Genomic DNA, 70,896 nt, shown 5'->3' on the forward strand with positions numbered 1-70,896 from the left:
ATTGGAAGCATGAAAATAAGACGACGAGACGCGTACATATATGTATGTATAGGAAGGCCGTGGGCCATGGTCTGTCTTCGTCTTCGTCGCACCTGAAAGTTTTTGCGCATCGTTAGCCCGATTCTAGGAGAAGAGCGCTTTCCGGCGGACTAGAGGCTTTCAAATCGACTAACCGCGCCACACACAGTTTCCTTGTCGCGTGCGCGGTACTCTGCGCAGTCAGTGGGTCCGTGTCCGTGTTTCGCACGCTGGATTGATCAACGAATAGAAATTTTCGTTCGTTCGAACGTGCATTATTTTTATTTCACGGTCGATCGGAAGTCCGCTGATCGACTCCGACGGTGTCGTTTGCTCTGCGCGTCAGTTTCGCTCGGCTCGATTTTTCCAACGGCAATACATAGTCCGCGGTAATCCGCGAAGACTATCGTCGCTCGGAATTAGGTTATGTCGGTCGTTGGAGGTAGCAGAAGTGGCGCTGCGTGCATCGCTACACGAGTATAATTAAAATCAATGTGACAGTGCAGTGTTTCGGGAACGTACATTTCTCGGCCGTGAGTTTTCCGCCGTTCTAACATTAGAAAGAGAAATGTCGAACGGACTGGCAATGCTGAACAATAACAAGGGAACCACAGAGACAAGTATGAGATTCGCAGAACGTTTTCTTTGATTCATCTTAACGCGTTCACCTCTATGCGGTCCCCGCTTCGAACCTCGTGTCTCTTGTTGTTTAGATTGCAACGCGTCCTCGGTCGATGAAAACGCGACACCCTTTCCAGCGGACCGGTCGCAGGAGATACACATGATAGGGGTGAGGTTTCTTTTATTGTTAATTGCAGCTATTTTTTAAGCGAAAACCCTCAGCCCCCTCCACCAAGCATTATTAACCATAACTCATTGTCTTATTCAAAGATGGAGCAACCGAATATCTCAAGGCCCATGCTGAAAAGGCCTGCTGATTCTGAACCCGAAGGTTAGTGGTCGATTCCACTGTCTCTTGCCATGGTATCGATGTTAGTTGTTTTGCATGAATATATGCTGTACTTTCTGTTAGAAACAAGCAGAACACAGATCACCTTACGAGTCTTTCAGGTTCTAGATCTTTGGTGCTAGGGAGAATGCGTCTGACACAGAGCTAATTGATTTCTATGTCTTATTTCACCAGGTACCATCAGTCCAAAGAAACGCCACAAGAATCCTCAGCCAAAGAATGCGGTGTGCGCATTGAATGATTTGAAGACTGGGGCTATATACAAAGTAGTGGATCAGACTGGTCCTACTCATGCTCCGATATTCACGATTGCGGTGCAGATAGATGGCCAGACTTATGAAGGGAAAGGACGCACCAAGAAGATGGCCAAACATGCGGCAGCAGAACTGGCTCTGAGGAACATTGTTCAGTTTAGAAACACACCGGAGGTACACCAAGCAATCAACACCTGTCAGCCTTCCATGCCCCTGGAGCCTGACTTCACAAGCGACGTCACGGAACGTGACAATCACCTAGTAAATGCTTTTAAAACATTGACGCAGGAACCGAAGAGCCCTAACAAGTTTTTAGAGAAAGGACCCGTGGCGCTGATCAACGAACTGTACCCGGGCGTGGTGTACAAATGCGTGTCTGACAACGGCGAGAGTTATGCGAAATTCACGATATCAGTGACCATTGATGGTGAGACCTTCGAGGGCACGGGTCCGAGTAAAAAGCTAGCGAAAGCTGCGGCGAGCAAGGCGGCATTGGCTAAATTGAGGAACGTGCACAGCTCCTCGTTCTGTATACCGCTTCCCGTTCGCGTTCTGCCTAACTTCTCGAGTAGCGGCCACTGGCAAGACCAGATGCAGCTGCCCCAGATGCTGGCCGACAAAATCGGGAAAATGGTGAACCAGAAGTTCAGCGAACTCATACAGTCCAAACCGCAGCACGCTCGCCGCAAGGTCCTGGCTGGTATCGTGCAGACAAAGGGCTCGGATGCTGAGCTCATATGTGTGACGACCGGTGAGAGCCTCCTCTTTCATAATCAGGGACAATTGTTCTTCATTGACCCTCGATGGTCCTGCATGTATCCCCAACCTGAAGATCTCTGCAAAACATTGACTTGCTTCTTTCAAAAGGGACCAAATGCGTATCCGGTGAACATCTGAGTGTCAGCGGTGGTGCTCTAAACGACTGTCACGCGGAGGTGGTGGCACGAAGGTGTCTATGCGAGTACCTATACAAGCAGCTGGAGCTTCATACAGAGGAGCGAGCAGTAGAGTCCATTCTGGAACCCGCGAAGAAAGGCTTCAAGCTAAAGCAAGGCATTCAATTTCATTTGTACATCAACACTGCCCCTTGTGGAGATGCTAGGATCTTTTCACCACATGAAGAAAACGAATCTGTTGATAAACATCCGAATCGAAGAGCCAGGGGTCAACTGCGGACCAAGATAGAGTCCGGGGAGGGAACGATACCCGTGAAAAGTAGCGAGGGTATACAAACATGGGACGGCGTTCTCATGGTAAGCACTGTACATGCGAGCTGTACTTGAAGTACACATACTAGGGCTGTAAATAAAGTTCGACCCTTCGGGTCCCACCAAGTATTTTTCAACTCTTCGGATATTTGTATCATCAGGAACTAACGAGTGCTTGTTTTTTTGCTTGTCGTTTCAAGGTTCATGGACATCGTTTAAAATCATTGGTAAATTTTTATGAAAGCGAGGACATCCTCGATTGCGACAATTCGCTACAGAAGGTAACAATAACATTCGATTTATTATATACAAAAACAAATCTATTTAAATATATTAGGCGAACTTCCTACATTGATGAGAATCATAACCTTGAAACGAAAGGTTATCGAAATCGAGGATGGGTTTCTCGTCACTTTTCTACATTTTTATTAACTTCAACTTAGAACCACTGAACAAACTTTGTTTGCAAAAGATCAGAAGTATTTTGATAGTCGTAACAATTGTCCATCCCGTTTTAAGTATTTGAGATCTATAACACAGAGATTATTGAAGCGATGTGGGCAGTTATTGTAACTACCAACGTATTTCGTTTGAAAAATCAAGGTTTTAACTCTTGTGTACGCAATCAACACGGTACGAATAATTTCGTAGCTTTAATGTTACAAATTTTGGTATAAGTTTTTATTTTGAAATTATTCACGGATGTAAATGGGTTCTTGGCTATCTCATTGCCCCCACACGGGTTAATCCGGCAGAAGAAAAATGATCGTTCGATTGTTCTCGATGAAAGTGATGTCCGAAAAGTCAGAGACGGTTGGTGAGACCCGAAAGCGTGAACGTTGGCGGTTTCAGAGCACTAATAGAAACCGTTTGCTTGAACCACCAGGGCCAAAGACTGCTGACGATGTCGTGTTCGGACAAAATAGCTCGATGGAACGTACTTGGTGTGCAAGGTGCACTTCTAAGCCACTTCATCGAGCCAATTTACTTCCACAGCATCGTTTTAGGCAGTCTATTGAACCCAAGCCACATGTACAGGGCGGTCTGCGGACGTATCGAAAATACGATTCAGGGTCTGCCGCCGCCGTACAGACTTAACAAGCCTCTAATGAGCCTCATTACATCCTCGGAAGTTAGGCAGCCAGGGAAAGCGCCTAACTACAGTGTAAATTGGACTATCGGTACGTGAGGTCGGCAGGTGGGGCCAATTAAGAAATCTCACTGTAAATATTCTATGCGCTCCTTAGGTCAGGCGGACGCCGAAGTAATAAACTGTACCACGGGAAAAGACGAGTTAGGCAAACCGTCGAGGATATCGAAGCAGGGATTGTTTAGACGCTTTTACAACCTGCTAGGTAAACTCGATACGATCGACGATGCGGATCAAAATCAGTGTCGTCACTACCTAGACGCGAAATCTTCCGTACAGAACTACTCGGTGAGTACTTCTATAGCTACTAGACTGTGGATTTTATGCATTACCAACATGAAGATATAAGATCAGTGTTACCTTGAATCTATCTAAATTATTAAAAGAAAAAAAAACAATGCCTATCTTACAAAAGCATGAGTCGGTTAAAAACATTGGAAGGCGATCAAATATATTGGAAACTAGAGAACATTTTTATTCGTAATTATTTTCAGTAAGATTACTGCAGTACATTTGATTAAGTAGAAACAATTAATTGCATAAAGATCTGCAGTCCAGTGATATATATGTGACCGTGTACGGTCACGAATCAGTGGTTTGTCATTGTTCTCTTACCTGTTTTTTATGGGATAGCTTGCCAAGCATCAGTTAAAGGAGGCTTTCGTAAAGGCACATCTGGGGAGTTGGGTTAAAAAGCCGATCGAACAAGACATGTTCGAGGTCGATATCTGACTAAATCAGAGTAACGACAAACCGGCGACAAATGACATGGACTTTCGGGTGACAGATTATGTGGTTCCTACTGCAAACTAGATCGCTCGTTCAGCGTGTTATGATATGGCAGAATGCGGCATCAGTAAAGCATAAATCGTAGGATCTCACACGTGTTTCACCTTTCACTTTGCGTTGGGTGATATATATATTTTATACATACATATTGTATGTAGCATTCTTTACATACAATATGTCGTCAGAGTGTGTATGTATCGGAGGAAAAAGAGACGATCAAATCTAAAAAAGATGGAAGAAAGAGTACGAGAGCGAAAGAGAGGGAGAGAGAGAGATGATGCGAGAAAGGGAGAGAGAGAGACAGAAAGAAAGGGAAAACGAAAAAATCATCTAATCTGTTTTGGTCTTCAAGCCGTCGGAGGTTTTACTATTCGATAGTTGCTCAGTTTAAATAATAGGGTTTATCATATGCGGCACATTTCGATACTTCGAATTTTAATCTTACATCGTTTTAGCGTAACGTCAATTTCGACAGACTTTATAGACTGGTAGTAGATCATGCAGACCAGACAAAAAGAGAGCCAGGAAGGGAGACGGGCAAAAAGGAAGAGGGTGTGAGGATAGATAGGGTGGTGGTTTCACGTAGTGAACAAATGAATTTAACATTATCAGAATGTATTCGAGACATCTGTTTTCGCGAAGCAAACGATTGTGCACATATCCGTACCGTCAGTCTTCTCTTTTTTCCAAAGCATTTCGAGAACGACGAAGAACAATTTTCGATTCAGCGTTCTCACGACATTCCACTCATTTTATAATCGCTCTAACGTATAGCGAGGAAAGAGTTGATGGAGAACGGGGGAGGGAAGCTGAAAAAAAGGGAAAATCATTTGAAAGGGATAATCCCGAGATTTTACTCGTGCCTGCAGTATTTTTTTCTTAGGCGTTATAGATATATAAAAACAGTGATAATAACATGCATGACGTTACATCCCCGAAGGCTGTGACCGAGTATAGAGAATCGTTGACGTGCAATTAAATTACTTCGTTGCGGATGTCGACGAATCGGAACAGGAATCGATTCCTTGTCGGCGTCACGGATACATACATTCTAGTAGCGGTATTAAAGATTGAAGGGTCTGCGCTGATAGGGAGGCAGAGAGCCCCTTTACGCATTTCGTACTTTCACGCCGTGTGAAAGTATACCGGTCTCGTAACATCACTGCTATTTAAATGCCCGCACCTTCCATTTCATTGTATCGTTATTAATACTTTTTAGTATACCTGTACCTAAAACTAAAACTGCTTCCTTATCGCAGCCCCTTCGATCGCGATCGGTTCTCTGATTAGCAGATTTAGTCATTCGCGAAACGTTTGCCAAAGAGATGTTACTGTCTTCAAGCTGTGCGCAGGGTATTGTTTCGTACAATGTTCGATTTCGTTTCGCAAATCGTCGACAACGAATCGGCCCTCGACAGTTCGATGTTGTCACCGCTGAGTTTTCATAGGAACATATGGGAAACTATAATATAGTATGAGTGATTTAGGATCGACAGGAATGAGTGCTTGAATGTATTATATACGAGTCAATAAGTAAATTAATGAAGTACGTTACGGTTACTAGTTTAGAGAATCCTAAGATCATTGCCTCACTGTGCCAGTTCTTATATACAAATTCGTGCAATTCTGCCGTAGTGACACACTGCCCGGTGTCGGTCCAGTTTTGCGTGAGAAATCTCGACGGCCCCGCGCAAAAGAAAAGTAACAAGAGAAAAAACATAGAGAGAAAGGTATTGAGAGAGAGAGAGAGAGAGAGAACGTAAGAAAGTGAGAGAGAGAAAGAGATGACTCGTGCCGTCGAAAGAGCTGCTCGCTCTAGAACAAGTATTATAATCCACACATGTATTATTAGAAGCTAGTCACTTCTGCCGGGAGTGATGTCGGTCGGATAGAGCGATTCTTCGGCATTAAGTTTAGTACAAATCTCTTAAACGTCCTTTGTTTCGACTATGTCATATTACTGATCTCTTTTGTTAACTTAAGCATCACGTACACTAACTCAGAACATGTGAGAAGAAAAGACAAAAAGAAAGAAAAAACGGCAGCTACCAAATACGCAACGATGCCACTGAGTTCTGCAAAACCAAAAACGCTTGTGTTCGCTTTAGTTTCTCAGTGTCTGAAATCGATGTCTTAACTGTGTCCACGCTCGTTACCGCACCTGTGTCGCCTAAATACAAACGATTACAAACGTATGGGGTGGTGCGTTATCATTGCTGGTTGCATGGATTTACACTTTGACGTTCGCACTTGTGTTATAAACACATTTCGCCAGCATTTGCTTTCTAGCTATCAATATGACACGTCACCCTGCGCCGGCAAAGTGTTAAATTTAATCAACTCAACTGTATCACTGCTCGAATCGGTAGCATACTCAACGTCCAACGATATTTGAACAGATATCGAACATCACAATGCGAAATAGGTTGAACATATAGAGCGCAGTAACGAATGCGGACATAGCTTTGGTGTTAAAATTACGTGTGCCATATTAATCATTCCTTAGTTTCCTCACTAACCTCGTAAGCCTCAAATAACTGACGAGTTCTGTAACAGCCGCCATGTTTTCTCTTGCCGATCGCCGCTTGCTTCTTCTCTTCACAACAAATGTCGTACATGGAATCTAGTATCTGCGAAACGACGATAGTGTCTGTTGACGAGAAACGCCTGAAAAGTAGACCGACAAAGTTGCAATGGAAACCGGAAGTGATCGACTCGATAGAGAGACCGAGAGAGAGATAAAAATTAGAAAAAGGCGTTTTCTCGGTCGAGCGTTATAATTTTCATGGAGCCGTTATGGTAACGATGACGAATGCCGATATATAACAGAGCACAGCCAGACACAATTCACACGCCAGGTGAACACTCGGGCCAGAGAGGACGCGTTATCGTTTTTTCACGAGTACCGTCGTGTCAGTATTTTACATTCTTAGGGTATAGCGTTTTTATTCGAGTAGAAGATAAGGGGACGCGCGGAGGCCGCGGCTTTCTCTCTTCCGTAATCAGTCTCTCCGTGTCCACGCCGTGTCCCGCCGTACACAGATTCGATACAGACACACACCAACACGGAAACGTCGCAGTTTCTATATTACATATTGTTAAGGACTAAAAAAAAATCATGTACACAGAGATCTATATATACATATAAATATATGGATACATAAAATGATATTACAAGAAGATTACAGCGACACGATACATATACACACAGAGAGGAATACACCGTTTATAGCGGAACCACTTAGTGGTCTCAGTGATCAAAACCTGGAGTGAGCAAATATAACTTTAGCATTAACGAAGTTAAGGTAACAAAAACAGACAAGAAAATGAATACAGAAACACGCTAGCCCTAGTCTACTTTGACTTTACACCGTTTTTCTCGATTTTGTGCCCCGGAGGGTCTCGTCGCACCGGGGAGGAGCCCATAGTTGTAGAAAACATCGAGCATAATACGAACTTCGTAGTCAGCTAGAGTTTAAGCTTGACTAGTGCCTCTAGTTGTAAACTTCTGTCCGAGCAGAAATTAAGTAAATTACGATAGAGGAAAGGATGACGAATAATAAACGTTTATTTACCAAGCGTCTCGTTCAGCGTTTACTATCTTGCTTGATAACGTCGTCTCCCTGTTTCCTAGTCCGACTATCACTATCCATTTTACAATAATTACAGCTTGTGGGATTTATTTGCGAACCTTGATTTGCTACTAATTTGATATATTAATTTACTTTCGTCAAGCATGTTACTATGGTTTTCGAAATTCACTACGATTGCCTTTTCTATGCTCGAGTTGTCGGTTTTAATGCTTTAACTACCGTAAGCCTGATTGTAGGTTTATACGACGTCCATGGCTGTATTCACGCGAAGCTTTACTTATTTTTGAATCTGATTGTTTGAAATGAATATTAACACTTTTATTGAATTTTATTGTAAATGTCTAACCATTTTATTAATCGACTGTTAGATAACTAATCCTGGATTATAAACCCTTTTGAAATGCAAAGGTTAATAAAGGAAAGTTCAATATCTATGTTAAATGTTCATTTCAGGAGAAGGTCTTAGATTATACTACTGCTAATAATGGATTGGATCACAAATAAAGTCACTATTCCTGTTGAGAAATTGTTAAAAAATCCTACTAACGACGAATCGTTTGCAAACTACGAAGTAACTATCTGTTACTAATTATGAAACCTTAAGTTGATATTGTCTTAACAGATTTTTGTATTAAAGAAACCTAAATAAAATTGTTGGAACTACAGATAGATGCCCCTACTTGAAAGCAAACGTATGACTAACTACTGTAAATATTTGCTTGTGGACGTATTGTACCATTCTTATAAGGATTGTGTGCGCCATTTGTGCATGTCGACAGCTGGTCGTTAATTTAATCTCATTTTAGTCAATAAATATGCGTTATTTAATTTTAAAAAATCAATACATTACAAAGGTTATAATTAGACTCATTAAACATTTCCATTAAATGTAGAAGCCAATTTCCCTGCATGATGCACCACTTGCGAGGGCAGTTGTAAACTATATGCATGCTGCAGAGAGCAGATTCATTAGGATTAAGGACGATTGAACGAATGTATTATATAGCGGTCTAGCAGGGAACATACGGAATAATGGAAGCCTGTTTTTTTTTTCTCAAACTGTATATTAATTACATCGTTACTGTATATATTACTCTTCTTCTGATAATCGCCTATTAATAGCGCTATACCTATAGTACAGCCGTCGTTATCGCGCTTCGCACATGAGTCCCTCGGCAGACCTCGATTCATTGAACTCATTACCGCCGATGAACAGGCTCTTCAGAATTTACACGTATTCTCATTGAAAAAGATTTGAAAACCTACACGGATCTGCCTTCTTCCAAAAAAATTCATCGCTGTCTTTTCGAATAGATTGCACATTTATTGCTTCGTTTCTCTTCGATCTACTTCGAACTGGCGTTACCTACGAACCTACTACCGTATTTACCGAAGTATCGTAACAATTTTTAAGGAAGAAATTTGTATTTATTATAACAACACGGAACGGAACGATACTCCGTCAGTCTTAAAAAGCATCGATAGCGAGCTTCCTAGAAATCGTTCGAACGATCTTAACACGATTCGATCTCTCCCGCTGATAGTTTATTGATAGCGAGAGCGCCGTCCACGTTACCTGGCGAGACGAGGCGACCACGTGCGAAACGTTTTCCTCCCCATGAACGCGCGTTACATCTATCCCATTCCGCTCCTCTTTCCGTCGACTTAACTCCTATATGATATGTATCAAGTTTTCAGATGTTGTTTTCTGCCGTTTTCGCGTGTGTGTTTATAAAAAAAAAGAACATGTGTACGTATGTGTCTCGGTGTAAGTCTGGGTGAAAAGTATGCTCGGAAATGAATGCTGGCACGAAGCGATAGATCGCGATCGAACTAGACACCCGATAACTATAACTCGCTAGCAATTTTCGATTGTTAAAGAATGTCCGTCACGATTGTTCTCTCCCTCGATTCTGACGCGCTCTCTGTACAATTTATCCTCTGTCTTTTCTTCCTTCTTACCTCCGACCAGAAAATTCGAAAAGTAGTTTGCTAGTTCGTGTCTACGTGTTTAGGGAAGACTTCATGTGAACGTCGTCGAAGCATTGTCCGGGTGGTGTAATCGTCGTGTCCCGGTGTGTTCGGACCGAGGAGAGTGGTCGATCCTCGCGAGCTTGCGTCAAAGAACGTGAAAAACAAATCGGTTCTGATCTCATTCCGTTTATTTCGAGCACGCCTTTCACCGGCGTTTCACAAATCATCTGTAGGCAAACCGACGTGTACCTTTTGCGAAGCACAAACGGAAACGCGAGCGTCGATCGCTGACCGATCAGGCATGGGCAATCATTTGTGATTTTCTTTTACTTTTCAGAATTGTCAAATGTACGAGAAGAAAGCTCGATTCGACGAGATTCAGATTCGTTCGAAAAGCTACCGGCACAACTTCGAATTCAGGCGCCATAGCCCATTGAAACAACTTTAACGAGATATTCTTAAAACGTTTTATATTTTCTACTGTTTTAAATTACACGTACTAATTTTCACTTGGCCTAATCCATTGTCAAAGATTCTCATGTGCCGAACATTCTTCTAGTATATCTTATGCGATTTCCCCGACGAGATGTTTCTTTTCTTCTGTTAAAACCACCCCTCGTTCGAATGCACCAATCACACGCGCGTTTTCGCCACTCTATCGTACAGCCAGCCGTTCCACAGCGGAGACAACTGCATAATTGGTGGAGGCAGCGCGCGTGGAAGAAGCTCCGTTTTTATAATTCCCGCTCTGTGTAATATTGCTCGGATAGGTGTTGACTTCGTTGCTTACCGAGCTATAGTATTTGCGCTAGGGTGCGATCGGTACCCATGTCTGATCTAGAAGCTCTCGAAACAGCGGCAGCTAACAGCGGTAGCTAAGGCGAGTAACAAAAGTGTTAACAGCGGATCAATTCCTAAACGTTCATGCCCTAACATCTACAGCGACGGTTAATTCGAACACCTATTGCCAGCCTCGTAGCTCATGCGCATGCTTTCGTAAGGCAACGAGGATTGATCCGCGATTGGGCCGTTCGGTTTAAAAATGTCGCAAGAGATTTTTACGTGGTTGGATCGTTCGAGTATAGGATTCGACGTTCTCTGGTGAGCGTGTCGAGTACTACAATTCGCAATTATTGATCGTGCAGTTAATCGATGTACAATGTATAGTTTTGGACACATGTTTCGTTTCATTGGACTTACAAAATACGCGGCATAATCAATTTAGAAATACTTATCGTTTCGATAACGGTGACCTTATATTTTATCGAAAATTCACCAGAGAAAATCCGTTGCTCGCGCCATTTTGAAAGCGAACGGCTCCCGAGTACGAGTCGCGACGAGAACGCTAACTACGATTACGTTTAGTCTCTAAGTCTACTCAGTTTCGGTGGAAGGTGTTCTCGAAAATGTAGCTCTGATCTCTGGTGTAGTTCACTTCGGCACACATACACACACGCACACTCACACTCTCACGGTTCACCGTGCGATCAGTACTGATCTGTAACAATAACGAGCTGGATCGCTCTTTGATGTGTACGACGATATGCCTTACATTTAGCTTTAACTTCGATATGGTACGTAGGTACAACGTAATCTCTAGCTTGTGCCACGGGAAACCTGATTTCCCTTCGTTTACCGGTTCTCGGGACTCGGTTGCGCAAGGAGGACCCTATTCCCTTTGATAGTCGCACCCCACTGCCTGGGTCCGCTTTGACTCAGCCTAAAATTTTGCATGGCTTTCTAGATAGAAACGAAAATAATGCTACCGTCCCAGATTGACAGTTTCTATATTTTAAAAACTGATTAATCGAAGAATGTTGACATTCTTAGGAAACGTTTGACTAGGAAAGACTGTCTCTACTTTGGACATCAACTATTCCAAGAAAAGAGTATAATCCGTTTCCTTTTGTTTCTAAAACGATCTCTCATTCGCGTATTTCTGTCACTGGTTCTGTTTCATTCTGTTATTTAAAGAGATAATCGAAGAGAATGGAAGAAATCGAGAGCCCTCCCCGGACTACCGGTCCCGTGTCCACCGGCGTCACCGTCTCCGAGTAATCGTCTTCTATAATTCAACAGTATCATACACCTATCACGAGAGAACGTGTCTGCTTACATGGTAAAACAGTAGGATACGAGCTACTTCGATAGAGTCTCTACCCGATTACAAGTGATACGTTTTACAGATTGCAACACGGAACGAGCAACGTTCAGCCTAAGAGAACAGAAAACAAGGGTTCAACGAGAAACACGGGTTTTTTAAATATCCATACGAGAGAAAGAGACAGGGAGAGGTGGAGGAGATAGCGAGGGAGAAGAATTATTTACAAAGAAGTGTTGCCGATTCTCGTGCTCTTTCCGTCGACGGTTTCAGTCCCTTTGATCCCGGAGGATTCCGAGTACACACAGGCGCGCCAAGAGAATCACGATGAAACGAGAAGCAGAGTATTGTAGATACACAATAATACATCGAGGAGCTTGCACTCGCGAAGACACGGCCTTGTTCGAACTCCTGCAACCGTGTTCCACGAAGTTCCGGAGGATCCTGAAGTTCTTTTTTTTTAAACTGGCAATTCTAGACCAACATCAGCGACACAAGTGGCAACTCGAACGACACCGTGGAGTGCAAGTTCGTAGGATAAATAGTTTCGTTCAAGCGACCTCGCGGATCCTGTGTTGTGCCGTACTACACGTGTCAGGTATAATTAAGTATAGCTTTATGTCGCGAAAGGTGATCTGGTTACTCTGCTGTACAATCGTATTTTCACCTGGCCGGAATGGTCCGCGTCATGCGCCACCCTCTTTCAGGGTCCCCGATGGACATTCGTATCGCATCTGGTAAGGAAACTTCAAATAGTTCGTTTTCACGTATTTGGAACTGTGTACATTTTTCAGGAGGCTGCCGTGGGTGTGTCTTCATCGGCTGGTTTCGACATCGAATTTCAAAATATTAAAGCAATAAGGTCAATAAATAATCTGACTGATTCAACCTTTCTGTACCTTGCATATCCCGAACAATCGTCTAAAAATTAGACAGTTTTAATATGTTAAGTCCGATGGGAACAATCGTAAACGTTTTTCTATTGTCTGATAATGTAAAAGATTTAAAAATTTCAATTGAAATATGATTGCTGTATGCAAAACAGTATAGTGAAGTTTCAAAATTTATGGTCAAGATAAATGTGGTACATTTTTGTGGTTTTGTCTAAACAAACTCTCAAAATTCAAATACTACCCCAATTCTCCTCTTAATTACAAATAGAGAAGGCTATTTAAGACAATTAAGTAATTGGGGAATAAGAGGTTTAAAGTTTCCTTACCAACCACATTACCATTACAGGCAATTTACTTCTGTTAACAGGGCTCCACCCGAGGATCCACCGATAATTCGAAAGCACCCTTAATCGCATTTAGAGAAGCACACGCGACAGGACAACGCCGTCGCGCTACCACCGTGTGAGAAACGTCGGTCTCTATCCTCCTGGTTGTTTGCTTGATCGAGGAACTTCCGTTTCCGCGTACATCGATCCCACACCTCGGTGCCCAATGGATCGCGATCGAATTTAACACGATTACACGCCAACAGTGTTCCGCCGGTTGCGTGACCGTTATGAAACCGACGGTGATAGAATAAACTCGAAAAACGGGTAAACAAGATAGCAATCCGAGCGTATGGCGTCTCGAGTACCAGGCACTTTCGAATCGTCGGTCAGTCTTTTTCGCCGATCCCTTTGGCTCGGTTAAAAGTGCTAGAACATTGTAATACCAGGGCCGAAAGAGGACAATCGAGGGTGTCGACGATAGATCAACCGAACAGGGCCCCGTTCGATAACAAAAAAAAAAAAAAACGAAAAGGTTTTAGGCTTGCGATCGGCTTCATAAGGGTGCAGCAGACGACGATCTATGCCGTATTTACAACAAACGCGACCCGACAGGGCACCGACGCGCTACCGAGTATAGTCAGCTGGCTTCCGAAAGGTCCTGCCGGTGTCTTATCGAACCTGGTGCTGGTTCTTGGTTCTCCAGAGAACGAGCCGGTTGTCGACCAGCGTCCCATGATCATCCTGATCACCTCAGGCAGGATCGATCGTCCAGGACTGTTACCATTCATAGTCGTGCAGATGGAAGGGGTTCGTGCATGGTTGTTGAGCGTGTAGATGGGTCTCTATCGGCGGCGGCTTGATCAGGTCCAACTCATTTCGGTTGATCACCTCACTGTAGAGCTGTCGATCAGACAAAATCAAAATGAGAACGATCGCCGATGCTACGCCGAGAAAGAGATTGTATGTTGTGAGATTCGCAAAGAAGCCTTGTTAAGGGATCTTGGATCTCTTATGCATGTGTTTTCATTAGAAAAATAATGAAATAAAATTGAAAGCAGCTAAAAAATTAAAATAAAATGTCATTCGATCCGTGGGAATTTGCACTCGGCGCAAAAAGATCTGCAGTCTGCTTGTTAAACAATACAGAAAAAAGATCGTTTCGTTCAGAGAGTATAGCCTTGCGTAGAAGTTTTCGTTTGCTACGGACGCTTTCCTCGCGGTACGTTCTAATTAGAACGGTTTTACTAAACCTGGAAGCTCCTACGGATATACTCGTCCTCGCCTATGCCAGTCATACCGTAATTATATCCACCTCCGCCGCCGCCGCCACCGTTCAGAAATGGATTCGTCGGATTCACGGGACCTGAAATTGAAAGACAGCTAGAGTGGTTACAGGAAGAAATAATCGATTACTGTGATTAGATACAACAAACGATGGAATTGATAAAGCAAGATCTGTTGCGTGACACTGATTACGATTCATTGGCACTACAACAATCTGCAATTTAATTAAATAAATAAAGGGAATGCGAGTTAGCTGATATAGGTGTTGAATAGAAAACCCTGTAAAATTGAATCAACCACCAATCTACCGGGAAATTAATTTGCGTTCTCTGAACAAGATAGAAGACTACATCATGCTAATCATGTTAATTAGGGTTTACATGGTGCTTCGAGAATCTCACCTCCGTTCACGCCAGGTACACCGAGGTTACTGCCCGTCGTTTGATAAGTGGCCCCATAGCCCGTGTCTTGATTAGCTAGCTCGTGGAGACGGGTGGAACTAAGTGCCCTAGGTATAGCGTTGCTTGGAACGCCGTGCGGGGCCAGGTGCGTGGCCTCTGCAACCTGGTGAGGATCCTCCGTCTGCGGCAGATCGGACACGAAGCCGGTGTCCTTCCTGTAGAAGTTGATGAACACGAACCCGGCGAGAACAAAGATGCAGGACAATCCGTACGCTCTAAATGTAGCGGTCGTGCCTGGAGAAATCGACCAAAGCAATTATAATTAGACACGATTGACAGTAACGGTTTCAGCTACGTAGAGCTTTATAAATAAAAAGGTCGAAATTTTTCTCTCGGCAAACGGATGTTAGGGTTCCGCGCACGAGAACCTCGACCAATAATAGAGCAATCCCTCATGAATATTGTAAGCCGAATCAATATGGAAGCACTCGCATCTCGGAGGGGATCAATAAAGTATTGTCTCTGGAGTCAGACGGTCGATGAACTACCTAAGAACGAGGGTTGCTCTGTTTGGGACACTGGCCCAGCTCCCGGCAACGAAACCACGCCTACATCGAATTGCGAAACTATTGTTCACGTAATCAGCGTTGCTGAGATAAAATAGTGGAGGGTACTTATAGCAACGATTAGCTCGTATCACGAACATTCCTCTGAGATAATTTCGCCACTTACCGTAAGCATCGACGAACATGCCACCGATTACAGCGCCGCAACCCCTACCCAGACCGTGATGAATACCTTGCAGCACACCTTGCGCGCTGGTTCGCAATTGCGCTGGTGTATTGTGGGCTATGTAGCTGCAGCACGCAGCCCACACGGCTGCGTGGGTGATGCCTTGGATGAACTCGAAAGGCAGCACCCACCAGGGCGTCGTCAGCCAGGAAATGTAGAGGAAACGGAATATGTTTCCGCCCAGCCCCATGCACAGCACCTGTAATAATTAAAACAAACAGACTTTAAGTGGAACAAATAACATCCGATCGCGAAGAAAGATATTAAATCGTATTTTAAGCGAACCGACCAATTAATTGGTCAATTTCATGGATGGACTACCTTGACATGGCCGATCTGTCGTATCAGCTTGAAGCTGAAGAAGTACGCGAATATCTCGGAGATATGATTGATCACCGAGGCGACACCAAACAAAGTTGGCGATCCTCCATAATCCTGAAGATGCCAGAAGAGGAAGGTGAAGATGAGTCCGATGCCAAAGCCCATGAACCAGGCGACGAACAGGAAGGATGCGCACTTGACGTCCTTGAACGTCTTCAGCACTGTCACCCACTCCGGGATCTCTCGCATCGTTTGAGCAAACATTTTCGTCTGAAAGCGTCGACCGCTCGTTGGCACAGTTCCAAGAACCCGAATACGTGTGAAATCAGAACAGAAAGTAAATCAATTTCGTACCTTGCCTTCCGGAGGCAACGGCTTCGGGTTCACCGCAGCCGATGAATCTTGAAGACTCGGTAGATTCAACTGTTGTGACAGTTGACTCTGCAGCTGTTCCTCCCTGGTCGGCTCAGCCGGGGGTTTCACCACCTCCTGAACAGAAACAGGAGGATCTGAGCCGTTCCCATCTCAGCGGATCTCATTGTCCGAGTCTCAACGCCGTCACTCACCGGCTCTGTTACTACGATGTCGTACATGAAGTTGATCTGCGTAGCAGTGATCAGAGCTGCGCCCATCAGGACGCTAAAGATCGCGAAGCAGATCGTGTAGTTCTTCTCCATCATGTCCGGGCCGCAAGGGTGTTCCGGGAACGCGGTGCTGTGATCGAGAGCGATCCCCACGAAGAACATAGCCAGACCCCAGCCCAAACTGCCGAACATTCGCTGGTGGCCGTACCTGAAAACGAAGTTGAAGCTCGAGGCTCCGTGGACTAGCTCTCGGGTTGCAGGAAATGCTACCTGTCCGCGTCTTCTCCCAGCAAAGTGATCACCGCCGAATCTGCTAACGTGATGGCAGGTGCCGCGAAGAATTCGCCGACTATCACCAGCAGTAACAGGAGGAAGAAAGTCTTCTGAATGTCCTGCGAAATTATTTTTGAAAGGTTACAGGTAAGATCTAATTACCACTCTTATACTCCGAGCAGAAATTAACACAGATTTACTGATAGTCTGTAGACGATGGAGCTGAACCGCGGCTTCACCCATCCCTTGTTCTCCGCGGCATCGTAATTGGCAGCATAGGCGACAGTGTGTGGACTCTGACGGGAGTGCGTTATCTTGGCATAGCGTTTACTCCGGTTCAACGTGTAAGCACCGCGCTTGGTCCTGGCTACGGGCATCTCGACGTCCTCTTCGTCTTTGTCATCGTTCACTTCTTCATCTTCTTCGTCCTCTACAAACTCTAATTTGCGAATATTCTTCATCGGGTCTTGCCGAGAATGTTCAGTTTTCGTTTCCTGCGACGCCGCGTCCTCCTCTTCGACGTCTCGCTTCACCATGATCTTCGTCGGAGGCGGTTTTGCCCTGACCTTGGTGTGCGTGTACACTTTTTTCGGCGGTCTGTCGTCGTCCAGGGGTTGATTCTAAAAGAAAAGACACTCTAGACAAATGGACAGGCCAAAAGTGAGAATTGAACTGTCACGCTAATAATAATCTGATGTAGCTGTATATCCAGAAGAAGAGAAACGCAGCTGAACTTACATTGAGGAACCGTTTGTACTCGAGAATATCGGCCGGACGGTTTCTTCGTTGCAACGTCTCGAAATCTATGGTCTTGGCCTCGGAGTTGGCCTCGGTGTCTTCGAACACTAGCTGTTTGTACTTGAGGTCCTCCACAGGGCTGTCTTCCGTCGTGAGAACATCCCTCCGGACCCTATTGCTTTCGTGTTGGTTGTTATTCTGGTCTGGGATAGTTTGCACGTCTCGTGTATTCATTCTAGATCTTCTCCTGATCGTCTGCACGGGGTTGTCCTCTTCTTTCCTCAATCTCTCGAACACCACGTTCTCGGCGACCTCTAAACAATCATCGTTGGCCGGATGGTATAGATCCTCGCCGCTGATGGACCTCTTGACCATTCGACGTTCGGGGTTCGACGCTTCCAGGTACAGGCTCTTGTTCTTCGGTACCAAGCATGATGTAGCCGGAGGCTGGATGAAACCCAGGGGCAGGGTGAAGATGATCCAGCAGGAGAGAGAGGCCAGAAGTATCAGCTTGCCTTTCTGCCACCTGCGACGGAAAATGGATCACTGGAAATCGATTGGCCCACTTTTCTGCGAGTCGCGATCCGCGAGATCGTCTGTTCTTGAGAGCCGAGGACATTTTCTACCCTTGACTGGGTAAATCGATAGGAGTAAACCTACATTTACTTTGCCGTCGTAATCAGATATGTCGAGGATAGGACGCTCCAGAGATAGTCCTCCGAGTTCAGCAGAGATTCATTTTAATCAACGAATATGTTCGAACAATTTCGACGTTTAGAAAGGAGTTTAACTTTGAAAAATAAAAGTTACTTATGAGGGCATATGGTACACCAGTTGCTCCTTCAATGGCTACCATTAGCATCGAATTGTTTCTACATTTCAGTCCCTTCGATAAATCATTTGGAAATGTCAACTCGTGTGAATCGACTGAATGTGTGATGCTACGAACGGACATATTGTCACAGCCAGTCTTTAATTATATAACTCATTAATATACAAGTTACATGTAAAGCTAGGTTCCCAAGAAGCTGTGCAACGGGACAGATCGAAGATGAACGCGATTAAAGAAAGAACGAACTGTATAGTCTAATGATATGTTAGCTCAGGGTAACCAGACGTCCTTGTTCCAACAGTCTCACCTGTCAGCCAACGATCCCCAGAAGGGCGCGCTGAGGAACTCGATGAAGGGCCTGAGGCCGATGAGGAGGCCGCACTGGCCAGCGTTCATGCCCATCTGCTTGAAGTAGACCCCCATCAGAGGGAACAGAGACCCGAAGGCCGAGTAGAAGAAGAAATAGAACGTCTTGACGGTGAGCAGCTCCTGGTCAACGGCCCCGAACAGGTACTCGATCACGTCGCTCTTTCCGCGGATCTTATGGGTCGCATCCTTGGGTTCCGGGTACAAGTTAGGGTCGACCTCCCCGGCGGCATCGGGGTCCACCATGGGCCTGGCACCAGGTACCTGGGGCAGCGTCCTCCCGCTGCTCTGCTGCGTTTGCGGCACACCCTCGCCAGCAGCCCCGTAATCGTATTCCTCGTGTCCATAGTTCTGCATGACTGAGGACCGATCTTAACCGTCCCGAGCCTCTTCTTCGCTCTCGTCGGCCAACGAGACACTGCCGGCCACTGTCAGGACACCGGATCACTCTCTTTACCACCGTCGTCGCGTCGATGGCGACGATCTATCCCAGACCTTCGAGCTAGCGGACGGTCCGTTCGTCGTCAGCGGATCCCGTCTTTTCGAAATCGCCAGCCACAATCCTTTTAGACGAGCGTCGAATCGATGGCCAACCGTGTGGCACCTTTCGCAAGCGAAATCGATAGTCCTGCCAGTGCGCCCGCGCAACTTTCCACCCCCGCGGACACCCCACTATAAGCCCGATTCTCTCCTTCTCTCTCCAACTATCACGGTCGCTGGTCGATCCTCCCTCTCGCGAGCCAGAAACTCGCCCCGAAGATCTCCGTCGCGTTGGAATATCTACTTGGTTTCGACGGGTCTAAGAGACCACAGGAAATTGTTGCGTTTCGAGCATTCTCCTCTCTTCTTCGGCGCCACTTGCTGCTAGCTCGGGGTGTCTCCGAGTATTGGCGCAGCTACTGACGACGAGGCGATAAGAAGTTGATCGAATCGTCTCGGAAACGAGCACTGTTCGAATAACGAAGGAAGTTGCTCGGGTTTTAATTGCATCGATGTACCAGTTTCAATTTCCTCCGACTCTGTTCCGTGTTCTGCTCGCGCGGTTTATCACGGACCGGACGTCCGGCTTCCGAAGCCCGTAAGCAAGATGCCACTGGCATAAGCTCGCCCGTGAAAGTTCGTTTACTCTTCTTCTTCGTTTTGCTTCAACTCGTCCCTCGATCGAACACGAGTGCATTTAATTTTAGTTCGATGTCGGCCGTGAAGCAACCGCGAGGGATGTTTCGTCAACCGATATTCTTTAGAATATCGAAAGAAATGATTTATCGTCTGACATATAATACAGGGTTCATGAATCACGTTTAATTGTAATGATCGCGATTATATTCTCTGCAGAAAATATTCGGGAACAAGTAGTCTCGTGTGCAGATAAGCTGCTTAGTTACGAGATTTGGATTTCCTGAGGTTAAAGCTCAACGATCTGATATCCAGACGTTATTTCCCCGAATTTATTACAATCATCCTGATTCCTGTTTATTTTATCGAACGGTCATATAATTAAATTCTGGTAATTACAACTTAATCGATGGACTTTATGCACCCGGTGCTTAAAGTATTTTCGATCCAGTAAAACCTGTTACAGCAATATGTTTTTAAAGAATATTTCAAGAGCTTAAAATTTTGAAGAATATGGTGGTACCATTTTGTTACGAATTTCTAGTGGCCAATTTATGATGGACCCGTGTCCACGCAAAGTTCCACAACCGCTAATAAGAAACAAAGTTATCTCCGCTCGTTAACAATTCGTCCTTGAGGAGGTTAATGTAACCTTTCTTCCTCCGAGCAGATGTTCTCTTATCGGGTCGACTCATTAACAAATAAACTGCCCGAGCGAGATACGAGACGCGAACACGGTCTTATTCACCGCCGCCGTTATGAAGCTATCAACGTTGGCTGTCGCGCGAGCGCCGAGCAGAAAATGTTCCGGGAGTAGAATGGCCTCCAGACGCGTGTTTAGGGAAACCTTTACCGTGCACTGGCAAACGACAGTGCGTTGAATGTCGCCGGCCTTGACCCGCATCGTCGCTCTTTTTATCTCGCGAAAAATTCTTTATCGCGTGCAACGTGCCAGCCCCAATCTCGACACCGGCTGGTCGAACAATCGTCATTTTCCTTTTCAGGACGGTCGCAAGAATTTCCGGCGAATAAAAATTCTGTCGACCGCCCCGACGGTCAACCAAACTACCCTGGTTAATTTCGAGAAGCTGGGTCACACGGTTATTTCGAGAAAAATTCCCAAAGGTCATCTACTTCACCCCGTTGCATCCGGCTGACCGTAGTTAAACGCATCGACAGATTATTTATTCAAAGCACGAAACAGCGAAACGCTCTCAAAAAGTAATCCCATGGTGGAGAGGGTAGCCTACGATATCTGCCGACACCAACAGATGTGCATCCAAGTCGTACAGTCAAAAATGGACGATTCCAATTAACACGCTGTGCCAAGAATCAGTCACAAAAATTATAATTTTCAGTAATTAAATTCAATAATTTGATCAATGAGACTGAGACTAGAAAATTTAAAAATATTACAGTAAATAATACTTCAACTCTTTTACATCCTAAATATCCTAGTAATATCTCACCCCAAAAAATGAATTTTAACAATTGATGAAAATTTATACATAATCTACTAAATAGTAATGTAATATATTCTTCTAAATCGATGTAAATTTCTATTCCCCAGGTACCAAAATTTAAGAATGAAGTGGAACGAGGACAAGCAAGAATGATGATGAACAAAGAAGTGCTAATCAACGCAGCAGCGAAAGAAATTGCAGTGCAAGGGGTTAATAGACTCGTTGAATCGCATCTGACCGAGAACGGATGCATCAGGCTGAATTTTGCTCGCAGAACCGATGATAAAGCCGCTGACGCATTCGGGTATATCGGCGGATCATGCACGTAACACCGACCTGTGCACGATGCGTGTGCATGATTGCAATGTTCCCGCGCGATAAGACGCCCGTCGGAGACCGCGTACCGTTCGGCTCCGGCCACTTTAAACCGGTGCGCAGCGTCGCGTGATCGAGTTCAGTCCCAGGTGCATCGACACCGCTTATCGGTGCAGCTTCCGCGTTGCAGAAGTTTATGGGGACGGCTTAGGGCGAGCAAGAGCACGATAGCGACCCGGGATTGCCGGCCGATCCCCGCGTCACACGCAAATCCTGCCACGCGAGGCCGTTGTCATTGTTGACAGCGCGCACGCCGAACGGGCGATACCGGAGAAAATAATGAAAAAGGAGAACGGCGCACGCCGCCAGATTAATCGTTATCATCTCTAACGGTGATCCAGAACACAGGCTCCTATTCTTTCTAGCTCCACCGCTGACGCAAATCGACTTGACCTTATTTCAAAGTTCAAGTATGAGCTGCACTAGCCTAATCGCAATTTCAGTGAACTCGGAACCGAAGACTGAGAGAACCTGGGAAAACTCAGGCTCTGAAAGTCCTCTCATCCTGCGCCAATTAGCAATGTAGAGGATCAACGTCTGGGTTGAACTTGACCGATGCGAACCCTGACGAAGGAAAGCACTTGCAATATTAATGGTGCCAATTGATCATGAATTATACCCATGGTTTGGTTCAGTGCTTAAATTCCGTTGGTCTCGAGTTCTGGCCAGGCGGAGAGTCGTTGATACAAATTATTTAAAGAAAATAAATATTGTCTTTATTCGACAGTCCCGCCATCGGCAAGGCTACAAGTGACTAATACACGAGTATAACTTAAATTATCAGTGGCTATGTACAAGTCTAATCTTCTACGGCTATATACAAGTCTAGGAAGTCATCCTTGACGATGCAGTCTCTAGCTACCCCCCTCCCCCCCGTTTGTGCCCCAGGTTTTTGGTAAAGTGTCATGCTGTGTGCTCTCTAGTCCCGTTTACTGAAGACAGAGTTCGGCAGCGGGTCGATGCGAGATTGGCCTTGGAAGGTGGACGAAGGCGCCGGTTTCGGCGGACCCTGGAACATGCAGGTCTTCGCTGTCTTCAGCAGTCGGCCGTTGTTCGCCGTACGCCAATAGACCGTGCGCACTGCCTGCTTGCCTGCTACGTAGCTTACTGCTCCACCGATCAGCATCTGGACAATTAAAAAAATCAATGATTAGCGGTTATCGAACATTGATGGAAAAAATTTCAGGATGAGGACTTTGGGACTTTGGATAGAGTCCCTAATAGAAGTATTCTGAGGGCATAATGTGTTCTGAAGTTTCAAGAGTATAAGTCCAAGAATTTCAGACTAAAATTAAAGTAACTGGGAGTCATTTCAAAAGTTTAAAAAATCCGAGGGAGAATACAAATGAAAGACCTGTGGCTGGAGGAATTTGTGTCTACTAAAAGTAGCCAGTTTGATGAAATCTAACACCGAAACTGTTGTATTACAAAAAGGTACGATGATGGAAATATGAAATTAAAATGGAGAGCTGACAGCTATAAAATTTTGCAAGTGTCAGAAGGAATTTAGCCAGAGCTTGAAGTGCCAGGAGAAGGATCTCCATTCACAGAAGAATAGAACTCGAACGGCGATCGAAGATTAAATGCTCACCTTTGTTGTTTACTGTAGTAATTGACTAGATCGTACAGATAGAACTGCAGCAGTTCTATGATAGCTTTGCAAAGTGCTGTTGGTAGAGTGTCAAGCACAACGGCTATCAAGCAGACGGTGCTCTGCCGCACTTGCGATCTTGTGAGGAGAAACAGTGAACTGACGAATAGGCCTCCTCGGGTGGATAATTTATATGATGAGTGCGACGTCACGGGATCTCGCGATAAGGAATCGCTTGCGCGTCATTCATCGTGATCGCCGAATCCTCGTTCTCGTACGCGTCCGGCCGTGGTGGGGGGGCCGCGCGAGATTTTTTTAAAGAACCGAGATTTCGATAAACATCACCGCGGGGACCTGCTGTTCGCCCACCTATCGATGCATCGTTATCGCATAGACTCGATAAACCGGCGTGCGTGGCGCAATAATTCCGCGTGCCAAAATACGGATTAGAGTCCAAGTACACCATTAAGCAACGAGCGGGAACTTTGACTAGTCCAAACAGACCGAGCAACGACCTTGTTTGCGATTCGATCACTTCGCTGTCTCATGCACACTCGCCCGGCTGACGCGTTGTTGGCAGAGAAATTGTTTGGTTGGCATTATTTCCTCGGCACACGCAGTTATGTAAATACACAGATTAATTAGACGAATCGTTCTGTGAACGCGTGCTCTTGGTATGTTTTACGCGGAATCGAGGAAATTGTAACTCTCGTGGATGTTTTATAAACATCGGAATGACAGGACAATCTTTCGTAATTTTAGATAGAGCGCGCAACGATTTTGCGTTATAATTTATTTCACGCTCCTGTTCCCTTTTTCTCACACTTAATCAGCAAAAATTTATTTTGCTGCAAGTTTTTGTTACGAAGAAAATTTTGATAGTAAGTAAGAAATACAGAGGATCGTTCGCATAAGAGATAAGTATTAAAAAATGCATATTGAGAAAATTCCAGTGGAAAATGCATACGAAGTTCTAAGCGCCATGTATTTTATTATATTGTTTTAATAGAACGTTATTTTGTAAGATATGGTAGATAGAATGTCTCTCGACGACTGTCGTTTCGATAATTGAGGATACAGATAAAGCATACACTTTGATAAAGAGGCGGTCGTCTGAGAGTCGAAGCATATCGCGAATGAGGTGATTCGAAATTATGCTAACTACAGAGAGTTATGCATTAAAATGACCAAAAATTATTTTCCGTAAGTGGCGTAATTTTAAGCGAACGTCTCCTGAATTTCAATTCGGTTCTCGTTGGAATATCATAAAAATTTGGCCAAGATACGGCGTTCTTGTGAAATTCATGCCACCATGGTCAAGCGGAAATTTTAGCGGAGGCCTTGATCCGGTTGGATGCGATCGGTCCGAGATTCCTACGCGAAAACACCGCGATATTTTTTTCCATTCTCGGTATTGTAACGGCCATTATCGTTGTTTATACCGATACCGTTGTTTCCGCTAAATTGCGAAACGACGCGGCTCAATTTCCTCCGTTCCGTCTGGCATCAGGTGATCTAAATCGATCCCAGACACGCAGCATGATTAATCTTGTGCATGCGTTCCACTCCTGCGACGAATCTCTCCCGGCTTGCCGAATGTTTGCGACCGCCTCAGATACGCCGGAATCGTTCGGCAATTTTTCCATCGGTGCCCGCGCACCGTTGCGACGAACCCCCATTCGCGCTCGCGCGAATCCCGCGCAATTAACGTTCCCACGTTCCGAAAAATCGACTGCCTCGACAACGCGCTACGGAACGAGCGATAATTACACCGGATTTTCGCGAGTTTGCCGCGCGTCCCATCCTGTTTAATTAACACGGAAATTCAAACTTTGCCGTTCGAAAATTAGTAGCCACGTCGAGCCATCGATACAATGGGATGACGCGTGCAACGAACCGAGTTTTCATCGAAAGTATTGGAGAACTGGGTGAGATACGATTCTCTTTGAAACGTCCGTCAATTCCTTCTAATCACTGAAAAAATGCGAGCGAAAAAGTTTCATTCGCGCAAAGATTCGCGGCCCAACGATAACATTTCATTTGTTGTTCCCGCTGCACTTTGTTTCTGACGAAACGAGATGCGTCTTCGCACGGACGTCAGTCGGATACTTTTTGGCGCAATCGAAACCCTGAATCTCCGTCAGGAGAGTTCACGAACTTTCGTTTGGTCTATACAAACAGCAATTTCCAGGGCAATCTCCTAGCAGTAATATAGTCTGCAAATCTCCAATGAAACTGATCGACTCGTAATAATTTTAGAATATTTATTATCGCCTAAAATACGAATTCGTGTTTGCGATTTTTATGAAACAATTAACGAGAATATTGCTTCGATCAGAAAAAGGAAACAAAACGACAACGTAGCGAGAATGCACGGGAAAAAAATCACGACAGCTTTCCATAGTCTGGAAAGTTTCGCAGACAGTCTTCCACTTCCATTTTCCCCTGTCAAACCCCATCTCCGGCTAGACAAACTTTTCTCAATCATTGCGAGAGCATCGTCTGCACGTGAGAAACACAGGCGGCGTACCCGTGATACTCCAGCATCGTCGATTTCCGAATCCCTCGTCAAACATTAACGCGGCTAAAATTACTCGGGCTGATGTAACATTAACGAGGTGAATTTTCCTCGTGATAGGAAAGCTTAAGCCGTTCGTAGAAATGGTGTTGGATGAATATAGGACGTCGCGCGATCTCGGCAAAGCCGTTCTGTAAATTCAGAGCGTAGTTTTATCTGGTTCTCTCTAGTCCCTTATCTAGCAGCCACGCGCGATCCACACTTGGCTCTAGCGATCCCGCGAATCGCATTGGTCCCGATCGAGGCGATCACCTGATCCCAGGTGTTCGGGAAATTCGTGGCGCTCGGAATCGAGAGCCGATCGATCGGCCGCACGATTATTTTCGCGACGTTATTTATAGCTGTTCCTGCTTATCCGCGTGCCCCGCGTAAAATTCGTAACGAGCTTATCGAGCGATGTCCATCGCCCGTCGAGTGCAGCCTTATCGGTTAATCGTCGATACAGACTATCGACAATTTAATCCTCTCCGAAGATCGTTTATGTGTGTTTTCTTTTCCCGCGGACCAGACGACTCGGAAAATACCACTCGCCGATTAACAGAAATTTTCGCTGCAGAACGACGAATAATTTGAACAATGACGTCGTCGTGCTGCGCTGAACAAAAGGAGGACATTCTCCGTGGAAAGATTGTAATACTACCAGTCTTTATTGTCGGATGTCTAGCCTTCCCATCGTTTATAAAATTCTTTCGCTTTAGGCCAATTGCGTCAGCTAGAGCATGACGGCATTGATAACGAGCTCATAGAAGCGGAGGTATCCGGATGAAATTTTAATGATTCGTGGTTGGGTACATATTTGCAGTTCGTGCTATTCTTGGTTCTTGGAAGTAAAGTTGCAGCAGGTGCAGCATGATCGATGACAGTCTGAATCGGTGAGTTGGCTTTTGATTTACGAATTCTCGTGCTTAATTTTATGAAAGTTAAATTCACATGGTTAATTTCTTTTCTTCAGCATTTGATGTCGAGTCGGCTTCGTTGTCATTGGCGACTCTTTGGATGATTTTATTTATCTAAGTAATTTGAAGTCTTTTAAAAAGTTTGGAATGTTTAAAAATTATTTTTTATTCTTTTGTTCGAGTATTTTCTGCATTGAAAAAAATGGTTGTTTGCAGGTACTTCGTTACGCTGATTGCAGAAAGATGGATGATTAATTTTATGAAGGCTATGAAGGAAAAATTCCTTTGATTCCACCGCCATAAATGCGCGAAGATCCCCAGTCTAATCACCAGGTCTCCGGCGAATCATCTTGTCAGATCTCACTATGCTTCTCAGTAAAGTTTTCTGCAATTAATCTCGACAGTTTAAGCTAGCAGGCAACGAAGGCTGATGGAAAATTTCTCGACTTCTATATTTTTTCCAGCGCGAATGGCTACGTAATCAATCTCTTGATCCATGGACCAACCCTTCAGAATCGGAAGAAGAACTTCTAAAGTTCATCAGTCTTAAAAACACTAATTAACTCCGCTGCAAAACTTTGAATTATTCTCTCACCTCTGCACCGATACTCTCCGCTGCAAAATAATTGCAAGTGCGACACTTCTTTTAAATAATTAAACTGTAATTTCTGATATGCCTTAACAATCCCTAAATTATACTTTAGGAGGCATCTTATAAAATTTTTACAAAATTTTCCACCCATGCTAAATCTGCAAAAATGTAAAAGACAAATGAAAAATTGTAAAAGACAGTGTCACAGACTATTTGCAATGTTTTGAACCATTGTAAAGTGTTCATAAAATTAAGGTATAATATTTGCATGGTTGTACTTCGAAAATCCTTTTCAATTCTTAAAAGGAAGTTTCACAGCATCGAAAATAAATAATGACTTGTGAAATAATTCGTTCTTTCAGCGATGCAAGATGTCGGAGCGAGAGCAGGGAAAGAAGTGAGCGTTCTTTCCGCAATTATCTGAGTCCCGAGCGTTTCGCGTGTTCCGAAGAAAGTTCCAACAACGGAGTAGTCGATGGAAAATTTGTCAGCTACGACTGATTTGCAAGTTCATCGGGGCCGTGCGGTCTGCCTATGTAACCCTCGGCGACGTTCGACGCAAAAGTCGGCTGCACTGTGCTATCCGCGTATAATACGAGTAATCGGGAGTGAGACAGACAGAGAAAGAGGGGGAGAGAGAAAGAAAGAGAGAGAGGAAAAAGAGCGACATGGGTATTGAATGATTCACGTGAATCTCCCGTGGCATCGCGAGGTGAAACGAGCAGACGTCGTGATCGCGATAGTGCGATCGCGAATATTGATAACGGTCTGGTGTCCTTTCGATAACCGGCCACAGTCGATAAATTCTCGGTAAACTCAATCATTGGATTATTGAAAAATAATTAATCCACGGTTAGCACACAACAAAATTGCAAACAGAACGGTCTGAAAACCTTTCACAGTTAATAAATTGACTACAAGCTCCGAGTACAAGCTCGAGTTTTTGACCCTTTGCACTCGAGTGGTGACTCTGTGGCGCCATTAAAATTGTTGTAACGCGATCCAAAATTATTTTTATAAAAATCGCCAAAGCATAGATGTAAAAAATTATTAAAAGTGTAAATGTTATATATGTCACGAAACTCAATTTCATATCTATAGAATGAATTTTATTATATAAAATGAAAATTCTAGAAGCCGGAAAAATTATTTCAGATTTGCAGTTGAAATGGCTTCGGGTTAAAACATTAACTCTCAGACTTTGCACAAATCATAATCAAGGATAGAATAATCGGTAAATTTAGTAGTCTGGAGATTTTACAACCAGCTACAATAAAGCATCCAGTTGTTAAACAATTATTTCTGTGTTTGCCGATGAAAAACGACAAATGTCCACACGGCCTGGAATCTGTACCATTCAGAGATCATTCGGTATTTGAAAGAAATTACGTAAACGTAGACGATGGGTACACGTGGAAGATAAAATTTGAGTGGCGATATGTTCGCTGGGGGGCAGGGTAGACGGTTTGATCAGAGATTGATACGTTATCGCTCTCGCCACACGGGCCCTCAATCTTCGAGGCTTCAGAAGTTCCATGTTTCGGGATATTGTACGTCTTATTGTATGTTTTGGATATCACTGTTTGACTGATGATTGGTTGATAGGTTTTCTGTAAGCCTGGAAGCTGATGAGAGCAATCGTGTTGATCGAACATCGATTATACAGTCTTATAATCTAGAATGTAGAACAATGTATGCAAATGGCTCTGGGATAAGATACGCACGAGATGATAATTAAACATTTCTGTACATGTCCACAATGGTAATTAAAAATTTCTGTGCACATATACAATAATAATTAAATATTTCTGTGCTTCATCATTTCAGATTCGTTTCTACTTGTACCAAATATTATTTTTTAGTCTTATCGCCAAGTAGCAAAAAAGCAGCGAACCATATCAAACATCACTTGTGTCTCGACCGAATGAGTCACGAAATTATGGCCATTTCAAAACATGGACATGTAAGAGCATTTTATCTATTAAATTTATAAGTATGATATCAATCTCGATAGCAATATATATAAAACAAAAGATACAATTCTAAGCACAGTTATTTCCAGCTATCAGCTTTCTTTCTCGTTTCTGGTTCCCCATTGTCCCGCGTATACTTTCTATCGCTTTCTTCCGTGACAATTTTAATCGCCCTTTTGTAACGTAATTTCCCGTTGAGTTATCAGCCAGTCCTCCACGAGAAATCCATTGAGCACGCGGTATCTCGATGTCGGAGATACAGTTCCAATTATTTCGAGAACAAAGCAGGTGACGCACCGTTATCACCGTGAATTAACCAGTCGCTGAGGGTCCTTATCAGATGCACGGTGTTACGTGAGAGACCAGGACACACTGTTATTGTCCGCTGGCTCAAGGAGAACGCGTGGTTGCGCGCGAGCAAACTCCCGCGGAGAGAGAGCCTGTTATCATTGACGTTATCATTGGGCTCGTGCGCGCTGCCAAACGGTGGGAACGAAGCGCGGAACGAGCTCGTTCGAATCGCGCCACTGGTGCCGCAGAGTCTGCCACCGACAGACTCTTTATCGCCAGCAGATTCTTCTTAATCTTGCTCGATCTTTTACTTCTGCGATCAAACCTGCCACCAGAAAGTTTGAATTCTTTCATCTCCGGGGCTTCATCACCACGGATGCTGTAATTATATTAATCCAGGCTCCATCCAAAGTTGTCGGCGTTCAATGTTCAATCGTTGTCATCGATGATCCCGACTTAGCAAACTTTTTAATCGTTCGTAATTAACGAGAGATTAATGCCGGTATGTTTCAGTCTCAGTGTTCTCCCCAGAGTAGCTTCGGGACTTTTTGCTGCGAAAGTAGAAGAGGTTATGATACGAGACATTTTTTGTAAATTTCAATGTTTGAAGAACATTTATGAATTTTTTGAGGCAGGAGAAGTCAAAATTGAAAACGATACGAGACTTGGAAATTTTCATTGTTCAAGAACGAAGTTCACTTTCCTATCTACCAATTATTCTTCTCGATAATCCTAATCGATCAGTGCTTCTAAATATAACGATTGAACAGAATATTTTATCTTGTCGGATCACATTTAAAGCTTAAAAAGCAATTAGTCTGATTACCAGCAAAGACGGGAGACTAGCTATAGTCGGAAACGTCGCGGAAATCCCTCATTTCTCGACCTCCTTGTAATTGTCGATCAAAGTTGCTACATTTTCCCGAGCTTCCTGAAAAAAGCATTCCTCCAACTTCTCTCCCACGTAATGATGCAGATAGGCTTTCCTCTTGTACATCATGTCGAATTTCTGCAACAACGTCGCCCACGTTTCCTTGATGGCGGTGTTGTTGCTCAGCATCGTGACCGTTCTCTTCGTGTTGGCTATGTCTCCGCCGGGAACTGACATTGTCGGCTGATGATTGATTCCTACCTGCGGGTGGTTTCACCTGTTAACGTGCTCTGCATCGAAACAACTTGTTCTCTATGTAATTATTACTTCGGTTAACCGAATTAGAGTACAGTGCCGCTACAGAATTCGAGATTAGAAAAGATTAGGAACATCGAACGTGACACATCAATTTATGCGTTAGTCATAACTCTGGCGTAATGGCTAAAAAAAAAAACGATGAACCGACGACCCGGTCACTGCATCATTTTTCTAACAATTGCGTAAGCAAATGTTTATTGACAATGTCTGAGCACCTTGAACCCGGTCGGGACCCAGTCGACGAACTGAATGGACTTTTTGCCTTTCAGCGACGCGATCGCGCTGTTGACGTCGCTGGGATTGACTTCGCCACGATAGAGGAGACAGCAGCTAGTGTAAGCACCGGTCCGCGGATCACATTTTATCATCTGCAATTTCACCGATCGATCAGAGGTAATGAAGAACATTTTTAGATCGCTCTAAGAGAGTCTGCTACTAGAACGAAAATCGATCGCCACCTGGTTGGAAGGCTCGAAACAGTCCTGAGTAATCTCCTGCGTGGTAATCTGCGAATGAAAGGCTCTTCTGGGATTGATCAGTGGAGCACATGTGGAGAGACAATAGTGAATCCTAGGGAAAGGCACCAGGTTCGTCTGTATCTCGTTCAGATTCAAGTTCACGGAGCCTTCGAACCTGATCGAAGCCGTCATGCTGGAAATCACTTGAGCAAGAACTCTGTTCAGGTTCATATACTCCGCATCTTCCAGTTCCAAGTTTCTAAAGATGCAGGAAAATATTTGTGAACGCGGATATTCGTATGTTTAATCGTAAAAAGTGTTGACGATGAAAGAATGAGTCGTACTTTCCGCAGATGTTGTATAAAGCCTCGTTGTCAGCGAGAAAACAGCAGTCCACATGGTCCACGCTGACGTGGGTTGCTAAAACAGCGTTGTAAGGCTCGACGATGACGGAGGACAAATTCGGGGCAGGGCAAATCGTGAAATCCACTGTGACGTGTTTCGGGAAATCGCATGTTAGCCGTTCTAACAGCATACTACCGAATCCTCCTCCAGTTCCGCCACTCAATGACCTTAGAAGATGAAAAATATGGTAACATCCTTACTTTTAACCTCTATCCAGTACCCGAATACTCAGCGATCACAAATGATAGTACCTCCTCTTTCCAAATTGTCCATTTTTATTTAAAAGCTGGGGAATAATTTGAAAGACTTTATTTTACCTAAATACGATGAATCCAGTTGGTTTCGAGCACCGTTCCCAAACTCTGCAAACACGACTCGCTACCATATCCAACATCTCGCAACCAATGGGTCCGTAGCCCAGGGCAAAATTGTTCGCAGCATCCTCTTTCCCAGATATCAACGATTGCTGATTGAATAACTTGCAGTATGGGCCGGTTCTGATCTCATCGATCACCGTGGGCTCGAGATCGACGATTACCGTATGCGGACTCATTTGTCTCTGCTGTGAAATTGATTGTTCCTTTCATGAGACTGTTCGAAAAATGGGTTCGCATTTCTCACTCACATTCAGCTTCGCAAAGAACGTGCGAATGGAAGGTTCCTGAGGATAGTAGCCAGGGCAAATACAACCATTGGGCAAAAGACCGTGTTCTAGACAGAATAGCTCCCAACAGGCCATCGCTAATTGAGCTCCAGCCTGGCCTATAAAAATTGTTACCACTTCGCCCGATTGATCCATTGTTCCCCTGCCTCCCGGCCACAAATTTTCCGTTTGCGACAGCAACAATCATTTTACAGGATGTCGATCCGATGATTAGACACTAGGAAGATTTGGTAAATTGCCAAAGATTTGGTTTAATTGTTTTTTTATTTTGTAACAACAAATTTTACGAATTTTTGAATATCATTTTAAGGCCGAAGAGCCTCGTGGCTGAAGGCCGCCGAATTATTTAACAGAGTGTCACATTTTTCGGTATAGTGGAATAAAAGACAACTTCTCGTTTAATTTTCATTGCACTCTTTTTAGTTGAACAATTTTTTAATCCTTGTTCGTGATAAAGGTAAAGGCAATTTTGAAAATTCGTTGCGCTTCTATTATAATTATGGTACTTATTTTTTATCTTTTGAACAAGACACGCGTTGAATAGCATAAGAGGAGTGAAAACGGAATGTTTCGGTTAGATATTTTATTGAGCAACATTACATAGTATATAATAAAGTATTCCAAAGGTCTCACACGGATTTGGCGGTAACATTAAAACAGATCAAGCAACGAGTAGATTACACAACACGTAACTGACGATTAACAACGGTTATACACACATATACACGGACGCTTTATCGCGCGTCGGTGAAGATTTGTTACTTATATCATATTATCATGATCTGCCTAAAATCGAGTGGCAGTATATCGATTCGCAGAAAGCTGTACCCTTTTTTTTATAATATTCATAAACGTAGAACCTTGCGAAAAAGGGTGTGCACCACCTGTCTAAAACGGTACCTACAGATGATATGTGTTTTGATCCCTCCGAATAGCATTAAATAACGGATGAACATAAGTACTATGTTTCTGTATTCGATAAGAGACAATATCCTGCCATTGTAAGACGCGAAACTTTGATTGTTGTACACTTGAACTTTGAGTATCCTGTGCCTAGATTCCGAACACCATAGCGACGTTCGCATTTGTACTATTTGTGCAAATCCTGATTTGATTTCTTCTTTTTTTGAGTATTCTGTACTCGGGTGTCATGGAAGATACGATAAAAAGGAGAATAAGGGGAGAAAAAGAAACCGAGATATGCGGTTGCGCAACGTTTTACGTTGACGTGAAGTCGAAAAGGGGCATCTCAAGAGGAGTCAGAGGTGGCAAAGGCGCGAGACGCATCGAATGAGCATTATCTAATCTGGCGTCGTCGTTAGGATTGGCAGTCGCAGTCTGCAATTGTTCTTTCAGCAGCCGGATCTCCTCTTCCTTGGTTTCCAACTGGCTCAGCAAGCTACCAGCCAGGCAGCGCAATTGATAATTAACAGTTTTCAGCTCCTCGATGATCGTGCCAGTGTCTTTTGGGTACTTAAAACCATCTTCTACGTTATCTGGTAATGAGATCAGAGTAAGCAGGCTGTCCTGCTCTTCGATGGTCTTGTATATTGCTTGACGCAGAGAACCATCACATTTATCTGTAGGTACATTGACTGTCTCTTCCTCCAACTTCTTGGATGTTTGTTTATTGAGAATTTCCTTCTGTTGATTCTCCAGCGTAGCTTTGTACTCATCGTATTGAGCTTGTTTCATTCTAAGGTGTTAGATATCACAGTCAATAAGGCATGGTTTCCTGGCTTATCGGAGTATTAAGCAATACTTACCTAACTACAGCAGCCTGTCTTTTGTGGTAATCTTGTTGCAATTTCAGAGATTCTAGAGTGACTAGAGAGTGGAATGAGTTAATCACAGTCGGAGCAGCTTGACTAGATAATCTGGAGGTCTTGAAGTGTACGTAGTTAGACTCAAGTCTAGAGTGTGCCTCCCCAAGAAGACTAGCTACTGTTTCATGGCACTTGGCTGCCTCCTCGAACCGTCCTTCCTGCAATAATGCTTCTGCTCGCCTTTGTCTTTCGTGTGCCTGCAACAGAAGAATATATTTTGCAAATACCTCTGATTACTTTTAACAATGAAGAACTAAACTGATAGTGAGAGGACATGCAATAGCTTTGAAACTAAAATAAAGAGTGAAACAATAGCAGACTGCGCAGATGAGTCGATATCGTGACGACGAACCTCGCACAGTCATATATTCAGGAAAAAACTAGTAAATCTGCTTGATCAAACGAGGTCTACAACGGTGACTAATAATCACGATGCGTATAAATTATCGAGGCTTAGGGTGGAGATGAAATTATTCCTCGACCGAGCCGATAAAGAGCTCGACAATACGAGACGACTACTTACCGCGTTCAAGATTGAAGTCTCCATGGCTGATCAGCTGATCGAATGACAGAACGAAAACAGAGAGGCAACATGTGGGTTATTTTCTGCAATCGTACATCGGGGTAAACTTACTGCGAATATACCGATCGAGCTACGAAATCATTAATCGTCGTTCATAATTCTCTTCTGTGATTTATTTTAAAATTTCTGATTTAAATAAAAGAAAAGTCTTTAAATTTCTTTGATAAAAATATTCAATTATCAGTAATTCGATTATGGCTCATGTATGAATATTGTTGGATACAATCAGGATTGTCCTAGAAACATTTGGAATTAATGATCCTGTAGTGTTTGAGCTATTAAGGATAATAAGTAAGAATATAAAATATAAATAATAATATAAAAAAATATTTAATTGCTTTTCTCAATTGATAATACAGTCGGAATTGTTCAGAAATAATATTATTGTAAATGCTGTAGGAATCAAAAATGCATTTTAAGGATATATTAATAGTCGGGAGATTCTTCTCTGCCAATATTGTGCAACGAAAATTTATTTAATGTTGAAAATAAACAGAACGCACGCTATGGTGGCGCCTCTTTCGGTGATAAAACGAAGCTTCGTCCGGAGTTCGTACAGCGCCAATTGGTGGAGCGGCAAAACGCTGAAACTACTACCTAAAATTACCATCGATCGATTTTGGCTACCAGTTTGAGCGTTTCGCCGCTGCATGGAGTGGCGCTATTTTTATATTTTCAAGAGCAGATGATTCGTGCCGGCTTATACATTGTATCTTATGACAAAAGCAGCAAGAATCATATGTTGTTCTTATTTTCAACAATAAATAAACTTTTTCATTAGACGTTATTGATGCAGGAGATTTTTCTGCATATTTCTATATCTTCGGAATACTTTTTTGTCATCAAATTATCCTAAGAAAAGAGGTTTATATACATTAAAAAGCTATACACAGCTGAAATGAAAAATGACTCTCCATATCCCCTAATGAACCGGCAATTATTGTGTATTATTTGAGCCATGCAACAAAGCAACATAAATTCGTAAAAGCCAGCTGCACTTTCCTTTAGCCGGCTACGAATTATTTCATCATAATCGGTACTGGTGAGAACGATCGCACGGTGACTCCGATAATACAGATAACAGGCGGGCGATCGTTAACGAGTTCCACAGCCGCGTTACGAGAAAACATCATTAGATTCTGAAACGGCTTTGCAATCACGGAGCCATGGTCCGTCTCTCTCTCTCTCTCTCTCTCTCTCTTTATCTCGCGTTATCTCTCTTTCTCTCTCGCGAGAGAGTCGAAAAGGAATTGAGCGTGGGCACGAGAGGCGATGCCTTTATAGGAATACGAGAATCAACGTGGAAACTTAATTATTCGGGTTATCAGGCGCGCTAGTGTGCGTGCGGCTTTCGTCGAGTGTTTCATCTATTAGAAAATAACGTTGACCTCATCTCTTCCGACGGGAAGGAAACGGCGTGTCTCCGGGGGCTCGCGGTATCGGTCGCGCGTCTCTCCCGACGCGTGTCGATCCGATTCTCGATCGTGTCGACGATTTCAAAAGTCCGATTGAGGCGAGAATAAAAAAAAAAAAATAAAAAAATAGCAGAAAATCATGCAAAACGTTGGAGAGCCAGAGGCTGACCTGTATCGCTCTCGAATTCGCGTGGGCGCTGCCGTATGCGCGCCGACAGCAATTAATCTCCTCCGGATCGTGAAACGCTGATCCTTAACCCGTGAATTTTCAGCGTTCGCGGGGAACGTTACCCCTGTCAGGCCATACACGATGGAAACCATAAATATCGTCGTTCGAAGAAGTACTCGACGGCCAATTCAAAATTAACTGTGTTTCGTGAAACTGCTCCTAAAAGGATAAATGTTCTCTCGGCGATCGACGCTCGCGATCTTATGCCTCAGATAAAACATGGTCTGATTAATTTTACACGCGTTTCTATGTAGAGTCGTAAGTACGTATATAGATAATAATCAACGAGTCTACAACTTTCTTAAGTTTATTTTAAGTTAATTTAATTTTTTTTTTTAGTAAGGTTTTAACGTCGCATCGACATCAGGGTCATTAGCGACGGGATTCACTAATAAATTAGATTTTGGTGGCGAGATTGGAGTCAGATAGATATTCCAAGGTATTTTTGATGTTCTTTTCCGAAGTCGGTGCCGTGTGGGGGTTAATTTCATACTTCTTATTATTAATCTTATTATTAACTGATTTGAACGTTTTACGCGTAAGACGTGCCGTTCCCTATTAAACCGAAGTCGGGGGGAACTTTTCACGTTGTCTTTCACGAATTAGTGTGGTGCCGGCGTTTGTTTCCGCAGCGCATCAGCCGAATTAGCGCCCGATTAGTGAGGGTAGCCACTTTGGGTGCCCGGACGAAATTCCCACGGTCCATGGGCCGGCAAAGGGATCGGTGAGAAAGCAAAGAAACGCTTCGTGGTAGCAGGCCTGTTAAGCAACGAGTCATGAAATCCTTCCGTAAAACGCTCGCGACTTCGGATTCCGCGCGCGCGCGCCGAACGGCCAAACTGATTAATGGCTTGCGCGCTTTTCTGAATCCTAATACCGCCGGTTGAGGGATCCTGCGGCGCTCCTATCTTATGTAACACTGCGTACCGGGCGACGCTGCCGCTATTGTCCTAAATCATTTCCTCCATCTGCAGCAGATTAACAGAAAACCCTGGGACTTTATTAAAATGTCTTTTGCCTTAAAAAATTATTTCTTGGTATATGAGATTGTCAGGTTATGTCAGGTTGACCCTTCGTTATATTTCTTTCTATTGGGTTGGCAATTAAGTGATTGCGGATTTTGTTTACCTCTTAGGCAGGACGCGCCACTGTAGTGGCTTTCGTGAATGGTTCGTGCTTTACATCAATTGTTTTATTATTTATTGAAGTAAACGATTAAAGTGAATGTGTGCATATACAATATATTAAGAAAAGAATATATGTAATTAATACTATATATAGATATACGGAAGAATTATGTATTAAGAGAAAATGGTAATTTAGTTATGAAAAACTTTATTTGCGCAAAGTCCTGCCGTGCCTAAGAGGTTAATAGATGGTCTTAGTACATTCTTTTGTTTTATTAACCCAATATTTAGGAAGTTAGGAGATATTAATTGAGTAATCCAGACTTATTAATTATTTAAATTCGTTGTACATGTAGCAATATAATTTTAAACAGTTCGTAGTGACTAAATTAAGTATACATTACAGCAAATATGTCAGGTTATGTTATAATCTAAAACAGTTCGTAGTGACTAAATTAATTATACAATACAGTAAATATGTCAGGCAGCTAAGTAATCTGCAGATTTAATTCTGTAAGACTGGTCTAAGTAAAATATTGTTCATCCTTTCTGTAAATTTATTCAGCCGTTTGTGCATAAATTGCAGATAAACTGACACCTTTAGTACTGCGAATATCGTAAAACACTGTTATCGATGTGACAAGCTGTCATTCTTAAAACGTGACATTAAAAAGGAAACACAATTTACCGTACCAGAATATGACGGAAAAATGACTGAAGCATTATCTACTTATTCCAAAGTAAAGTATGCCGATTAACAGAAAACCTATTGACAATTGTATCGTAAACGTGAAAATATCGACACCATTTTGTCAAGTTTTTCCTTATATAACTCGCTCCGATAATATAAGTTCCCATGAGAGTCTCTAAAAGTTTTATATATTTAGTATATATACTTATAGCATTATATAATTGTGAAACATGAAATCGGCCATTTTGATTGTTTCAAAGGTAAACAAGTTCCCACAGAATTCGCGAACAGATCCGAAACAGCTGTGTGCCGAATGGAAACCCGAGGTCGGAAAATGTCGGCACGGATCGATTATGGTGGTGGACACCCGTTAGATGGGCAGCGCAGACAATACATCTGGCGTCGTTGTTACGCAACCACGTATAATCCTAGATTACGGCAAATTACATTTTTGCCGTTGGTGCACTCCCATCCGAATCATATATGGAGGCGCTACCCTATCGGATAGCCATCGGGCGCGAGCGATCTGGCATGCGCGGCCGTTCTCGTGAATGGGCACGGCTCGTGGACCAAGCGGCGGCCGGTATGAATGAAATAGTAAATATAATTGACAGAAGGGCAGGCGTGGGCAGGCCAGTCAGAACAGGCGAGCAGAAACAGGCGGAACGAGGTGCAAGACGGGAACGGCGTTTTATACGCGGCAGGCGTAGGATCGAGGTCATCACCTTTCTATCATCCGAAGAGCCTAGATAGCGTATTTTTTTCCTCTCTCGCTTCTTTTTTTTCATCTTACCTCCCCTTCCCCCTTCTCGCCTCGCCGCCGAACTCCGTCTCTTTTTCTCTGTCTTTTCAGCGGGTTTCAATGGCCGTCGTCGACCTTGGTCCACCCTTCCGAGAACCGGAAGTCAACCCTCCGCGACGTTCGCTACCCTCGTTACCTTTTTTGGTAATTCCCTGGTAGATCTAATGAACCTGCCTGTCGACATTCTCGGCATTAGCCAACGGTGAGTCAGTTTCGTTGTAACATAATTATCTTGATTTGTAATATCAATTTCATGTTTTTTAATATTTTTAATATAAATTTCATACTTTTTTTTTTTAATGAGAATATAAGCTAATTACTATGCCCAGTAATATTGTGATCAATTAATAGACGGTTCGATTTCGTTATTAATGAGATAAGCAGACTTAAAATACACGTGCAAAACCGTGGAAAATTATATTCAACTTATTAGAACGATCCTCGAGTTCCCGTCAATTACAGAACATTTTTATTTTCGCGGAAAGGTCTGGCGGCGACGGTTTTTCTCGAATTAATAAGTAATAGTACGCCGCGAGTCTAAATTACCTCAGACTTACAGCACACAGCGTAGCGGACCGTCATTATGACTTCAGCCATCCTCTTTCGAGAGACAGATCGGCACTTTTAAGAAGGCATTCAGGTTAACGTTGCCCGCGATACCTGTTTCCTTCGATTACGCGTAATTTATTAACGTTTTACTGAAAATTATCGTGGCCCATACATGGTACGTGACACTGTGATCGCGTTAATTCTACTTGTAGTACTTGTTGTCCTCAATTACGCGGAGACTTATTAACTTTTTTTATTTAAAATCGCCGTGACCCATATATGGCGCGCGGGGACTGGAACGTGTTACCCTCAACTGGATTCGCCATTTCGGTTTAATAGACGATTAACCCGACCTTAAAAATATAACGATTCAATCAGTCGATTGAATATCACGCGGATCAACTTTTTAGCATCGAACACACGCGCGACGGTGTAAAATTATTAATTTTATTCCCGACAATCTGTAGCGCCGAGCGATATCGTCGACGAAATTAGCCTCTAAGCCGAGACTCGTCGAAATCGAACATTTCTCGCATATTGCAACCGCGTCGTCCTTTTTCATTCGACTTTGACCAGCGCAGCTAAAACCGCGTAATACAGAACCGCAATTTAATCACGAAACAAAATGAACATTCCGGACAATCCAATATAAACCCTTCTCGGTCTCTTCGATCGGTTTGCTTTACTACGAAAGTAGTATCGCTGTTTGTCGTTATTGAGGGCCATATTACGAGTATCTCCTCGACGACTGCAACCGAGTGCGATGGATTATGGTTACACAATAATAGTCTACTTTGACGAAGCCAGCTTATTACCGGCCCCCGAAGAGATCTCGGCAACATTGGCCATCGAACGGGCGTTAATGAACAGCGAAATCAGTCCCGGTTTCATTCATGCTCCGCGTGGTCCCAAAGTCCACGGTCCGCGTCCGAGAGCAACTTATCTGGCATAGTATCGGTCGCGCGCTTGCGGGTATCCAAATCGCAGCGGATACCTCGGCGCAGCTGCAAATTGCTCGTTTACCCACACCATCGGCACCGATCGAAGCCAACTTTCACGCGACAGCCAATCGTCGGACAGCCGTGAAACCTCGGTCCTTTTACAGTGACCCTAGACCGTGGACTCATCAACGACGAGCCTCCATTGGTCCATCACCGTTAGACTTTTCTGTGACGCAACCCGGTCTCAAACACCTCGTTTGCTAACCCTCATTTTCCGGCAATAGAGGATTTTTCCACCATGCAATTCCATTCGTTGGCCGGCCGGAGTTGTTCCACGGTAATTGCGACGCGTATCCAGGATCCTCTTACAGGACTCTTTGGTAATAAGACTTCGTAGGTCAACCATCATGCGAATCCGATGGTCGCTCGTTTAGGATTTGTAGTTGATGCCTGGCACAACGTTGAAGGATCTTTGATCCTCGATCCTTCTTTATTGGCGAGTATATTGAGGATCCTACGGATAATATTTCCTGGTAAAGACATTGTATTGGAGGAATAAATAAATAAGTTATTTCCGATGCAGCTAGTTAGTGTCTATTGTTCTTATCCGAATGCTATGAGTCACCGGGACAAACCAGTTTTGTTTTAGCTAACTAAGTGAAGGTTCAAAATAAGTAACATGAAAAGGCAAAAAATAAATAAAAAGGCAAAAAAATAAATAAAAAAAGCAAAATAAATCTCCGAAAATAAAACGGAATTTATTTAATGGTATAAGATATAGTAATAGAACAATGCTATTAATTCACAGATAAAGTTTACTCATCAGTCTGCACGGAACCCATCGGCACGTTCTTCCCAACCGTCCGGCGAGTCTCGTCGACGGTCGTTTCCCGAGGATTTTCCAGGACGAACGATTACGTCTGAGGTCCCAGTCGGTCCCTGGTGCAACGTCGGACTTGTAACGGCGACGATGAGGACAGAGAGATCCGCCCTCGGCCGCGGGTACTGGCTGGAGAACGTTGAAGGAGAGCCTGCGCCAGTTCTCGGCCGGTCTGCCTTTTCTCTCTCTCTCTCTCCTCTCCTCTCTCGCGCGCGTTTGACCCCCCTCCGTGCCCCGTGCACCCCTTCCCGTGCGGAGTCGTCGAGTGACGACCAAAGACGGTAGGAAGGTACGGTTTCCGGTCGCCCACGCGACAACCTAGCCGGAGCTCTCTCGCGTCAGGCAGCGCGGCGTTGTGAAAATCCTCTCGATTCAGGTGTCCAGATAGCGCGCGAGCCGAGTGGTAAACCTGGCGCAACACCCTGCCGGCCAGGTGGGGGTAACGCCTCGAGCCAAGATGGTGAACAATTTGTTGGTTTCTATTCGGAAAACGGACGACGGTCCTTTGACCCCTTCTACCACGGAGGTCCCGCGGACCACGCGCCGCACAGCGGTCCGGATTAGCGTGGGGTCTAACATTTTACCAAAAAATGAACTTTCACGTATCGATCTGTATTGAATATATCCTACTTCCTAAATGTCTACCAACCACGAAAATAGAAATATTTGCGTGATTTAATACAATTTTTTAATAGAAATGGTTTAAAGTCGGACTTCCTAAGAACAATGGTTTTCGTGAAAAATAACTATATTTCTTCTTTTCGATGTTGCGATGTACCATTTAATATTTTTATTTCAATTCTTTTTTCGCACTAAAGGTGATCCTTTCGCGATTAAAATTCATTCCTGTTGTAATAATCGCCACAAAAATGTGCTGAAAAAATATTGTTAAGTAAACTGTTACAAATTCTTCAAAATTTTTGCAATCGACAAATGTCTTTCGAGTCCCACAGAATCCCGCACTGTAATAAATTGGAATATATTCAGGACAGCTTCCTCTAAGTAAAATCGCGATCTTCTCCGCGTCGATCTCGATCGTCGCGATTCGGAGAATACACCTCCAAAAACGGCCCTACGGGATCCGGCGAATTGTCGCCGTTTGAGAGTCTTAATACGAGCTTTGCCGGGCTTCGAACACCTAGCGCATAGTTGCTCCTTCAAGCGAAGTCTCGGGCTCGATCGAATCCGTTTCGATTGATCGAACACCTCGCACTGTCCCGGCAAGTGTCGCGTTGCTACAGTCGTCAAAGTTGAAGTGAAACTTTTCGTGCATGCATACCGACTAACCGGAGGCTCACCTGTTCTAGAGCGATAACGCGGCGATGCAGTGGCGATTTTAACGAGAGTAGAAAATCGACTACTTTCTAGTGTGTAATTTATGCGTTTTTGATGCAAAAGAAGCGACCGGGAGTTACAATGTGGAAAACGATATCCGTTGCGCAGATTTGCTTATCGTTGAAATTAACAAGAGGTAGTTTATATCATAGTAGTCGATTAGATATTCGATCGGCTACTATTATGAAATTTGGCTGCGCTTGGGAATAAAATAGGGCTACCGAGGAACTTTAAAAAATTCACCGGGGCTCAGGGGTCCGCTCGAATAAAGATTGATAAATTATATTTTTCGTAAGGCCCGGCGATTTGGGTCACCAGCTGCGAGGGTGTAAGGCATCTGACAGCATTCTCTCCGAAGAGAGTCGTAAACGCTCGAATCCCCGGTCCTCGACCGATAATTAGCATTTCGTTCCTCTGCACGATCCCCCCTACCGAATACGACGTTAACCTACTAATTATTACGTTCGAGCGTTAAACGGCCCGGGGACCCGAGCCGGGGGAAAAAAAGATGCTCCGTGATTGGGCCCCGAGAGTCATTGTGATCGAGAACCTCTTCTTTTTTTTTTCTGCGCGGCCGGCGTGTCCCGCACGATTAATGATACGTTTCATACTCATTTTCGTTGATTGTCGATACGAAATCGATTACCACGGTGCCCCGGTGGACGAGTTCGGGGCCCGTCATTAGTTAAGATCAGGAATAAATTTCAGGTGAAAGTGTGCGTCTAGGGGGGTGGGGAGGTACGGGGGGCACCCGCGAGCTCTCTTCGTGGGCCTCCGATCATCGATCCTGTCGGTGATAAATTCACCTGTCAATTAAGCTCATTCCAGCTTTCGGCCGGTTGAGAAAATGGAGTGGCCGGTGACGTGCCACGTCCGGTAATTAAAATCCCGTGGACCCGATTCCTCTTCGTTTGTAAACAAATCGATCGCCGGGGCACCACGTTCCACCGTTGCGTTTACGTTGCGTCAATCCCGATGGGGGAGATCGTGATCGATCTAGCTGCATAAAAGTCCCCGGATAATGAATTTCATTAAATGGACGATTACACAATTTTTTCCGGTTCGTCACTTTCGGGTGGGCAATAGGGATCGCGGCCGCGTTCTGTAACGTCTTGATAGAATCGACGGTCGAAGTGTTACTATATGCTCGCTAGACGAAGTAAAAGATGTATTATAGTTTTGTGTCAGTCTCTGCGTTTTCTGTTCAGGGTTTAACCGCTTAGCTGAGTCGATATATTTAGAAGATAAATTTTGTTTCGCGTTTTATCGAGCATACCGAGCGTAGTCTTTTTGATAATTGTTCTAAAATTACCCCAAAGCGTGCGAATTTTATTAATATTGATCATAAGCATTATGACATAAATCGTAGAAGAAGTATTTTTGTTATAAGGTGTAAAATTGCCATTTCCTTATGACGTGTATACACGTCGTACGCAGCTAACAGCTTAAGAAATTGTAACTCTAATTTTTCCTCGTCAAAAAGATTGTTTCATTATCTATATATTTTTATGAGATAAGTACTCGCAATTTTTACGATTGGTCAATACCTCCGTTTTTTTTATAAATAACCAAAGATCGATTTTTCACCGAAGAAGAATATATTTTTCACTTTGATGCAATTTTTCGAATAGGGCTACTTCTTTGGAAATTCAAAATTTGATTCGAGTAGTCTAAAGTATTATAATAAACCCTTTAAACCTCACTTTTATTGCTTTATAAGTTAAAAATAAAAATGCTGATAGAAAGCCTTATGTTACGACGACTGATAGGTATATAAACTCTTAAGCGAGAAAAATGAGTACGGGATGAGGGTTAAGAAGGTTCGCGGAGCCAGCGAGACTGGGTTTCGTCGTCGTAGGGTTGAAAATCCCGTCCAATTAACGAGCAAAACGAGGCATCGATTAAGCTCGCGTGGAAATACGTGGAAACGATCGATCGGATCGCCGGAAACGCTGGATCCGTGGCCGGTTGTCAATTAGCTGGGACAAAAAAGCGTAAAAAAATCCGTCCCGTCGAAGGTTCTCCTCCCCCCCTCCCCCGGTTGTTTTGAGGATTTCTCTCGGTTTCGCTTAGCGTGACGCCGCAACATACATCTTTCCCTCCTTCCTTCCTTTTTTTTTTTCTCTCCTCTCCTCTCGCTTTCTATTTTCCTCTCTTTCTCCCGGTACTCTATCCCCCTCCTCCCACCGCCCCGCTTCACGATCGGTGCGCCCCCCCGTACGCCTTCCTCCCCCGCCTCTCCACCGTTTCGCCGCTTCTCGTGTGCGTGTGCGTGCGCGCGCGCGTGTGTGTGTGGATGCTGTTCCTCTCTGAAAGTCCCTTCGGAGAGGTAGGGCACGCGAATGTGGGAGGGAGAGTTTCCGGTCGCCCACGCGCCTCCGCAACAACCACTTCGCCGAGGAGTATCAGGGACAAAACATGGGCCGGCGGATGTCTCTTCTCTTCTGCGCAAATGAAGAAGTCGCCTCGCAGTTCGGCAAATATAACGAAAGCTCCCTCGACGATATACCGCAGCGGACGGTGCCACCGCGCGCCGTTTCCACGCTCGCTCTTCCGCGATTCCCTGCGACTCCTGTTCCCTTGGTACGTCCCGATCCCTGGATACCTGTTGCCGGTCCAGGAAATTGTCCTACGACCACGGCGAACGGGCTGGGAAACGAAATCTCATTGATCCCTGGTGCGGGGGCAATGTTCTCCCCGCGTCGAACGCGGTCTGGTAACTTTTTCCCGTATTCTGTGTTTTCCGTCGTTTTCTTGGAAATTCATTTTCTTACGCGTGTAACTTCTTACGGGCTTTGACAAATGCGCGCCGATTGTCGCAGCTGCAATTTCAGAATTTGAAATCAAAGTTTTGATATTATATCGCTGTATGTATTCCGTCGAGAAAATATTTCCATAGCGGCGGATAGAAAATCTGTCATCTCGCGGAGTGTGTTAACAATCTCTGAAAAATTTGTTACACCTTGCAACCACTTCTCTGAAAAAATTCGTAAACAGTACATATCTAAATACAAAAATCATAAATGACTTTTCAGAGTACACCAAAAGTGACAAATTGTAGTAAAATCTGAATGACGCTAGAAATTACTTTGAAATCACAAAAAATTTTTAAAGTAACTTAAAATAACAAATTTTTAAATTACTTTAAAAATCGGCCATTATCTTCACGTCCGCGAAGATCTAGGTCACCGAATGAAGACCAAAGATCAAAGACCGAAGGACCGAGCGGCTCACAAAAGAATACACTGACCCGAAAAGATGAACTTTCCTTGTCTCGTAGGCCCAGAACCGCGACCATAATCGCTAGCCGCCGCACAGCCGTCCGAGCTAGTGTCACTAGCTCGGCGAAGCCCACGGGCCCAAACCGAAGGCCGGCGGAGTCCTACGAAGGGTACGCTCTCCGGTTGGTCGCCGCGGAATAGAAAGGTAGCGCTTAAAAATAGCAATGACGACTGATCCGTCCACGCGTGGTCGCCGATCGGTTCTATTTGGACTCGTGGGCTAGAGGCAGGTCAAGGCGCGCGTTGGCTGGCGGCTCGTGACACGATCCTGGATCCACCCCTCGCGAGCGATCGCTCGCGGATCGCTCGCGGATCGCGCGGCGATGCGAGCAGGCTTTGCGACAGGAAGTCGCGGTACCTGCCGGGTTACCGGCTGGTAGCCGTTTATTCGAGCTGTTAGCCGGATTGAGCGATCAGCGGCTGGCAGTCTTATCGGTTGCTGGCCCGCGGCTTCTCTCTCGCGGACGATCCGACGATAGATAACGGAGGGGGAAATTAAGACGGACGGGTTTACTCCCAGAGCGCGAGCACTTTTCCTAGATTTGCGCCGGAAACTATTATGGAAATCGGTCGGTGGATCCACCGGTAAGATTTCGTTGATTGATAAGAGCGCGCACCTGGGCCGAGGTGTCTCGTGGCCGTTCGTGTCGGCTGCGCCGCGAGAGACGCCATGTTTATTTTTCACGGCCAGGCTGCCGAGCGGGAAATTCTTCGGCGGCCGATTCCAACGGTACATCGGGACCACTCGAGAACAACTCTTCTCGGTCTGACCGGTACACGGCACCACCCACCACGAAAGTACTCGAGGAACGTGGATTCGTTCGCGTTCGTCCTTCGAGAGGAGAATTCGGCGTTAAAGCCACCTTCCCTCTCGGTCCCTCGGCTGGGGAACGCCATCTCCTTCTCTCTCCCTCTCCCCCCCTCTCTCTCTCTCTCCCTTTCTCTCTCTTTCTCTCGCTCCCTGGTCGCCTATCTCGTCTCTTTCTCGTTTTTCTTTGTTCCTCTTCCTCTTGCTCGCGTTGCCTCGATTTTATTTTCCCTACGGTTCGTAGAGACTCTAGAGAAAAAGAAACCCGGGGATTTTTAGGGGGCGCGTCGACGGCGACCGTGCGAAATCGGTCTCGCCAGGCCGACGTGATCACGGTAATATTGAATAATGATATGATATAATTTAATAACCGTGCCGCCCGATGACGCTTAATGACGATAATGCCCGAGTAGGACGGCCACCTAAGATCATGGGCCCTACGCGGCCGACTTGTCCCGGCTAATCGCCGTTTGTGTGTTTACCCGCTTTGCGAACGCGGATTCTTTTCTGTACGCACTTCGTACCTTCTCAACACCGACAATGATTTTTCTTTGGACGTACTGACCACATGACCTTTACTTCAATTATTTTACCAATTGGTAGGAATCATTCGGTAGGACTCATATTAATTTCCTCGAACTTTGTCTAGTGGTTTATTGATACTTTACAAACCGGTAGCCTATAAATCGATTTTTTATCAAGGCAACCAATAATTTATTATCTATCTGTCTTACCTTTGTATTATTATATAATTATTTAAATATATTAGACACCTTTCACGATGAATAAAACAGAAATGAAACATATATTGCTTGAAGGTAATATTATGAAAATATAAAAATGTTAATAGATTCAATTACTCTACAACGATATTTACGGTTTAATAATCGGTCGGTAAAGTGTTAACCCTGCATCTTTTTATACAGCAGAACCGTGCTTAAATGAATTCTGAATTTTTTCCAGTCGGTCCAACATCTTAATTCCATCATGGGGTCCATGTACCATGAACTATTAACTACTATTGATGAGATTATCAGATAATACCTAAATGACCTTTCTGAATTTTGTCCAATCGATCCAACGGTCCAATCTTAATACATTAGCTCCATTTATAGCTCCATCGAGTCCGGTCAGCAGTTCCTGTACCTATTCCGCTAGAACGTGCTGAATGAACGACGAGTCTCCGTTTCTCTCGTTTTCGTTCGTGGCCGTACGTCAATGGGCATCGATCGGTCGAAAAACCGTGTACGCGGCTGACCGTGACCTTGATCGGCCGGTTACGTTCGATTTGATTGAAACTTTCCAGACCGCCGGCCCATTCACGATAGATCGGGAGAGGCTGTTCTATGAATACACGACGCGGTTATATCAGGTAACCGCAAGACCGGCTCATAATCGCGATCATACCGGCTCGTACGATGTCCCAACTTTATAGTCGACGTGTCTCCGGAACGTATGCCCTATACCCTTTCCAGATATAGCCTTTCAGGAAGGTACGATCGAGCTGTCCCCCTCCCCCTCCTCGCGGACACCCTTTGTTCCCACCACCCGGGAAGGGAACACGTTTTCGAAATCGCCCGGGACGCTCGTCCGCGCGATAAATAACAGGCGACGGTGGTGGTGGGGGGAGGGAAAAAGAAAAAGCAGACGCGATAGAAAAATTGTCACGTAGAAGACCCAAGCACGGTGTGTGACCGAGTTCTAAGAAAATCATTTGTGCAAAGTGGTGCGGAGTTTAATTGCTTTAAACGATACTCGTCTCCGGGGCTGCAATCAGTGTTACGTCACGGCTGGCGGCTAATACGCAGCGTTTACGCTCGCGTTCCCGCGACGCGAGGCGACGGCGACGGTGTCGCGGACATGACGGAGGGGATCAGGCCGAGAGAGCCGATCTTTTTCTTCGTTCGTCGGCTTTGGCGACGGTGACGGTGTTCGCTACCTCCCCCGAAGGCGAACCGTTCCCTTGAATTTTTAAAACACGCTTCTCCACCATTATATCCGGCCGTGTATTATTTCTTACATCACTGTTGCCTTGCAACTGTTTCAAACCGCGTGAAACACACGCTGAAACGCTCGCTGTTTACGAAGACATTAAGAAAATCGTTTTACGATTTTACGACTTCATGAATATTGAGCGTTTCGTTAAGTAGCCGACCGTATTCCGTGACCGTCGTCGTCGTCGTCGTCGTCTTGCTTTCCAGAATGATTTTTATGAATCGGCCCGCCGGACAAAAATTATACGGCGCTCACCGGGAAATTGAAGAACATTGTATTTTAACGGAGATTACTGTTTATTCAATACGCTGTCTTGGACGATTACAAATTGAACCGTGCAAATGCCTTCGCAAACTGTGCACGCGGATGATTAAAGCGCACACTTTACGTGTATCGATATAGTCGGATTCGCGTGCACGTGCGGCTGAACCTCGATTATCCGGACCAAATAGGGTGGCGTAAATAAATGAATATTAAAACAGCTGCTTAATTGCAGTGTCAGGCTTCATTATTAATTTGTGTAGTATATTGTTTTACTGGACTGCGAATTTTATGCATTTATGACGGAACAATTTAAGTGGAATAACAGTAAATTTATTTCGACAATTCTTATTTTGCGATTACTAAAAAAATTAAAATAAATTCCATACTATAATTTGTATAAAATATTATAAACGAGTCACCTTTAGCGCCTAGTACGTAACTGTTAAAAATGAAAATAAATGTCTGAATTAGTCCAGTATGTTGTAATTAGGGTAAAGAACATTTATTTTGATCCGCAGTCTACCGATCACTATAAGACTTTACCAAAAAAAGTAATCGCACTCACCGGCTTCCGATTTCTCAAATCGCGTTAAACGGGCGCCTAATCTCGGTTAGGCGAATTTCGCAGGCGGGTATCCGCGGGCAGAAATGCGAGGGCCCCCGCGAGAGAAGCGTCGATGCCCGGATAAAACCGCACCGGGCCTCGGTCCCCGGAGGATCGGTACCCCGATGGATTTACATTGGCAGCCGATTAAATTTCTCCGGGCAATTTACATCGACTGGTTTATCCATCGAATCGAGGGAATCGTAAATAAGTGTACGTTGGTCCGTGCCCGGACCAGCCGGCCCGGGCCCTGGGCCCGACCCGGGTCCCGACTCCGTTCCGGCCATCGGAATATCACCGTTTACGACTGAATCGTCGGAAAAAAAGGAACGGGGCCCCGTGAACGGGGAACGGGGGGGGAGAGGGCGGAGGAGGGAGGGAAGGATGGAAGGAATCCAGGGAAGCGACCGGGGCCGAGGAGTCGTAATTTCGGCGCGAATCGCGAGGGTTGAGAATCTCTTCGTGCGAGCCGAGAGAGGGAGGGTGGGTAGAGGGGGAGGAGTGCGTGCGAGAGGCAGATAAAGAGAGAAAGAGGAGCGGGGACACGGGCAACACAGTGACTCTTATTAATATTCGGACACCCTTTGAGGCGGAATAACTTCGTCGGAATTGGACCGAACTGCTCGGAAACGATTTCTTGATCTCGATTGCCGTTGATACCGTGTTGCGTCGGTGTGCGGTTGATGCACGATTACTGCGGTTTTTATTCGAGCATTTTATTCGATGTAGCGGAAGATTCGTTTACTTTGTATAAAAATCTGTATTCGATAAACATATAGTGTGGAATCTTATGCAAGTGTACGATTTCATGAGAAATTTAAAGGTTTCTTTGGGAGTTTAATTAATTGCACGTAACTGCGTGAAGATGAGAATTTCATTAACCTCTCAACAACGTACGAAATTCGAAATATGTATGAAATACGTGTCTGTAGTTTTTGTACAGTGATGCAAAAATAATGTTATAATTTTAATAACATTAACATTGCAACGTTAACTTTACAACACCGACATTTACAAATACATTATTGAAAAGAAGTTGTAGGGTATCATTTACTGTCGTAAGTGCAACGAATTGTTCCGCGCACAACTAGATCTCCTTATACGGCGCCGGCATTGAGTGATCGACGTAATCCGAATACACCTCTTTGTCGAATCGGACAAGATCGAAAATAATCCGCGCGATTTACAGAGCAGCAAGCCTGTTAATTCTCGTGAACGTGAATCGCGCCGCATTACGTCGTTTCCGACGATTCCGCGCGAAGCTGAAATCGCGTCGCGGAGGGTGTGGAGGGAGGGGAAAAAATATTCGAAAAAGCGAGGGGGGCGGAGGGCGGGAGGAGGAGGAGGAGGAGGAGGAGGAGGAAAGAAAAGGGAAAAATGCGCGGGTAAATAAAGATCGAACCGTCTCCCACGCCCGTGACCATTGTTATTATATATCCCGTGGGGTATTGTTCCCATGGGAAAACTGGACAGGCCCGTTCTACCACCTATAAGACACCGGCGAGCCGGCGAGTATGCAACACGCACGCATGAACGCACGCACGCAGGCACGCACACGCGGCCTGCAGCCAGACTTCGGGTACCACAAACTCAACACTCTCTCGCATGGTTTAGGTGTGTGTGTGCTGGTTGCCCGCCTCCAAGACAAGACAAGACGAGACGAGACACGCACGCACGCACGCGGGCAGGCGCACAACTACGAGGACAAGCTCTCTAGGCTGCTGCTGGCGTTGCTCGCGCGCGTGGACGCGTCACGAGGCCGGACTCGTGTGCGTGCGTGTCGGCCACACTTACGAGACAAGCGGCACACTCGAGCGCAGATTTGAGATATTGTGGGGGGCGTTCACCTCGCGTCTCGGTCCCTCGTGGTGGGCTTACCTGTGTGTGCGTCGGTGCACCAAGACCGACGCGGCGGACGCGTGCAGGTAAATGCGCCGCTCGCGAGCCGCAACCCGTTGCAGTGTCCTACGGTGGCTGTGTGCTCCATGCTGAGACGCTTTTATGCGCTGCGAGGCTCGCCGTTGCGCCTGTGAGGCCCCACCGACACTCGCCAGCGGGCCCCGTGCCCCGTGCATTTATATATATTTAGATTATTCACGCACACAGCGGCACCGGGTCTCTCTCGGTGGATGCTCGAGGAACAGGGTGCGGCTCTCTCCAACCCACCTCGCTTCACTTACCTACCCGTATTAACAGTCTAGGTGGGTATATATCCAGGCGCGAGCCACGCACGGCCCAGGATACTATGCCATATTTGCATCCATGATCCAGGACACGTGTGTATCCGCGGGAGCGCGTGTGCGTCCTTTTTTCCCCTCCTTTTCTGCTTTTCTCCTTTTCTACGTCTCTCTCCTCCTCTCCTCCTCTCCTCCTCCTCCTCCTCCTCCACCTCCCGTTCTCCTCTCGCTTCGTTCCACCGCCGTTCCATCCTGTCGCGATTTCGTCCCTCTTCATCTTTCTCCCTTTCTCTCTAGCCGTCTCGCATTGCTTTCGTTGCGTTGCCCTCTCCTCCCCCGCTCTCGGGTTTCGCGTGGCTTTTCGTTTTTGTTCCGTCCGTTTGTATCGGTTTTCGTCTCTCCTTTTACCGAACGGCCGGCTCTTTCGTTCCTTTTCGGTTTCTTCAACGGCCCTCGTTCCGTTCTCTCGCGTGCCTCTTGGCGGGGTTGCGTACGCGAGGAGAGCACTCCGGAGGACCCATCCAACGGGGACCATTATAAATCCGAAGGATGCGGATAACTTCGGTGTAGCGCGATAGGACGCGACGACTCTTTTTTTTGCTCCCCGTGGTAGCCGTACCCGTTGGTCTCCGGCTATCTTTTTTTTTTCTTTTCGAGTTTGGAAGGCTGTCACGGGGATCCTAGGGACGACGAACTCGCGATGAAAAACCGCGCGAGAACTGTCCTACGATCTGTATCCAATAATTGATCATAGGCTGTCGGCTTCTGGATGTTTTATGGACCAATTAGAAAGAGCCGCGCGCGTTCGCGTATCCGTCTGGTTTTGTTTCGCCGCGGTCGATCGGGGCGCCTAGGCAGATCCTAGGGGAGAAGTTACGTGGACCGGCATTGTTGCGTTCGCCACCATATTAAATAGCCAATCATAAATTGCCCGTCTCTCGAAGTGTTCTCGCAAAAGGGGGATATGGAAGTAGAAAGCGAGCTGCGTTTAGCGCGAAAAAGGCAAAGTATAACTCGATACTGTTATTAGCATCGGCAAAGAAGAGTAATGTATAGTATGCAACACTGTAGACTCTCGATTAACCGGTCCTCGGGTAACCGAGCCCGGGTAAACGAATGACTGGATAATCCAAAAGATTACGCGGAGCGCCGTTTACAGGCTGTAAAGTAGATTAAGACGGATACGCGTTGTTTATAAACCTTGATTAGACAGCGGCCGGCTAAAATGCGGCGTTAAGTGCAGTGAAATGCGGCGTAGGTAAAAATCCGGTGCAATGCACTCCGGCGAACAATGCGCTCGCGTTCGGTGACCAACGAGTGTTTATTTTGCGAAACGATTTCCATTTCGGCGACGAGCACAGTCGGCGATGTTTCACCGATCTGAAAAATCGTCCATTCTTATGATACGGAAATCGACAAGCGTATTGCATATCGGCCTTGAATATTGTATCTCCGAAGAACCAGTCACGCGCGAACAATCGCCGTCCACGTAATTTAGCCAGAGGCCATTTTGGAGCCGAAGTATGACATTGTAGAGTCTTTAAGGAGACTGCATTTTTATCGCTCGTAAAAAGACACGTCGCTCCCGTGACTGTCGATGCTCAACGGAGGACGCGTTAGCGTCGCCGAACAGAAGCACCGATCGGTGACAATTATAGCGGGGCATCTTTCTACCGCAGGTATACCGAAAAAACAGACCATAATCCCACGGAATCGGGACTGATCATCGTCCGTAGATGCTCGCCGCCGTTTCTCAATGGGACCGGTCTAATAGCCGGCACCCGGTTTAATTAAGACACTGCCAGCATTTTAAGAAGCGCTCGTTCACGGAATCGTGGCACCCATAAAACTTAATACGTTAATAAATCCGCGCGAGGATTCCTAGAGACTGTTCTACAGATTTGGGGAGCTCGGGGCATCGGGAATAAATTAGCCTAGCCCCGGAGAGAAGAGACCCTTCTCGTTAACACCGGCGACCCGGTCGCCGAACCGTACAGTTTCACACTTGACCAATTAGAGGAGTCGGTGCATTTTTGTTTTGGGACAGTTTCTCGAAGGAGCCGCGCTCTCGCATCTTGATCGTTGTTCGGCCTCGCTGTTAACGCAACTAGGCTATCTATAAAGCATTACCAGCTGCAACGAGACTCCGCATCCGATTCAACATCGTCGACCCCTTGCACCACGATTTCTTTCACAACGGCGTTGATTAACGCTTCTCCTCGTCCCTAATGATTTCCCCGATGGAACGAGATAATGGTATGTTGCTACGATGTCTCAATTTACGTTTATTCCTAGACCGTGATAACGGAAGGATCTTGTTCCCGATTTAAAGAGATAAGCAACATTCGTTTATCTAGCCGATTACGTATGAAATCTCAATTACGAGTCTGGACTGGTCGTTACGGAGCAAGGACTATCGCGCTGATACTTTTTAATGTTCTGTTTCATTGGCCATCTAAGTCCCGTCACCGCTGCAATTAGATGCGTAGGCATGAGAAAAAAAAAGCGCGGCAACGACACCATACGTCGCACTGAAAAGTTGCAAAACTGGAGCACGATCGGGCCGCGCGCCGATCATCATCGTTGGCCGAAGATCCGATGATCCGATTGCGGGAAACCCGCGGCAGATTAAGCCGGCCGATTATACAATCGGGCGCGTAACAGCGCGAGGCGGAATGGAGCGGAGTCGCGCCGGACGGTAACGATTTGAAAATCTGAACAAGACGGGTAGCATTCATGTGTGCCCCGGTGTCCGGTCCTCTTTCTCTGAACGGCGGACCCGTCTCTCGACCGACTCGAGTCCCGGGAGACTTTCACCGCGGCGCTCGGTTGTTCATTCATAAATTGATTATTAAAGGCTCGTCGGGCCCGTTCCGCCGCGGAACACACGTAGCAGCGCGTTACACGGTGGCACGAGCTGCGGGAGCGAGCGAGACCGAGCGATCCTTTTCCCGCTCGATCGCTCTGCTCGCTCGCTCGCCGGAGAACCGAACACGAAATAATCGAGGCGAGAGACCGCGCGCAGAGAAGAATCCTTGCGCTCCCATCGGCGGCGGTTTATTAAACTGCTCCTCCGCTATTAATTTGTCACCGGCGAGGCGTGCTTATCCGCGGTTTTTCATCGGATCCGCAACAAGATCGCGTTCCGCTCGCGTGTAGACCGCTTTTTCCATCGCGTAATCCGCTCGTCGCCGCCGCCGCCGCCGCTCTTATTAACGCCAAAGCCGGCCACGACGCTAAATCTTGACGAGTCGGTATTTATCCCCGATTTAAGTCCCCGCTCCTCGCGTGCTCTCCTGCTTTTAATTAGGGAAAAATGTTGTTTTCCGTGAGGGCTTCCCAAAGCTGCGCCGCCATTATCCGCTGTTTAGCGAGCAATAATTACATCGAGGATTTTATGAATTTATGGCGCGTCCACGGAGCGCTCCGCTATCTGGTTAATAGTTATGCTCCTTTTAGAGAGCTTTCTGTTATGATTAGATGCTAATGAAACCTTTGAGAAAGCAACGATGCCGAGCAAAAGCGGCCTTTCCGGGATTTTTCTCTCGGCAAACGTTTCTGCATTTTGAGATGCCATATTCGAGAGACCATTCCTTTTAAATAATTACGATTTTTTAATGCAAAGATTCGTTGTTTTCTTTTTTCCCGTCAGTTTCGCACGGACGTGGCCAGTTCACTTTTTTTTCGGATCCACGATTGCAGTGTCTCACGGAATCATTGTTAAAAAAAATGTTATGCCTGCGCGAAAATTTGCGGTCCGGTGATAATTGGCCGCAGACATGGCTGGGTATAGTACACAGTTTGTACTAGATTGCGTAAGGACGATGTGCGATTAGAGACTGTCTCTCGAAATCTGACATGACGGGGCTGAAACTATAGATGAAGTATGCTAGGAATGTGGACAGAGTAAACAACTGTTGCATGCTAAATGATAGATTGCAATATGCGTTAACAACACGGCAACCTTTTGCGAAAGTTAGCACCGATGATTGTGCAGAGTTTGGCGGCGAGATCCGACCGTAGGCAACCGGCTAGCCTAGAAAAACCATTAACCAATCCGTTCCGAACTATTCCAGTCATCTGAATTTTCAATCAATGGGATATTTAATTCTAGGAAGCGTTTTTTATTCGTAAAGAAATTATGCAACTTTTTGGACCAGTATTTTTCATATATATTTGTTATTCTTCAAGTGATATTTATATATTTTTACAACGAGAAGTAGTGAAAGAAACACTGAAATTGACAACTTACAGTGCTAAATTAAATTCTTACCGATCCGTACAATAAATTACGTTGTAAATGGACCGATTAAAGACTGAATTAGACAGACGTAGACCAAACATGGAGACTAAATTGTACATCAGATTAAGCCAAAGTTTTCTCAAGAGTTTTTTTTGGATAAAGATGCAGCTTTTCCTCCCTCTTCCTTGCTCTCTTGTTCTTTTGTTCTCTTGCTCTCTTGCTTCCTCCGTGCCCCTTTCCCCAACACCTCCTCGTCCTCGCATCCTCAACTCGACGTAGCCGACGTAGAAGACGACGACGACGACGACGACGAATCATCGACGTCCGCTAGCCACGGTCCCACCAATAAGTCTCTTCAAGGTTGCCATCGTTGGACTACCATAATCCGCCTCGTAGATTACTATCGGCGAGAGAAGGAACTTGCGACAGCCGCGCACACACATACACACGCACACACACAGACGCATAGACGCGCCGACATCGACGCACACATAAAGACGGGCGAGCACCTCTAGCGCTCCTTTTCTTTTCTCTTTCGATCCTCTCCCATGTTCCGCCACTTTTCTGCCGCTTTTTCTTCTCCTCCGGCCCCGTTCGAACGGCGCTCCGCCGCGAGGAATAATAATGTTTCCGCGCGGATCATTAAGAAGCGTCTAGCTTATTGGTAACGCGCGGCCCGTATCCGCGTTTGATTCGCGTTTGCCGGGAGACCGTATAATTCCTTATCTTAATTGACCCGATTAGCATACTGTTAGGGACGCCGGAGCCACGGCCCCGGAGACGATCCGTGCACGCAATTCCGCGCGGATCCCGTCACGCGGTCCCGGGTCCCGCCGATCGCGCAAACCGCTCGCTACCGGAATTTTCGATCCAGACGCCACGATCCTCCCGCCAACCCCCCCTCCTTCGATCCCGCGGGAAACGACGCCGATCGCTCTTTTACCCGAGATCTCGCGTGTCCATGTTCGCGATATTTAATTACCTTTTGAACGGCCATCTTTTCGCCGTAAATTCTCAGGAAATGCCCATGATTCCGCTCGCAGATAACGCACTGCGCGTCGCCACCTATGACAGAAACGAGAAAACGAACTGTCCCCGAGGCAATAAGTGGACCACGGATTTTATGCGTTTGTGATAAAGCTGTGTAGATCGAATACGAGACGGTGAAAACATTCGAGGAATTCGAATGTGTCGATGCAGTAGAAATGCCTGTGCAGATTTCTTGTTTTGCGATTAATGGGGACAATTTCTATTTTGCATACAAATCCGCGATCTAGTAATAAATAAGGGTAATAGGGAAAAACAGAGAATTTCTAAATAATCTAATATCAATGAAAAATAAATTAATATTCTCAAAGGTGACAATGAAATTTTGGAAACAAATATATAACGAGGATTTCCAGAATTTCGCAGAAGAATTTTTTCAAATATATAACGAAATTTGAAAAAGATTAAATTCTTGTTAATTAATACCTCTTGCGTATCTCGAAAATAACATCCACAGGAATGTCTTTGCTCTAGCTGTTTCGTATCCCACCTACACCGATTCGACAGGAAAGCGTCAAATCCGCGATCCAATCACAACAAAGCCTAAGACACATTCCTCGCTGCTCGTCGGCATAGTCGGCGCATAGATTGGACGCGGTACGGCTGGCAGGATGAGCGCCGTCGTCGGTGGTGAGGGCCACGGACGTACGGGCCTCGATGAAATTAAGACTGGCCGTCACGATTATTATATCAATTAATTACGCGGTCCTGGACCCCGAGAGATCGTGCCATCCGGCCGGTTCGGTAAGTCCGCGCGGAGGGGGCCCCCGAGCTGGCCGCGCCAGAGGGGGGCCGGGAGGCCTAACCGAGCGACTTTGCGTGCCGCAGCCCAGACGACCGACGCCGGGAATCCCAGGAATTCGAATAACGAGCCGGCTACTGTGATACACTGCTCGACCACCTTTCCGATCCTCATCGATCTTCGTCCGGCCGTTCCAGGATCGACCACGGTGTTAATCACGGCTCCTCCTCGTCCCGGCCCTGACATCCTCCCGGCTCTGCTTTTATTTTTGCGTGCCCCGCTCGTTTACCACCGTCCTCTTCCTTGCTCAGTCTGTCCTCCTCTATCTCTCTCTTTGTTCCGCTGTGTCCATCGTTATTGATTACTGACGCGACTGTGACACCGTCGATCCTCCGTTCCTGGTCTACCGTGCTGACCGCGATGGGGAACTAATGGGTCCTGTGTTTTCGGAGCTCGGTGATCGTTTGCTTTGACGCTGGACTCTCGGGGACTGTGTTGGAATTCGAACAGTTACGATGACGAGTGGATCGCGGATCGTCGGGTGAAATAAGACGCTTATTTTTCTCATCTATGTTTCATCCCTTGCACTGTGATTTCTGCTATAGTTACGTTGATTAGCCCTGCCTAATTCTTAATAACACATTTATCTCAATAATAGTTAAATAATTAATGGTTACTATTACAACCGATTCACAGGCTACCGTGCGGGGAGAAAAGTCGATTTATAGGCTACCGGTCGGTAAAATGTTAATGATTTACATAAGAGACCGATAGAATTTTCTTTCCATTTATATTTATTCCTAGATTTTAGTAACAGGTAAATCAAAGTTAATTTCAATTTAGAAGAAAAGCATAATATTTATATTTATTAATTTGCGCATGAAATCTTCGTCACGAGTCTAGCACGAAAGTAACGTCCATAGTTATTCAGAATTATGGAAAGTCGCGCGATCGTTGTTAATCTAAACGACACGTGGTTAAAAGCGTGGCACCGTCTGATCCGAACCACAAATGACGGGAAACTAATTGAGCCATAAGTCGCCGCAGTTCCGATGCGATGGTAACACCCCGATTTCTATGGCTCTGATCTGTCTTATGTCGCTTTAGCTTCGGAAATGGCAGCCCGGATCAGCCATACGAATATGATTTCTTGTTTTACGATTATCGAAGCAATAAAGCGCTTTATACGGGATATTATTAAATACATTTCTTTATTCGCGCGCATATTACAATAAAACTCACGCGAGATCTCCATAAAACCGCCCTTCCAAGGTTTATGGTAATACAAACCAGTCGCAGCTTCGAAGTTCGCGTGTTAAAGTTATAGCGTGCCTTTAGATGTTACTGTTTCACGCGGTGTTTGACGATTCCGACCCCTAACTTCCATTACATTATTAGCCAAAATCTGTTGCGCGAGGGTGTTTGACAGTTGGATCCAAAATCTTGGATCTCGGATATTTTTATTATAATATATAATTTTAATTTAACCCCTTATCGTACTTTGATGACATCCGATACTTTCACTACATCCGGCTCGCGATGGAAATTGTTAATAATAAATTATCAAGTGTGGATGCTATTCTGTTCTTTTAATATTGGAATAAAATTCTAATCCCTTGTTATTTAAGTATTCGAGTGAATTCAGGCATGGAATAAATATTAATGTTCTGTCCCTTGTAACAGAAAAATTTTAATATTGAAAAATTTCTAAATGTGGTAAGTATGAAGAAAATGGTACGGCAAAGGGGTTAATAAGATATATAGTCAATGTCGCTGTTTCTTCGCTTTTGTCGGCAAGTGTAGAAACATCCATTCTTTAATTCGTCAATTAGCAATTTGTAAACTGTATATTAGACAATTAATTCCATTATTTGTTACCATCCTTGTTTCGTCACTCTATCATTGGTACTAGTAGCTGAAACAGCTGCGAACTAGTCGGTTCGAAATTTGTTCACGTCGCCGAAATCGTCGGCCGTCCTCGGCAGATGCAAGCCGAAACACCGACCGTCCACGAAATCCGTCAATCTCCACGGCAACAACGCCTCCCACGGCGCGAGTCCCAGGATCAGCGGTCGTACCCGGCGATTCGAATCACCGAATCCTTACTTATCGCGGTGCCTCCTCCGAGACAGTCACCGTTCTCCAATTTCGATCGACTTATCCTCCGCCCGCTCCTCCATATTTATGCGCTTCGATCGGCCCGCGATCCAGCGGCTTATCACGAGGCTGGCGAGCACGAAACCCCGCGAAAGTCCTCCGCTACGCTCCTCGCGGTCCCCGTCGGGTGGCGGTTGGGGGTGGGGTCCGACGAGTAAATGCGACGGAGCCGCATAAAGACGCGACGAAATACGAGCGGGAAGCCACGGTGCCGATACCTCGTCGAAGAGAGCACCGGCGAGGGAGTCGGACGCTGCGGAGGAGTACCGAGACGAAACAAGAAGAAGAGGAAGAAGACGAAGAAGAGGTTGCCAGAGCCCGGTATATCTCTGATAAAAAAACATTGGAAGTTGTGTACCGGGTACTAGAAGTTTAATTGGGACGGTATATGCGCTTCGAGGCACGTACCATTTTCTGGTTTACGTGGAAGTATGATTGAAGATGGTCTGGACGTTGAGTCTGGCTTGTGGCAAACAGTATGATTTAATTAGGAATATTGTTCTGTTTGAAGTCGATTTTATTCTTCCGCTGTCTTAGTAAGTGTAGATAGATATATGTTGATAGGTAAATGTAGACAGATGTTCCCTCTTTTAAATGGACAACTCTTGAAGACAAAGAAATTCTTGTTGGAAACATAATCATGAAGATGCAAGACGATTCGTCCACAGCTGACGAGAATCTTCCTTAAATAGAAAATTACTAAAGACAAAGAAGTTCTTGTATAATATACTAACACAATTCTCAGTAAAACGAATATCGTTTATATAAAGAAACAATCCACAAAGCTATATAATGGCAGAAAAATTTCTTTCAAACTCAGTATCTGTGTTGAAGTTTCTAATAGAACCAGAACCTTGTTTTATTCTGGTTTAGCATCTCGAAGACTACTGCTTCAGAACTGATGCTTTTAGCTTGATTTAGCCACGTATCTCGAATATTATCTCCTTATATTAACGAGAAGTATATCTCGTAGAATCGTCGATGTAGTCGACTGGTCCAAACTTAAGCAGTTCGAAACGTCGGTGCGACGGTTCAGGAAAGCCACGCCGAGAGCATTTTCATTTTTCATTGTATATGCCGTTTCGCCGAGCGCCGGAGGTCGCAGGAGGAAGAGCCGGGCTCGGAAGAAGAGAGGTCCGCTCGGAAGAAGGAGCAGGAAGAAGGGCGAGGAGGACGGCGAGGGAGAGATCTACTGCAAGGGCGCGGCGAGGGTCCGCGATGGAAAAGAAGGAAGAAAAGAGGTGTGGCACGGACCTCTCTCCGGCATTGTCCGGCCGTGGAGCTCGCGCACGCCGGGACTGGTCCACGCACCATCCGAATCTATCTACATACGGCATACCATACGCGCTCACGCATACGGGGAAAAAGAAGTCCTCTCTCTCCGCGTGGCTGTCGTGTCTCTCGGTTGCTGGTGTTGGGTACGCGCGTGCTCCCTGCGTGTCCCTCTTCGGTGTTCCCCGGTGAGCGTGTGTGCTACCCGTCCCCTAAGAGAGAGAAGGATGAAGAGAGTTAGTGAAAGAGAAAGAGAGAGAGAGAGACGAGGGACACGCGTGTGAGTACCGCGGTTAACTCGACGACCGCAGCACACAGCCGCACGACAGACCCGACCGGTATTCAAAGTCAGAACGCGCGGGCAACGGGGCGAGGAGGGATCCCGGACCGGTAGAGAGGGAGTTAGGCACGAGCCTAACTGCAACCAGCATCCCACGCGCTCCGGACCAACATTTAGTAGCCTCGCTGGCTCTCCGTCTCTCTTGGGTCGCGCGGCCGTACCCCCGTAACGGTGTCCTTCTCGCACGGCCGCGTCGACCCGTGTCCTTTGTACGCGCGTACATGACGAGACATACGTACACGGCCGACCATTAGACGCGAGTACGCTGCTTAAGAGTTGTCTCTCCTCTCCGTCGCTCCGCGGCTACGTCGCTCTCTCTCGATCCGCTCGACGACGCGTGTCTTGACCCTGTTCCCGTCTCTCTCTCGGCGCGAGTCGACCGCGTTCGACCGTCTTCGTCTCCGTCGCCGAGAGAGGAGAATGAATCCTCCGCGTCGCCGCGCCGCGCCGCGCCGCTCGTAAAGCGAGGCAGCGCGTTTCGTCCGCGAGCGGGACGCCCGCTAAGAAAGTCGAAAATTCGTGTCGGGATTACGTGTTTCGGACCGTTAAGCGACCCCTTGCACGTGGAGACACCTCGCAGCACGCGCTACACAAGGGCCCCGCCGCGCCGATACGAAATTAGATACCGTGTAGGCCTATTAACTAAGCCGGATCGATGTCTAACCGACGCGGGATCGCTTTATCCGGCGATTCCGCGCGGGCCGACATCCCCCCCCTTGTAATTAGGCTTTCCCGTAACGGCGCGCCGCGCCGCGGCAATCGACGTTTCCTGTTTGCGGCTTTTCCAGCGACTTTGCTTCTTGCTCTCGCCGAGACGTTTGCCTCGTTTTGCTATCGCAGAATGGCTCCAGGAAGCCGGCATTCGTCTATGGAACTTTATTCGTTTCAAGAGCTCTTCGAAAGGATCTCTTTGAGGCGTTCGATGCGAATCGCGATGTAGGCTCCGGGAAAATCGAGAGCAACTTTGCCACGCCCACTTTGGACCTTCTCAATGAGAGTTAGGTAGTACACTTCCATTAGGACACTGATACGACTTAGAAAGGATCAGCTTCTTGTAAATCGCTGTAAATCGTACACGAGCAGGGATTGTCTTGCAAAGTACTGTTCTGGCTCCATAGAAATGGGGAGCATCGAAACCACGCCCACCAGTGCGCTCTACTAGAGGAAGAGACTTTTTGGCGTCCCCTACGCTGTTGAACTCGGAGAATCCAGCATCTCTCCTTTCTCCGACGCTGTTCCTTAACAAATGTAGTTTTGCTAAGAGCTCCTACATTGATGTGCACTTCGTGCTTACTCTAGAGGCGTTAGAGTGCGTACGCTCGTTTTATGGATATGGATCTAGTTCCCAATGCGTTGATGTCGAGATTAGCATCCGCTGTCAATTATGGCGCAGCGGAGAATTTACTAAGAATTTCTTCAAAGGCTGGAGGAACAGGATCTGACAGATACAGCCTTATTCACTGTTCGCGGACGTTTTATGGATATTGATCAAGTAATCAGGCAACGCAGCTCGGATCTTGATAGCGGCGTTCATTCGAGAAACGGCCACGAAATTCCTGGCGCAGGTCGTCGGAGTTCGGGCACGCAATAATCCGAGAAAATTGAAACTATGACAAACGTTGTTCTCTAACACTTTCGATTAAGCCCGAGGACATTTTACGGGTATCGATCCGGCGATCCAGGTGCTAATAAATTAACGGCAGTCCGATCGATTCTGCTCCAAATGGAACTGACACGTGATAGTTACAGTCGATCGTCGAGTCGAGGAAAATTCATGTGGAACCCATTCGAGCCAATAATGCTAGAAAATTAGGACTGTAAGAGCCTCGGCTTATACCAGTTCCAATCTACCCCGGGGATATTTTATAGACATCAATCTGGCGGACCAATAAATTAATTCGAGCGAAGTTTCGAACGGAGCCGTGCCTCTCGGCTCTTGGGCAAACAAAACTCGCGTATAATCCAGACAACTTTTAATATAGGACGTTTTATATCGATCCAGCGATCCAAGGCGTTAATGGAATGACTGTGATTCCGGTCACGTGTGAAGTTCCAAATCCATTTAAAACTTAATGCTATAATACGAATGGGTTCTAGGAGATTAGGACTGACAGACGTTGCCTTAGACTTTCGTTGAACCTCCAGGACATTTTACCGATACCGATCTAGAGTCCAGATGTTCGTAGATCAACCGTGGACCAATCTCATTCTAAGTCTTGTTAAATCATGGTGTTAATAGATTTGGTTAAAAATAATCGCGTGGGGTGGAGTGCAGTTCCACAGCAACGATAAAGATTTAATTCAACCTATGGAATGTAGGTAATTATTCCATGAAGGATATTCGAAGATTCCCAATTTTGTAATCTTTATAGAAAAGATTTATCAACACGAAAAATATCTTTGCGTTCTATTATTCAAATACTGTTCTATTATTTGCTACACCAAAGATTATTTTTAAATGTTGCAACTTGCCTCTTGTAGAATAATTGCAATTATTATATGCTTGTGTACACTTTGAAAAAAATTAGCCATTTCATCTGAAATTACCTTATACAAATTTCATTTCTGTGAAAGCCATTAAAAACGATGACTGTCGCGGACAGCCTTGTACTCATTAAGACTGAAATTACCAAATAATAGGCAGAAAATCGGAGGAAGGTCGAGCGCGTGGCTGGTACCGTTCGTAGATCGTGGGAGATTTCTGTGGTCCAGGTGCGAACGGATTACGGAGCGATCCCATTCGGGATCCCCGAGTATGTTTCGAGGTGAAATCGTCGTGGCAACCGTTGGCACTCGTCTGGCTGGTAAAGCCGGCCGTGGCGGAGCGGCCGCGCGAGGATGTCCGGCGCATAACGTCGAGAAAATTAATGGTCGTCGTTATTCGACTCGTTCTCTCTCGGGGCCCCGGCAAGGATGCCGGGGATCAATGGCGGGACAACGAAGTTGTAACGTATAGGGCTTAGAGAACGAAGCGTGCCGAATTTTATTTCCCCGGGATGATGTATTGCGCGTGGCCGTGACTCGGCGAGTACCGCTCGCGTCGACGGATCGGTTGACAAGATGTTGGAGGTGCCACGGGTACACGCTGAGAGGAGCACTGCGAGAGAGAAAGAGAAAGAGAGAGAGAGAGAGGCGCTCCGAGAGAGCCGTGAGAGAGGCAAGAACGTTGTCGCGCCGCCGCGGCGATCGGCTCGGAAAAAGCAGGCTTCCCGCTCGCGGTTACAAGATCGCGGACCAGAAATCGATCGATCATTTCGCGGATGCTCGACCGTGACGTCCTCAGATATCGGCACGCTCTCTCTCTCTCTCTCTGTCTCTCTCTCTCTCTGTCTCTCTCTCTCTCTCTCTCTCTCGGAAGAGGATGAGCCACGCGAGAGAAGTCGTACGTGGAATCGTAAGTCCGGTTGATCTAATTGGCGCTCGCCACGGTCCCGTTTCCCCTCTCGAGAAAGAGGAATTATTTATAACCGGCGTAAAAAGCCGCTGGGACACGGCTAGATCGGATCGTTTCCCCGCGAAAAACTCCGCACCGTGCCGAAGCCGAAGCCGCCGCCGCCGCCGCCTTGCTCTCCGGATCGAGCGGCTCGGCGATCCAATCGCGGATGTTATTCGTATTTCAATTTTTAAATGATTAATTAATGGGAACGGGATTCGCGGAGAAATAGATATGTCGGCGGTCGTTGACGGCATTCGCGGTGGACGTTTTCGATTGGATCGCTCGCAGTCGGCGTCCCGGTTCTAAATCATTTCAGATCCTCTCGTTAAACATTCTTAGCAATAATAATAATAATTTTATTCGTGTATACGGCTAAAAAATTGTATCGCGGTTGAACGAGTTCAATAAATATATAAAAGTAACGGTATATACAGTGATATAATACTAAAAGTAGTACGTAATACATAGTGTATAGAACAGGGAATATAGTTAACGAAAAGTTTAATAAATTAAATTATGCAAGTAATACCATTTGTTAAACTAAGTATAAGATAGCGAGAAGTAAGAAAAACAGTAGCAGAGTGTGTGGAAGATGGGTATAATCCGTGGAAACAATGAAGACAAAGTCCACAGCAATTTGCATTGACCAGGACTAAGGTAACCATAAAGTGTATGGTGAAGTTGGGATAGAAAGATACAAATATGTCCAAGAGAGCGAGATAGCGTAGAGAAATATAAGTTTACCAAAATATCAGGACAGTTACCACAACTATTAATTATTTTATAAGTGAATGATAAGTCTGCAATATTGCGACTTTAATCGTCATGCCATTAGTAGGAGTAGATGATGGCAACCATGGTAGTTACCGATGACTTTTCTCGCGGAAATAATTGTGACTTCCACCCTGAATTTCGGCACGTGCCGCCGCGACGGTCCCAGAATGTCCGGGGCCATAGTTCGATCGCGACTGAAACGAGTTTGAATTTAAAGATACTGGTATCAGCAGAGCGGCGTCCCTGAATGGCGTCACGGAGCGACGATCATCGTCCGAGGTGACGAATTCCATGGCCAATCGTAACGTCACGCGTACACGCACACCTACATGCAAATACCATGCGTGACAGGCCGGTGCATACGTACACGCAGGGGGTGGATGAGGCGAAGGAGGCGGGAGGGAGGGTAGGGGAGGGGAGGGGGCCGGGAGCGAACGTTTTAATTCACTCCCGGTTCATTGAGGCGGTTCGAGACCACGTTGACCGACCGCAGAACGGAATCCGACTGAGCCACCTCTTGCGGAATACCGCCACGAGTTAATGCGGTGCGTATTACACCATTACATGTGCCGTTTAATCATGCCCCGGCTAATGGTCCTCGGACTTCCTTTATCGGCGCTGTCGTCCCCCCGTCTGGACCGGCCGGCTCTCGTCGATTTTTCTTTTCTCTTCCTCCCCCTTCCCGGCCTCCCCTTTCAAACACGATTTCCCGCCGGTTTTTCTCGTTTTTCGTCCCTCCCCCGTTTACGCGGCGGCGGCGACGACGACGCGAGGATCGAGATCATCGGGATCGACAACGCGACCGCGCGAGATCGGAGCTCTCTTGCCTCATTAATCGGCAGCAATCCGGCCGATTACCGCGGGGCCGACCTGCTCCGATCCGAGAGATGAACCCGAGCGATAATCGGCCAGGCTCGATCCCGACCGATTAAACCGACCTTGGTGTCGCCGATGTGTTCGCGGCTTTCTTTCGGGCCGATCGGCTGGGAACGAGATCGGGAAAACGCGTACCGGCTGGCGTGTATAGGATTCCGGAGCGCTTAAGCGTTATACCGAGCGAGGAATCAGCTTAACGATCGAAGCAGAGATCGTTTTTGCGCTTCCGAGAGGCCTGAGTCAGCCGACGATCTTCCGGATGTGGGAATGGGCACAGGCGTTTGACGGACGGTGACTCGTTTATTTATTATTCGTATTTTCTTGGGGGAGATCTATTTTGTAACGAATAGGAGCTCTTGGATAAGGGTTGTTTTCATCATTTTCTAGAATATTTTATTTTTAAGAATTTAGCGTTATTACCATAACGCGGTTGTCGTGTCTTTGTTGACAATTTAGAGAAGTTGCAATTTGGAAATAGTAACATGAATAAAAGAATATGTAATATTGGAAAGAAAGAAAGAGTTACGCAAAGGGAGGATTACGAGAAGAGAGAACTTTTTTACAATCGACGTAGACAATATTTGTTTTGCACAGAAATCTGCAGTCCGGTATTTATCCTGGAATAAAAGCTCGTTCGATGCTCGACCGCCGGGATATACAGAATGCAATAAATTTTCTTGTTGTAACAGGAAGTTATGAACGCGGAGGAGGTACGAAACACTGTAGACTACATGATGTAGCGACGGGTTAATGTATTACATTAACGAGACCACGAGCTTCTCCTCGATCCTCTTAATCGCAATTGCACTAATTTCCAACGAGTCGGATGCAAAGAAAAAAAGCTAGACCATTATTATAAAATAACCTTGACGCGACAGTTCCAATCGAACGATAGGTTACAGCGCGGCGTATCTCTCGATTAATTCGGTAATTAATTGCCGGCCCAATCGAGTCCAATTTCGAAAGCTTCCCAGGGAGTCTCCGCGTTTCTCAGCCGATGATCAACGAACGGCTGCCCTTTCACGTCAAATTGAATGTCCTCGCGCCCGAACCGATCGTTATTTTCATACGTTTAGCTCGAATTAACTGTAAACGGCGGATCGTGTATCTCCAGCCCGTCCCCGGTTTATTGCTCGATGTAATCGCTGTGCCAGGCCTTCGCGTTTCGCTATGACAGCAACGCCGTTTGTTTCTTTCCTATCTTCGTCGCCGTGCCTGCGCTCACACCCCCCCCCCCCCCCCCCCCCCCCCCCCCCCCCCCCCCCTTTTCCCCACGTCGCCGACGTGGTCCCTCGTTTGCCGTCGTCGTCGCCGTCGCCGTCGTCCGCTGCAAATTTCCTCGCTCGCGCCGGCCTGAACTTACATTACATCACGCGACACATTGTGTTTCATTACGCGGCATTTCCTCCGCGCGAATTCCTCGCTCGCGCCACTTTACCCTTTCGTTCGACGCGACCGAGTGCCGCGGCCGAGCGGCCTCGAGAACCCCTCGAATTCATATCGAATCAGTTAGGTGGGCGAGCGACAGAGAATTTCTTTTTAATCTTCGATAAAGTGTCATTGGATGAAATCTGTCGTTAAGGCCCGGGAGAATTGACACGACAGAGAAATATTCAGAAGAAAAGGAAAGGGTAGTTATCCCTTAGATCTGTCTCTGTTCTACTTTGTACGCCGGTGTTAAAATTATTCAACAGTAAACCTAGCAAGCTCTGAAAGTAATATAACCGATAAATAAGGAATTCATTGAATCGTTTTTGATAAAAGAGACTTTTCGATTTCAACAGCGTCAGAATAGATACGGTGGATACTTTATGAACTGCACAAAAGTATTCATTTGTTATGCTCTCGAGCGCTTAAAATGCGAACGGGAACGAGCGCGTTGATGTAATAACGTATCGAAGACATTACCGTTTCCCCGCGGCACCATAGTTCACGTCGACACTTTGAAAATCGCGCACGGATCTAACCGCGTTCTACGAGACACGGTTGCGAAACGCGGCCGCGGCGTTCTGATTATTTAATTTCGTAATTCCGGCGTCGCGCGCGCCGCCGCCGAGGGTACACGCGGGCGATATTAATAGTCCCATTAGCGTGCAATTATCGGGGCAATAAGTATCTCCCCGGGGCGAAGGATTTTCGTGCGCCTCGTATCGAACGGGATCGATTATTCTCTGTCGCGGCGCGCCGGGTCTGCGACCGCGTGCCCGGCCCCGTGGATCAGGAGTGACGGAGAGAGAGAGGGAGGAGGGGGAGGAGGGGACATCGACAGGGGAAAAATGTCCCGGATAAAAGCCTGGTTCGGTAGTTGCGGCGACGGGCACCACTCTCGGCTCTCCGCCTAATGATCGCCATAGGAGAGCTTTGAAACGTCGTTCCCGTGTTCACGATCTGTCCGTCTCTCGGACGGTTCGAGGCCCGCGCGGTCTAAGGCCTCCGCTCCGCGGCCAATAATAAACTCGATCTAACGCGGCCGCGCGTTACACCCCTATTATGTTTTATGTAGATCCGTGGCTTGGTTAACAGTGCACCGTGCGACCTTAGAAAGGCGAGATCGTTTATTGTTCGGGCCCCGGTGCGACGGTGTGCGTGCTCGTCTCGCGGTATAATGGAGGAACGCACACGGCCAGAGACACGCGAGCAGCTCAAATGATCGCGAAACGAACTGGTCAGCGTGCATAGACACACCGGTCTCTCTCTCTCTTTCTCTCTCTTTCTCTCTCTCTGTGTCCCTGGGCACAATGAACACCGGCGCGGCGGCGGCGTGGCGCAGCGCGGCGCAGCGCGGCGCGGCTCGCCGGTGTTCTGAGCGTTTCGCGATCGACAACAAAGCGGCGCAACATTCTCGCGTTAAGATTGATTTGTGAGCGGCCCGGGCCCGGGATCTCCTATTCAAGTATCAAGCATATTGTGACGGATATCGCCCGGAGAAAATTGCTCAATTCAGAGCGGCGAGCTACTGGCCGCCGCGATGCTCCTTGCGCAGCCTGCTCCGGCCAGGGCTGTAGCTACCGTGCTAAATATCACGGGATAAACCACGTATGGCGTGACAGAGGCATGGAAAAAGTCGCTAGTCTACGTTTTGTGATCTTTGGTGGTCGGTACGGTGAAGCAGGCACAGGGATATCGCTTCGCGCGGTATTATTCTTGGCTTCGTCGAGGGCAGGGGCCACGAAGCCACGCCTCCTCGGAACTTCGTAAACCGAGAGATCGAGACAGATGATCTTTTATCGATGTTTTGCCAGGTTTGAGAAGAGTTACTTTTTCCGAGAATATGAAGGAAAATAGGCATCGACGTAATAGGAGTCGAGAACCGCAAAGCCACGCCCACTGGTCGCTGTAGAAAAAGATAATAAACTAGATACTCTTCTGTCGAGATGTTCATAAAGTGCGGAAAGGTTTACAGTCGTTCTAGATCAGGGGCAGATAAACCACGGCTACCTAATTTACAACTTACAAAAATTTGGCAAGGAATTTATTCTTGTATTAAGATTGTAATAAGATTCCAAGTGACTCTACTTTTTTCGGACAGCCATAGACAGTAACGTTAGAACCTTCGATCGAGGAAAGTCAGGAAAACACGTAGACAAAAGAGCCGGTCGAAAGTCCGGAACCCGGTAGCAGTTCCTCATTAAAATCGGAACCGGCGCGCGTCCGTAGCATACATCTCACTTTCCCACACGAGCCGGGCTCGTGGTTTCGTGAAACAAGATCCGGAGCGTAAATCACGGTCGATCGTCTCCCTCCAGCGAGATCGCTTTCCCGTATGCTCGAAACACGAGGAGGATTACGATTCCGATCGACGAGCAAGAAGAAGAAGAAGAAGAGGATGAGGATACATTCGACGACGAGGACGCAGATAGCCCGTCGTCGTCGTCGTCGTCGTTTCGTCCTGTGTTGTACCCGAGAAAAGGAGAGCTTGTCGTTCGAGTGACGCGATAAGGAGCCGGAGGGAGACAAGGAGGGTCCCCGTGTGCCCGAGGAGAGGAGGATATAATGGCCAGAACGAAATCGTATTAGGGCACGGAGGGAACGTTCCACTCG

The 70,896-nt window shown here is 45.9% G+C and overlaps 4 protein-coding genes across 8 annotated transcripts; 1 reads left to right on the forward strand and 3 right to left on the reverse strand.

The window, feature by feature from the left end:
- The first annotated feature begins 186 nt into the window (after positions 1 to 186).
- On the forward strand, positions 187 to 14,109 carry Adar (adenosine deaminase acting on RNA). 4 transcript variants are annotated; one of them, XM_078177027.1, is made up of 10 exons: positions 187 to 638; positions 732 to 808; positions 910 to 970; positions 1,163 to 1,416; positions 1,531 to 1,993; positions 2,110 to 2,495; positions 2,651 to 2,731; positions 3,337 to 3,631; positions 3,698 to 3,888; positions 4,234 to 14,109. In XM_078177027.1, the coding sequence occupies exons 1-10, from the start codon at positions 587 to 589 to the stop codon at positions 4,330 to 4,332; spliced, it is 1,959 nt and encodes a 652-aa protein (XP_078033153.1). In that variant the 5' UTR covers positions 187 to 586; the 3' UTR covers positions 4,333 to 14,109. The 4 variants fall into 4 exon arrangements, with proteins under 4 accessions (XP_078033153.1, XP_078033152.1, XP_078033149.1 ...); XM_078177026.1 differs by having other exon boundaries at positions 188 to 638; positions 1,163 to 1,993; positions 11,931 to 12,974; XM_078177023.1 differs by having other exon boundaries at positions 188 to 638; positions 1,163 to 1,993; positions 4,234 to 7,968.
- Jef (major facilitator superfamily domain-containing protein 6 jef) lies at positions 14,041 to 19,462 on the reverse strand. Of its 2 annotated transcripts, none has more exons than XM_078177022.1 (11): positions 18,812 to 19,462; positions 17,673 to 18,198; positions 17,135 to 17,554; positions 16,932 to 17,053; positions 16,644 to 16,869; positions 16,432 to 16,566; positions 16,078 to 16,347; positions 15,697 to 15,955; positions 14,965 to 15,258; positions 14,577 to 14,642; positions 14,041 to 14,179 (listed from the first exon to the last, which is right to left on the reverse strand). In XM_078177022.1, the coding sequence occupies exons 1-11, from the start codon at positions 19,225 to 19,227 to the stop codon at positions 14,169 to 14,171; spliced, it is 2,745 nt and encodes a 914-aa protein (XP_078033148.1). In that variant the 5' UTR covers positions 19,228 to 19,462; the 3' UTR covers positions 14,041 to 14,168. The 2 variants fall into 2 exon arrangements, with proteins under 2 accessions (XP_078033148.1, XP_078033147.1); XM_078177021.1 differs by having other exon boundaries at positions 14,530 to 14,642.
- An 11,157-nt stretch (positions 19,463 to 30,619) lies between these two features.
- On the reverse strand, positions 30,620 to 32,596 carry LOC144479064 (tubulin alpha-2 chain). Its single transcript, XM_078197561.1, has 6 exons — positions 32,423 to 32,596; positions 32,115 to 32,359; positions 31,737 to 31,964; positions 31,393 to 31,651; positions 31,150 to 31,302; positions 30,620 to 30,877 (listed from the first exon to the last, which is right to left on the reverse strand). Exons 1-6 carry the CDS (start codon positions 32,594 to 32,596, stop codon positions 30,620 to 30,622), a joined length of 1,317 nt encoding a protein of 438 aa, XP_078053687.1.
- Positions 32,597 to 33,013: 417 nt separating this feature from the next.
- LOC144478844 (nuclear receptor-binding factor 2) lies at positions 33,014 to 34,912 on the reverse strand. Its single transcript, XM_078197161.1, has 3 exons — positions 34,811 to 34,912; positions 34,228 to 34,484; positions 33,014 to 34,157 (listed from the first exon to the last, which is right to left on the reverse strand). Exons 1-3 carry the CDS (start codon positions 34,832 to 34,834, stop codon positions 33,680 to 33,682), a joined length of 759 nt encoding a protein of 252 aa, XP_078053287.1. The 5' UTR covers positions 34,835 to 34,912; the 3' UTR covers positions 33,014 to 33,679.
- Positions 34,913 to 70,896: the final 35,984 nt, after the last annotated feature.

Source organism: Augochlora pura, chromosome 3 (assembly GCF_028453695.1).
Source record: "Augochlora pura isolate Apur16 chromosome 3, APUR_v2.2.1, whole genome shotgun sequence".
In the NCBI taxonomy this organism is placed as follows: Eukaryota; Metazoa; Arthropoda; class Insecta; order Hymenoptera; family Halictidae; genus Augochlora; species Augochlora pura.

What these genes read in the sequence shown, in the direction of transcription:
- LOC144478844 (XM_078197161.1), bottom strand. Translation starts at nt 34,834, where the DNA reads ATGGAGACTTCAATCTTGAACGCG. An exon ending in AGACTTCAATCTTGAACGCG is followed by an intron (nt 34,485 to 34,810) that starts GTAAGTAGTCGT and finishes CTTCTGTTGCAG; the next exon opens with GCACACGAAAGACAAAGGCG. An exon ending in AGACAGGCTGCTGTAGTTAG is followed by an intron (nt 34,158 to 34,227) that starts GTAAGTATTGCT and finishes CTAACACCTTAG; the next exon opens with AATGAAACAAGCTCAATACG.
- Jef (XM_078177021.1), bottom strand. Translation starts at nt 19,227, where the DNA reads ATGCAGAACTATGGACACGAGGAATACGATTACGGGGCTGCTGGCGAG. An exon ending in CTGGGAGAAGACGCGGACAG is followed by an intron (nt 16,870 to 16,931) that starts GTAGCATTTCCT and finishes CTTCGTTTTCAG; the next exon opens with GTACGGCCACCAGCGAATGT. An exon ending in CATGTTCGTCGATGCTTACG is followed by an intron (nt 15,259 to 15,696) that starts GTAAGTGGCGAA and finishes CGATTTCTCCAG; the next exon opens with GCACGACCGCTACATTTAGA.
- LOC144479064 (XM_078197561.1), bottom strand. Translation starts at nt 32,596, where the DNA reads ATGGATCAATCGGGCGAAGTGGTAACAATTTTTATAGGCCAGGCTGGA. An exon ending in ACTGGATTCATCGTATTTAG is followed by an intron (nt 31,965 to 32,114) that starts GTAAAATAAAGT and finishes TCATCTTCTAAG; the next exon opens with GTCATTGAGTGGCGGAACTG. An exon ending in GTTTCGAGCCTTCCAACCAG is followed by an intron (nt 31,303 to 31,392) that starts GTGGCGATCGAT and finishes GTGAAATTGCAG; the next exon opens with ATGATAAAATGTGATCCGCG.
- Adar (XM_078177023.1), top strand. Translation starts at nt 587, where the DNA reads ATGTCGAACGGACTGGCAATGCTGAACAATAACAAGGGAACCACAGAG. An exon ending in GCTCATATGTGTGACGACCG is followed by an intron (nt 1,994 to 2,109) that starts GTGAGAGCCTCC and finishes TTCTTTCAAAAG; the next exon opens with GGACCAAATGCGTATCCGGT. An exon ending in GCGACAATTCGCTACAGAAG is followed by an intron (nt 2,732 to 3,336) that starts GTAACAATAACA and finishes TTGAACCACCAG; the next exon opens with GGCCAAAGACTGCTGACGAT.